General features: G+C 51.3%; 1 protein-coding gene across 2 annotated transcripts; it reads right to left on the reverse strand.

Annotated features, from left to right (window-relative positions):
* Nucleotides 1-1303: 1303 nt before the first annotated feature.
* Nucleotides 1304-30148, reverse strand: CLCC1 (chloride channel CLIC like 1). 2 transcript variants are annotated; one of them, XM_078620599.1, is made up of 12 exons: nucleotides 30099-30148; nucleotides 27475-27679; nucleotides 26718-26834; nucleotides 25256-25363; nucleotides 23095-23346; nucleotides 19062-19202; nucleotides 18167-18263; nucleotides 17581-17678; nucleotides 15840-15986; nucleotides 13916-14203; nucleotides 13072-13500; nucleotides 1304-2498 (listed from the first exon to the last, which is right to left on the reverse strand). In XM_078620599.1, the coding sequence occupies exons 2-12, from the start codon at nucleotides 27673-27675 to the stop codon at nucleotides 2337-2339; spliced, it is 2040 nt and encodes a 679-aa protein (XP_078476725.1). In that variant the 5' UTR covers nucleotides 27676-27679; nucleotides 30099-30148; the 3' UTR covers nucleotides 1304-2336. The 2 variants fall into 2 exon arrangements, with proteins under 2 accessions (XP_078476725.1, XP_078476731.1); XM_078620605.1 differs by having other exon boundaries at nucleotides 13022-13500.
* Between the last annotated feature and the right edge of the window lie 33748 nt (nucleotides 30149-63896).

The following is a 63896-nucleotide window of genomic DNA, read 5'->3' on the forward strand; positions in this document are numbered from 1 at the left end:
ACAAACTCATGAAACTCTCTTGCCATAGGAGTCGAGGTAGCCATCCCCTGGCTTGCCCGGGGGTATGATGGCGGTACAGTGAGTGGATTCATACTGGTAGGAACCTCCTGGTTACACCAGCCCACAGGGGATTATTGTGTCCGTCGTGCAGGGAGGGGCTGGGTGGGGAGGGTGTGGCTGGGTGGGGAGGGGAGGGTGGGGAGGGGCTGGGTGGAGAGGGGAGGGTGGGGAGGGGCTGGGTGGGGAGGGGCTGGGTGGGGAGGGGCTGGATGGGGAGGGGCTGGTCACCCCGTGGTGCCCTTATAAAACTCAACGTTTAACCTACTCACGCCGGCTTGTGGCCGCCCTCACAGTCGGGCATATTTGCGGAATACACCACGCCGCCGTTGACCCTGCAGGCCATTGACCGAGCAACCCAACGTTCCTACCAGCTCCCTCCGCAGGACAATGTGTTTTTCATCTTTTCGGGGATTGTTTGGAACTCACCACCTTAACATCTGTGGGGCGTCCATGGGTACCGCTGTTTCCCAAACGTTCGTGAATGCAGCTGACCAAACATCCCAATAATATAGGACCACAGAACTTGGGAAATTGCTGGCGCCGGTTCTGGCTGCCTTCCCGGCTTCTCTGTGGTTTCCCACAACCGTGAATCATTCTCTGCTTCTGCGAGTGAATGATTACACAATTGTGAATTATTTTGTATTATTTTGGTTTAACGCGTACTCCGATTGTAAATGTTGTGGCTTGGCTCTCCAACGCACCGGTGTGCTGTACTCGTACACTACACTATACACTACACTGCTATACACAATACACTATACTATACACTACTATACAGAATACACTACACGCCGTCTTTCCGACAGACCTGTTCTTCACCTGAGGACGGCTGCTTGCCTTGTGGCCGAAACGTCGCGAGAATAGTATTTTATGTTTTATTTTATTTATTTTATTATTTTCCTTCTACGTGACTTTACCGAAAGAACCAAGAAGATGAATCCCTGCAGTCACGAAAGCTTTAAATCGAAGCGTAAATGTGAGTCGCTAAACCCCGCCGCCACCACCACCACCACCCGACGCAGCCAATTGCTAAGGGGTTTGCGACACATAAACAAAACTTGCCAATTCGTTATCTTCATGTGTGGCCTCTGAAAAAGAGTTGATAGTTCAGTGGGCCTCACTTGGCAAAATAAAAGCTTCAAGCGGTCTCTCGTTTTAAAATTCCTGTTGCATCTGTCCGTGGCCCTTCGCTGCGCTTTAAAAAACGATCGCAACTTCGCACCGCACGGACACTCACACGCCGTCATTTTAGCTCATTATTATTTATTTAACACACACGATACATATACAATCGGACACATTTACAAAGATTACAGCTCTTCATTTTACTCTTTTTTTAGAAAATATCGCAGAGCCACGGTCGTGTAAAAAAAATGAAAGAAACGCCGGGCGGACCCAACGCCGTTCCTCCCAAAGTCCGCGGAGTGCCGTCGCGCGCCCAAAGTCCACCTCCCCGCGTCAGCCACGCGGCACAGGAGTTCACCCCCCCCCCCCCGCCGGGCGCTGCTCGTTATCGGCTGACGGGTTTTCACGACCGCGCCCGGCTCAAAGTACAAAATATGTAACGCTCTGAAGTTTCGCGTTGGCAGGCTTTCAAAGCTGTAGGTTACGGTCGCTCGCTCGCCCGCCCGCCCGCACGCGTCTTTGCGGGTTCGTTTCACGGGATACTTTGCGAGTTACACACTCGCCGCTTCTCGTCCGCACAGTCACGAAGCCTCAGGCCGGAGGGCAGCCATAAACTTGCGTCGCTCTCTCCACGATGGATGTGTTTTCATTAACTTTGCGGGCTTCCCGAGCCCCGCTTGGGGTCCCTACAATTTGACTTGGTTGTGTCAGTGCGGTAGGTACCCGGTGCCGCCCCTGGTGATGGACGGTGGTGCTGCCCCGGTCATGGTCATGTGACCGAAACTAAACAAATGTTGGCATTTTGCTGACGGGGGAAAAAATAGAATCCGAGCTGACCCAGCAGATCAGATACGGGGCGAGGTAGTAAACATCTCTCCACCGTGGCGCCCCCTCTTGCTATCACTCCCCGACGCTCAATAAAACACTCGCTCTCTCATTCGCCTCTTCCTTTTCGTTATAATGGCCACTCGCTCGACATCCAACTTTTGTTGTCGCTCCATCATCATTCATTCTCATTCACTCTCCCCAGGCCTCATTCCCTCTCTCTCTCTCTCTCGTGTCACACTCAAAACACAACACACTCACCCTCTTTCTCTCCCTCTTCCTCCGTGTTTCTCTCCGCTCACTCTTTGGCCGCGGCTAACGCTGCTTCATTCATTCATTCCCCCGCCTCCCTCCGTCGCTCGGCGCGTCTCCCCCGTGAGGCCGTACGGGCGACGTGGGCGGGGGATGCCGGGCGGGGGATGCCGGGCGGCCACGATCACAGAGCCGGAGGCGACCTCCTCCACCACCGCCACGTCAACACCGGCGCCCTGCAACGAGATGGAGCAGCGCCACACCGTGACGTCACACAGACACACAAAGACAAAGATCCCCCCCCCCCCCCCCGCATAGCCTGAACAGATTGTTGGGGCAAGTGCTGTTAAAGAGTGGTGGCACCTGTGAAGGCCGGCACGGCAACACGAGGGACGCGGCGATGTTTACCACACCGCACCAGGTACTCATTTGAGGCTGAGTCGAACTAGGGGAGGCCCAGGATCGGTTCAGATAATCGCTGTCATTGGTGTTGGCCGTGAGTGGGAATCGAACTCGGGTCGATGGGTTCGTAGCGAAGCGTGCTAACTGCTTCACCACAGCTCCACACATCACAAAACAAAAGATCCCACGCCATACAGCCTGAACAGGCTGTTGGGGCAAGTGCTGTTAGCGAGCACCTATGAAAGATGGTACGGCACACGAGAGGGTGGGTGGTCAGCACCACGCCCGGTCGCCTTTGTCTGCCTATATCGGGATGTTTTACACACCGCACCAGGTACTCATTTGAGGCCGAGTCGACCTGGGGAAGGTCCAGGACCGGTTCAGATAATCGTCACTGGGTGTTGGCCGTGAGCGGGAATTGAACTCGGGTCGCCAGGATCGGAGCGCGGCGCGCTAACCGCTGCGCCACCACTCCCCACGTCACACACACACGCACGCTCGTGTGCGCGCGCCCCAACCCGGCAGCTCCTGGGTTTGATCGCGTAAATGTGTGTCGTTAAACCCGCCACCACCACCACCACTCGCCACAGCCAATCAGTGAGGGGTCCGTCACGTAAACAGAACGCGACCAAATTCGTTCCGAGTTCAGCACTAACCGGTTTGCGTGCTGGGAAGAGTAAAAACCCACGGGAACATTTTACACGATCTGAGCGCCGTGACGTTTCGCCGGCGATCACAGCCAGCCTCATGAGGCCAGAATTCATTTAACGGCACATTTATACGAACGCGATCTAACCCGGCAAAAAAAACAACCTCTATTGTGGATATTGGTCGCGAAAGCCTACGAGTTAAAACGGCCGCCACCGCCGCCCGCGTGAGCTTCTCTCGCTCCGTACGGAGCCAACCGAGCTCATCGGAGACGATGCCAAGACGGTTGCCGACACGCGGCCCCCCTCATCGTTTAGCCAGAACTCTGGCGAGATGTTAACTACCTCGCCTGGTTACGCGGGAGGTCGTGGGTTCGATCCAGGCCCCGACGCCTGCGGTATATTTGGGAGTTTGCAGTGTCTTTCCATCTCATCATCATCACGGTGGCTAGGAGATGTTAACTACCTCGCCTGGTATACGGGAGGTCGTGGGTTCGATCCAGGCCCCGACGCCTGCTGCTGTATATTTGGGAGTTTGCGTGTCTTTCCATCTCATCATCATCACGGTGGCTAGGAGATGTTAACTACCTCGCCTGGTACGCAGGAGGTCGTGGGTTCGATCCAGGCCCCGACGCCTGCGGTATATTTGGGAGTTTGCAGTGTCTTTCCATCTCATCATCATCACGGTGGCTAGGAGATGTTAACTACCTCGCCTGGTATACGGGAGGTCGTGGGTTCGATCCAGGCCCCGACGCCTGCTGCTGTATATTTGGGAGTTTGCGTGTCTTTCCATCTCATCATCATCACGGTGGCTAGATGTTAACTACCTCGCCTGGTATGCGGGAGGTCGTGGGTTCGATCCAGGCCCCGACGCCTGCTGCTCTATATTTGGGAGTTTGCGTGTCTTCCCATCTCATCATCATCACAGTGGCTAGGAGATGTTAACTACCTCGCCTGGTACGCAGGAGGTCGTGGGTTCGATCCAGGCCCCGACGCCTGCGGTATATTTGGGAGTTTGCGTGTCTTTCCATCTCATCATCATCACGGTGGCTAGGAGATGTTAACTACCTCGCCTGGTATGCGGGAGGTCGTGGGTTCGATCCAGGCCCCGACGCCTGCTGCTGTATATTTGGGAGTTTGCGTGTCTTCCCATCTCATCATCATCACAGTGGCTAGGAGATGTTAACTACCTCGCCTGGTACGCAGGAGGTCGTGGGTTCGATCCAGGCCCCGACGCCTGCTGCTGCTGTATATTTGGGAGTTTGCGTGTCTCTTTCTCTCTCTCCCTCTCCCCGTGGTCGTGTGGATTCTTCTCTTATCCCCCCTCCACATTTAGAATGAACATCACGCGTTCCGAGTATGTGGCTGCTGTAAACCTCCACGTGCTGAGCTGTAATCATGCAGCGAGGTCGCTTCTGAACAAACAGTGGGAGGGGGGGCGCCTTATCTGGTGAAATATAATTACTTTTCATTTTGTGTAATGCTGTGCCAAGTCTAAACTAAGACTACGTTGCTCTTTTTCAGAAGCGACCTGGTCATCACAAATGATCGCTCAACAATAAATGGCTCGCCGTCACGTGGAAATGTGTGGCCAAGCCACCGACGTTGCTCGTAGTAGCAGCAACGCGGGGGGGGGGGGGGGGGTTAACGCGTCGGCGCTAACGGCGTGTAGAATTGGAATCTCTGCTCAATGACTGGAGGAGGAGGAATCCAATGGGCTACGAAGCTTTTTGTTACAGGTAGGAAACAACAGGTTCCACACTGCCCACCAGGGATTATTTGTCTGTCTGTCTGTCGTGCACGAATGCGCTGTCCAACCAAGTTCCTAACCTGCCCACTCCGAAGGAACGTGTTTCACAGGTGTCCATGCGGGGGGCGGGGAGGGTTTGAGCGAGTTACAACAACTACAAAAAAAACTGATATGAACGGTCCTGTCCTGAACCGGTCCTGTTGCCCCTCTCTCTCCCCCCTTCCCCTTACCCCCAACACCAAAGACAAAGACACCCCCGCCTCCGTATAGCCTAAACAGACTGTTGGGGCAAGTGCCGTTCACGAGTAGCACCTATGAAGGCCGGCACGGTGGCACACGAGGGGGTGGGCGGCCAGCACCACGCACACCGTACCAGGTACTCATTTCAGGCTGAGTCCACCTAGGGGAGGCCCAGGACGAGCTCAGATATCCGTCACTGGTGTTGGTGGTGATGAGCGGACTTCGAACTCGGGTCGCCGGCTTCGTAGCGCAGGGCGCGAACCCGCTGCACTACCCCGCTAAACTAATGCGCGGTGGCGGATTGACAAAATGGCACGCAGGAGACTATTATTACACTAGTCAACACACTTTTTCTGGCATAAGGTATTCCAACGGGTTTAAGGCAATTTTGGGGTGCTGATTCCAAATCTGGCATCAGTTTTTGTCTATCACGTCAGGTTTTTGAGATATCAAATATTGCATTTTCAATAAAAACTGCAGAGGAAAAATATTAAATAAATGTGGATATCTACATAAAATTATATTATAAACGCACTATCCTAAAAATACAGCACCATATTTTAACACTAAAGCAGTCACTGACTCCCAACAACTTGCAATCATAAGTGACAGAGTTAATTTCAGGTAAAATCAATGAAAATGGGGTATGCCGATAGCATAAAAATGAGATGTGATAGAGCAAATCTGAGATCAGATTTGGAATCAGCACCCTGAAATTAGTCTAAAACAGCTGCAAAAGTCCAGGCCAGAAAAAAATGTTTTTTTTTTTGTTGACCAGTGTTATCATCGTTATAAATATAAAAAATCTTAAACAAACACAAGATCCAGGTCCGATTCAATACAGTACACAAAATCCGTGATCTAATCCCATCTGTGAAGGAGGTCATTCCTGACATGCAAAATCCTGGAGTCTACAAACTGAGTTGCGTCTGCGGTGGCTGTTACATTGGAGAAACGAAATGTCTCGGACCGCGTCCGCGAACACAAGGCAGATCTGAAACACGGCAGAACCAATACCTCTGCCGTGGCTGACCAATTTCTCTAACGCTGTGGGCTCGCGTGATATTGTTTTTTTTCCGAGACCAAGATACTCTGCAAACCTTTGGGCAACTATCAAAGGTTTGTACATGAAGCCATCCAGATATATAAACATAACTTCAAATTGAGCAATCATTGGAAGGATGTTATTAACCAGGTAAAGCCTTAACTGGTTGTGGTTGTTTCCATCATACCCACCGGGTACTAGTCTATTTTACACGCTTTCTTTTAACTCACTCCCCATCTGTTGTTGTTGTATCCTCAAATCTTGTAGCTCAATTTTAACCCACTTCCCAATGTGCTATCGACTGCAAACTTGGTATACTTATGTCATACTGATGACAATACTATATTCTATCATTAAAAAAAAATTTAAACATTATTTTTTTATGTTATGTTTCGGCTTGGGTATAATTGTCCACGCTCAACTGACGTTGGCTGTAAATCACCACGGCCCCCTTACGTTATGGCAAGCTTTGCGGCCACTTCCTGGAGTCGTGGAGTTGTGCCATTACGAGTAGGGTACCTTTCACTAAAGCGTGTTTAAAAAAAAAAAGTATTTTAAAATATTTATTATTATCTCAGCTTCCCACTTCTAGCTCAGCCTACTTCCCCCCACCCTTCCCCTGCTCCCCCCCCCTCTCTCTCCCCCCTTGCTCCTCCCCCCTTTCTCACCTACATAACCTCTTGCCACGGCAACTCTCTCGCCCTCTTCAGCATTTTTTCCTGCTGTGGTTGTCCCACCTGATGAAGATCGCTTGTGTTGCGATCGAAACGTCGTGATTCTTTTGTCAAGGCGCTCTTCGCCTCTCCATCCCAGCTTAAATAGTCGCTCCAAGCCTGGGGCTTGTCATTCAGACGCTGTCTTCTCGACAGACCCGTTCTCCACCTGAGGACGGCTACTTGCGTTGTGGCCGAAACGTCGTGAGAATTATTTTATTATGTTTTATTTTTATTATTGTATTATTTCCATTCTACGTGACTTTACCGAAAGAACCAAGAAGACGTCGTGATTTGTTTTATTTAATTTCTACCTACGTGACTTTACCGAAAGAACCAAAGTGTATAAGTATTAAAATTCTCAAACGGCAATGGATAGCGCGTTTGCAATTGCACGGCATCGTGTTTAATCGATATCTGCTGGGCGGTAATCAGAGCTGACAAAAGTTGCCGGTTGAGATGATTTCTCTTCTGTTGCTCCAGGCGGACAGTTGATGAAACGAAAACCGCAACGAGCTCCAGGTGACGGAGGGCGCTGTGTGACCAAACTCGCCGGACAAACGCTGCGCTGACAGCGACGTGATTTGGGGAACGTTGAACTTCTTTTGCACCGTACACAGCCGAGAGCGTTAATCGGAGGTGCAGTGTTGAGTCTATGGGCAGTGTTGAGTCTATGGTGCAGTGTTGAGTCTATGGTGCAGTGTTGAGTCTATGGTGCAGTGTTGAGTCTGTGGGCAGTGTTGAGTCTGTGGGCTGTGTTGAGTTTATGGGCAGTGTTAGTCTACGGGCAGTGTTGAGTCTACGGGCAGTGTTGAGTCTATGGGCAGTGTTGAGTCTATGGGCAGTGTTGAGTCTATGGGCAGTGTTGAGTCTATGGGCAGTGTTGAGTCTGTGGGCTGTGTTGAGTTTATGGGCAGTGTTAGTCTACGGGCAGTGTTGAGTCTATGGGCAGTGTTGAGTCTATGGTGCAGTGTTGAGTCTATGGGCAGTGTTGAGTCTATGGGCAGTGTTGAGTCTATGCGCAGTGTTGAGTCTATGGGCAGTGTTGAGTCTATGGGCAGTGTTGAGTCTATGGGCAGTGTTGAGTCTATGGGCAGTGTTAGTCTATGGGCAGTGTTAGTCTATGGGCAGTGTTAGTCTATGGGCAATGTTAGTCTATGGGCAGTGTTAGTCTATGGGCAGTGTTGAGTCTATGGGCAGTGTTGAGTCTATGGGCAGTGTTAGTTTATGGGCAGTGTTAGTCTATGGGCAGTGTTGAGTCTATGGGGCAGTGTTGAGTCTATGGGCAGTGTTGAGTCTATGGGCAGTGTTAGTCTATGGGTAGTGTTAGTCTATGGGCAGTGTTGAGTCTATGGGCAGTGTTAGTTGATGGGCAGTGTTAGTCTATGGGCAGTGTTAGTCTATGGGCAGTGTTGAGTCTATGGGCAGTGTTGAGTCTATGGGGCAGTGTTGAGTCTATGGGCAGTGTTAGTCTATGGGCAGTGTTAGTCTATGGGCAGTGTTGAGTCTATGGGCAGTGTTAGTTGATGGGCAGTGTTAGTCTATGGGCAGTGTTAGTCTATGGGCAGTGTTGAGTCTATGGGCAGTGTTAGTCTATGGGCAGTGTTGAGTCTATGGGCAGTGTTAGTCTATGGGCAGTGTTGAGTCTATGGGCAGTGTTGAGTCTATGGGCAGTGTTGAGTCTATGGGCAGTGTTGAGTCTATGGGCAGTGTTGAGTCTATGGTGCAGTGTTAGTCTATGGGTAGTGTTAGTCTATGGGCAGTGTTGAGTCTATGGTGCAGTGTTAGTCTATGGGCAGTGTTAGTCTATGGGCAGTGTTGAGTCTATGGGCAGTGTTGAGTCTATGGGCAGTGTTGAGTCTATGGGCAGTGTTGAGTCTATGGGCAGTGTTGAGTCTATGGGCAGTGTTGAGCCTATGGGCAGTGTTGAGTCTATGGTGCAGTGTTAGTCTATGGGTAGTGTTGAGTCTGTGGGCAGTGTTGAGTCTACGGGCAGTGTTGAGTCTATGGGCAGTGTTAGTCTACGGGCAGTGTTGAGTCTGTGGGCAGTGTTGAGTCTATGGGCAGTGTTAGTCTATGGGTAGTGTTGAGTCTCGGGGCAGTGTTAGTCTATGGGCAGTGTTAGTCTATGGGTAGAATTGAGTCTATGGGCAGTGTTGAGTATATGGGCAGTGTTAGTCTATGGGTAGTGTTGAGTCTATGGGCAGTGTTAGTCTATGGGCAGTGTTAGTCTATGGGCAGTGTTAGTCTATGGGCAATGTTAGTCTATGGGCAGTGTTAGTCTATGGGCAGTGTTGAGTCTATGGGCAGTGTTGAGTCTATGGGCAGTGTTAGTTGATGGGCAGTGTTGAGTCTATGGGCAGTGTTGAGTCTATGGGCAGTGTTGAGTCTATGGGCAGTGTTGAGTCTATGGGCAGTGTTGAGTCTATGGGCAGTGTTGAGTCTATGGTGCAGTGTTAGTCTATGGGTAGTGTTGAGTCTGTGGGCAGTGTTGAGTCTACGGGCAGTGTTGAGTCTATGGGCAGTGTTAGTCTACGGGCAGTGTTGAGTCTGTGGGCAGTGTTGAGTCTATGGGCAGTGTTAGTCTATGGGTAGTGTTGAGTCTCGGGGCAGTGTTAGTCTATGGGCAGTGTTAGTCTATGGGTAGAATTGAGTCTATGGGCAGTGTTGAGTATATGGGCAGTGTTAGTCTATGGGTAGTGTTGAGTCTATGGGCAGTGTTAGTCTATGGGCAGTGTTAGTCTATGGGCAATGTTAGTCTATGGGCAGTGTTAGTCTATGGGCAGTGTTGAGTCTATGGGCAGTGTTGAGTCTATGGGCAGTGTTAGTTGATGGGCAGTGTTAGTCTATGGGGCAGTGTTGAGTCTATGGGCAGTGTTGAGTCTATGGGCAGTGTTAGTCTATGGGTAGTGTTAGTCTATGGGCAGTGTTGAGTCTATGGGCAGTGTTAGTTGATGGGCAGTGTTAGTCTATGGGCAGTGTTAGTCTATGGGCAGTGTTGAGTCTATGGGCAGTGTTGAGTCTATGGGGCAGTGTTGAGTCTATGGGCAGTGTTAGTCTATGGGCAGTGTTAGTCTATGGGCAGTGTTGAGTCTATGGGCAGTGTTAGTTGATGGGCAGTGTTAGTCTATGGGCAGTGTTAGTCTATGGGCAGTGTTGAGTCTATGGGCAGTGTTGAGTCTATGGGCAGTGTTAGTCTATGGGCAGTGTTGAGTCTATGGGCAGTGTTGAGTCTATGGGCAGTGTTGAGTCTATGGGCAGTGTTGAGTCTATGGGCAGTGTTGAGTCTATGGTGCAGTGTTAGTCTATGGGTAGTGTTAGTCTATGGGCAGTGTTGAGTCTATGGTGCAGTGTTGAGTCTATGGTGCAGTGTTAGTCTATGGGCAGTGTTAGTCTATGGGCAGTGTTGAGTCTATGGGCAGTGTTGAGTCTATGGGCAGTGTTGAGTCTATGGGCAGTGTTGAGTCTATGGGCAGTGTTGAGTCTATGGGCAGTGTTGAGTCTATGGGCAGTGTTGAGTCTATGGTGCAGTGTTAGTCTATGGGTAGTGTTGAGTCTGTGGGCAGTGTTGAGTCTACGGGCAGTGTTGAGTCTATGGGCAGTGTTAGTCTACGGGCAGTGTTGAGTCTGTGGGCAGTGTTGAGTCTATGGGCAGTGTTAGTCTATGGGTAGTGTTGAGTCTCGGGGCAGTGTTAGTCTATGGGCAGTGTTAGTCTATGGGTAGAATTGAGTCTATGGGCAGTGTTGAGTATATGGGCAGTGTTAGTCTATGGGTAGTGTTGAGTCTATGGGCAGTGTTAGTCTATGGGCAGTGTTAGTCTATGGGCAGTGTTAGTCTATGGGCAATGTTAGTCTATGGGCAGTGTTAGTCTATGGGCAGTGTTGAGTCTATGGGCAGTGTTGAGTCTATGGGCAGTGTTAGTTGATGGGCAGTGTTGAGTCTATGGGCAGTGTTGAGTCTATGGGCAGTGTTGAGTCTATGGGCAGTGTTGAGTCTATGGGCAGTGTTGAGTCTATGGTGCAGTGTTAGTCTATGGGTAGTGTTGAGTCTGTGGGCAGTGTTGAGTCTACGGGCAGTGTTGAGTCTATGGGCAGTGTTAGTCTACGGGCAGTGTTGAGTCTGTGGGCAGTGTTGAGTCTATGGGCAGTGTTAGTCTATGGGTAGTGTTGAGTCTCGGGGCAGTGTTAGTCTATGGGCAGTGTTAGTCTATGGGTAGAATTGAGTCTATGGGCAGTGTTGAGTATATGGGCAGTGTTAGTCTATGGGTAGTGTTGAGTCTATGGGCAGTGTTAGTCTATGGGCAGTGTTAGTCTATGGGCAATGTTAGTCTATGGGCAGTGTTAGTCTATGGGCAGTGTTGAGTCTATGGGCAGTGTTGAGTCTATGGGCAGTGTTAGTTGATGGGCAGTGTTAGTCTATGGGCAGTGTTGAGTCTATGGGCAGTGTTGAGTCTATGGGCAGTGTTAGTCTATGGGTAGTGTTAGTCTATGGGCAGTGTTGAGTCTATGGGCAGTGTTAGTTGATGGGCAGTGTTAGTCTATGGGCAGTGTTAGTCTATGGGCAGTGTTGAGTCTATGGGCAGTGTTGAGTCTATGGGGCAGTGTTGAGTCTATGGGCAGTGTTAGTCTATGGGCAGTGTTAGTCTATGGGCAGTGTTGAGTCTATGGGCAGTGTTAGTTGATGGGCAGTGTTAGTCTATGGGCAGTGTTAGTCTATGGGCAGTGTTGAGTCTATGGGCAGTGTTAGTCTATGGGCAGTGTTGAGTCTATGGGCAGTGTTAGTCTATGGGCAGTGTTGAGTCTATGGGCAGTGTTGAGTCTATGGGCAGTGTTGAGTCTATGGGCAGTGTTGAGTCTATGGTGCAGTGTTAGTCTATGGGTAGTGTTAGTCTATGGGCAGTGTTGAGTCTATGGTGCAGTGTTAGTCTATGGGCAGTGTTAGTCTATGGGCAGTGTTGAGTCTATGGGCAGTGTTGAGTCTATGGGCAGTGTTGAGTCTATGGGCAGTGTTGAGTCTATGGGCAGTGTTGAGTCTATGGGCAGTGTTGAGTCTATGGGCAGTGTTAGTCTATGGGCAGTGTTGAGTCTATGGTGCATTGTTAGTCTATGGGCAGTGTTGAGTCTATGGGCAGTATGTACGTGTGTATGTTGAACTTATTTCGCACCGTACACAGTCAACCATGCTAATCGGAGGTGCGAGGGGAAGGACAACTAACTCACCTTGAGCACAAAACAACAAAACTAGAACACGATTACGCTCGCGAAGCAATTGGCAATTCGTAGCGAGCACACCATTCCACTGGCAGAAATCCCTAATCGCAAATGTTCGTTTATATCGGATGAGGAATCCGATGAGCCAGTAAGCGGGGGGGGGGGGGGGGGCGCGGTGGGTGGGTGGGGGGGGTCAGAATATTACAAATTTACCGTGGACAGCCAAGCCGGTTGTCACTCGAAAGCCGGGTGAGAAAGAGGTGGGGGTGGCTGGGGGGGGGGCCGCTGCTTCAAGTGCCCCACCGCCCCCCCCTAAGGTGCAAATTTCACGCCGGCCGCGATCGTGCAGATGGAGGTTTGGTGCTACGGAGGAGCGGTGCCTACGCCGGAGCAGAGGTCGCAACCGGGTACCCGATGCCCGTACCCTACCCGATACCCGGCTACCCGTACCCGGCCAGGTACGGGTACCCGTTTGCGACCCTCGTGCGGCCGGGTACGGGTAGGCCGTGAGTCACTGGTGAGTCACCGTTTGTCACTCATTTCGGGTAGGGGTACGGGTAGGGAACGGGTACCCGTACCCAGCCGGGTACGGGTACCCGTTTGCAACCCTGGTGCGGCCGGGTACGGGTAAGGAATCAAAACCCGTTTGCGACTTCTGCGCCGGAGGAAGAATATCCCAGAGCCGGAACCCCCCACCCACCCAACCACACCACCTCCACCCTTGCTGATCTCGTCAAGGAGCGCGAATTACCATCGCGCAATCACCGCTCATCCCCGCAGCGGAAAAGCCATTTGACCAACCACTTTGCCGTCGGCCCAGGGGTCGCCCGCGCGGCGTCCATCCTTGGGCTCCCCGAAGGTCACGGGGTCGCGCTCGGCAGCGTTGGGGAGCTCCGCTCTCCGGAGCGACGCGGCGGCGGCTGCCGGAGAGGAGGGCTCCGTCTCCTGGACAGGCGCCGAGTAATTCACGGAGCGGAACGCGTCCGGCGCGGCATCGCCCCCCTCCTCCCCCCCCCCGCCGCCGTCGTCGTCGTCAGCGCCCGGCGCTTCTGCCCCTCCGCCCGGCGGGTCCCTCGGTTCCATCCGTCGTTCATTCTCTCTGCCTGGCCAAACCCGCAATTTTGCCGATGCCTCTCTCAATTTAATTGGTGGTTCCCTGTTTCCATCCGGTGCTTCCATCCTTTCAGTCGGTTCTTCTCTTTTGCTGACATTTCTCCTCCGGAGCGCTGGCTGTCACATCATGGGGGTGGTGGCAGAGGGGGAGGGGGTAGGGGGGGTGGCAGAGGGGGCAGAGATTCAGGTGCAGTTTTAGAGCGGCTCCTTGCGTCTGCATCTGGACCGAGCGATGAACTGCGGCCGACTATTTGAGTCGCGAGTAAAATCTCGGGCGAGGTCACTGGCGTAGTGACGCCACGGTGGTCAGGCCATTTCTCAGAAAAAAAAGAAAGAAAGCCACTTAGCTCAGTGTGGCCTCTCACCTGGCCAATGGAAATCAATCAGTCCCCAGCTCGCCGCCAATCAGAAGCTATAACCGTCTGCGAGACCACAAGCCGATCGGAACCACCAAACCTATCGGAACCAAGCTCGCAGCCAATCCACGGCTCGTTAACCTGAAGACTTTACGCGCGACCTGCGACCCGGTCACCTGCTGCTCCACGTCCTGCACGCGACCTCCACCTCCTCCTCCTCCGTCCGGTCGCTCGTCCTCATCCGACGGAGGCTCCTCCCCGGCCTCCGCCTGGGCCCCCGGGTCGCCCCTCGCGCCGATCTCCCGCTGCCGGGCCCTGTCCCCGGGTGCCGCCCTCAGCTTGGGCGTGGGCCGGCTCCCGAGCCGAGGCGCTCCTCTGGGCCCCTGCGGCTCCTCGTCCTCCAGCATGGGCAGCCTCCTCTCCCTGGGTTGCCCCCTGCCCTGAGCCATGCACCAGAACAAGCCCTGGGCAAAGACGACGGCACACGCACGCACGCGGGTTTTAGATCAACGCAGCGTTCTTCATAGTGTAATAAAGGTCGTTGAGGCGACTTCTGGAATCCGGTCTTTTATTCAACTTGCGTTACAGCTTTCCTTCACGCTGCCTGTCAGCAGCGTGAGAGGGATAGATAGAGAGAGAGACGCACCGCCACGTGGCAACCCGGAGCCCCGCTCACGCGTGGCCCCCTTCCCTCCGTTCGTTCCCGTTCTGACCACGTGTCGTTCGTCTCCACCCCTATTTAATACCCGGGTCACGTGGTACGTTTCCACCAATCCTGGTTAGCCTCCATGGAATATTCCAGGCTCCCTCATCTCCCCATTGGCTGTGGCCAAAGCCAGCAGAACCAATCCTCTACAACCAGCTGTCACCTTTTCATTACGTCAGGGCCACGCCCCTAGGCTTCCCCCCATTGGCTATAAACCAGGACCGGCAGAGCCAATCATCGTGACGAGTTGTGATACGTCAGTGAGCCGGATATATCCTCACGTTACAATAGCAAGGCCCGCGCGGAGAGGGGGCTAGTGGCCTCAGCCTCCTCCTGGTTGGTTTTTAGTGCGGCCCCTTCTGACGTGTGCAACCCCCCCCCCCCCACGCCCCCCACCGTTTCTCCGTGTCAACCAACCTCTAACCGTTAAAATGTAACGGTCACGTTCACGTTACGTGCACGCGATGGCGCCAATATCGGCCAATCCGAGAAGCTCGTTAAGTGGGGCCGTGCCACGCCCTTAGCCAATCGGCGACGCCAATTGGAAACGGCGAACAGTCGTTTTCGTGGAACGCATTTAAAAACGTTAATCGAGGGATTACAGCGTAAACGAATATTCGCGATTCTGAATTTCTGGCGACGATGCCGCCGTGTGTTTATTATAAATATTTAAACTTGATTTGGAGGATTCGTGACTGCGGGAATTACTCTTTGGTTCTTTCACGTAGAAAGAAGAATAAGTTAAATAATCGCATACGACGTTTCGATTGCAACACAAGCAATCATCATCTCAGGTACGAATGAATGAAAAAAGAAACCTAGTAAACTTAGAAATTGCATTATATTTCTAAGTTTACGAGGTTTGTTTTCTCATTCATTCTTACCTGCTGACGATTGCTTGCTCTTGCAATCGAAACGTCGTATGCGATTATTTAATTTATCTTTCTCTCTCTGCGACTTCACCGAAAGAAGCAAAGAGTATCAATATTTACTCATAAAGATATTATTTTACTGGTAGGAACCTCCTGGTTACACCAGCCCACAGGTGATTATTGTGTCCGTCGTGCAGGGAGGGGCTGGGTGGGGAGGGTGGGGCTGGGTGGGGAGGGGCTGGGTGGGAGGGGTGGGGCTGGGTGGGGAGGGGAGGGTGGGGAGGGAGGGGAGGGTGGGGGGTGGGAGGGGTGGGGCTGGGTGGGGAGGGGCTGGTCACCCCGTGGCGCCCTTATAAAACTCAACGTTTAACCTACTCACGCCGGCTTGTGCCCGCCCTCACAGTCGGCCATATTTGCGGAATACACCACGCCGCCGTTGACCCTGCAGGCCATTGACCGAGCAGCCCAACGTTCCTACCAGCTCCCTCCGCAGGAGGAGGAATGTGTTTTTGCGAGCCGTACGGCGATGCAGGTCAAGATGATGATGGTGGCCAGCAGCTGCAGGTGCAGGGGCAGGTTGCGGTAAGTGGCACGCAGGAAGTCGCTCAGCGCCTGCCCAAAGTACTTGGCTGGCTCCAGCACAAACGTCACCAGCGTGACCATCAGAGCCTGCGCAGAGAGAGAAGAGAGAATGATCGTCGGAGGCGGCGCCGGATTTATTGGGGAGGGCGTTGTATATATCGGCCTTTTTCCCAAAAATTAATATTAAGAATAATTCTGCCAATATATTTTTTTTATAATTGATCGGGGCGAGCATGGGACATGAACGGGTGAGGCACACCCCCCCCACCCCTCACAGCAGATGCCTTTCACAGTCAGGACCAGGCAGCCAGAGATAAGCTACAAAAGGTAGTAAGAAAAACCCTAAAACAAAAGAAAAGGGGGGGAGAGGTGGTTTGCTAATGAGATTCTGGAAATCTCTACACGGCTATGAAACAGGCGTCGCCAGCTTCCCGGGTGGCGAAAACCGAACGGACAAGTTTTTTTTAAAGGTTATTTTAGTTAACGGAAAAGTCCAAAAACTCAGCTACAACAATGAGTCGACATCATAGTCTACACACACTCACCCAGTGAAGGAACCAGAATGCAGTCACTGGGTGTGTAGACTATGATGTCGATGACGAGTCACTCCGTTCAACTATCGTTTGCGATGGTCAGGCCAGCTTCTGAAAAATAAGGTAATAAGCTGAGTGGGCTTTTAGCAAAATGCTTACCTTTACGAGACCTCCTTTGCCAGTAGCAGGATATAGTAATAGGTTTTTACCCTTTTATCTGGCAACAAAACTGACATCTTGATACAAGGGATCATGTTTGCATTAACCACAACACTTGCGGTCAAAATGCAAACAAAAAGACAACTCTGAATCAGTTTTGTTGCCAGATAAAAGGGTAAAGACCTATTACTAAAATGCTCAACCCTTTCCTATTCTTTGCACTCTGTGGTTTTTTTGACAATAGGTTTTTCCCCTTTTTTCTGGCAACAAAACAGTTGTTAACATACTAATAGGGTTTTCCCCCTTTTTTCTGGCAACAAAACTGACACCTTTTGCAAGGAATCATGCTTACATTAACCACAATACTTGCAGTCAAATGCAAACAAAAAACAATACTCTGATAATTTATGCATTGTCTTTGAAACTGATTGGTCCACACCAGAGACAGCTTTCTTTAGAGCCTAGTCTCATATGGTGTTAGACCAGCTTAAATATACGCTGCCAAGCATGGTGGTGCTCATTCAGACGCTGTCTTTCCGACAGACCTGTTCTTCACCTGAGGACGGCTGCTTGCGTCGTGGCCGAAACGTCGTGAGAATTATTTCATTATGTTTTATTATTTTATTATTTCCCTTCTACGTGACTTTACCTAAAGAACCAAGAAGATGAATCCCAGCAGTCACGAAAGCTTTAAATCGAAATCTTAACACCTGTTTTGTTGCCTGGAAAAAAGGGGAAAAACCTATTATCATATTTTGGTACTGGCAAAGGAGGTCCCATGATGCGTTTTCTTCCGTATCATTCTTTTTTCTATGTTGCTAACCCCGCCCCCACCCACAAATAAACAATCTCGATCCCCGATTAATTCAGCGCAAACAGGGCCCACGTTAAACACCACACGGGGGGGGGGGCACCCAACACAAACGAGCGATAAACATTCGGACGATTCCGACGGCGCCGATTGCGGTCGTCACCAGGTACGAGCTCACCTTGGTGGGCGGCACCTCCAGGAAGGGGTCAACGATGAGGTCACGGTGGTAGGCGAAACAGGGGTCGTCTTGCAGCGTGAAGGTCTGGCGGCTCCACTCTGCGCGCACAGGGGGGGGGGTGGAGGGAAGGAAGCGGAAACCCGAGGGTTCGGGCGAGGGGGTGATAGGGGTGAGGGGGTGAGGGCGAGAGGGGGTGAGGGGGAGAGGGTTAGAGTGAGGGATGAGGGTTTGAGTTTTGGTGAGAGGGTCCCCCCACCCTCGGTCCCCCCAACCCGGATCACCCCACCCACCCCCGCCCCTCCACCCCCTCTCCACCCCCCGCCCCTCCACCCCCACCAATCCAGCCCCGCCCCTCCACCCCCGCCCCTCCACCTCCCTCTCCACCCCCCTCTCCAACCCCCTCTCCAACCCCCTTTCCACCCCCGCCCCTCCACCCCCACCACTCCAGCCCCGCCCCTCCACCCCCGCCCCTCCACCCCCCCCCTCCACCCCCGCCCCTCCACCCCCGCCCCTCCACCCCCACCCCTCTACCTCCCCGTGCCCTCTGCGTGCCCTGCCCCCCCCCGCCCAATATCTGGGATCTCACCTGAGAGGCTGTCCAGCCAGCTCCTGGGCCCGCTGCCCGTGCACTGGGCCGGCGGGGGGTTCAGGCTGAGCCGCGCCTGCCGCTCGGCAAACGCCACCTGCGGCGCGGTGAGACGCGAGACTCGAGGCCGGGACCTGAACGTCGCGGACCCGACCGCCACGCCGCCCGCCGTGACCGCCCCCAACCCGACTCCCTCCCCTCGCAGAGGAGGAGCGGGCCCCCCCCCCGTGGAAACAGACGCCCGCTCACTTCTGCGCTCGCTCCCTTCCTTCTCTCTTCACTCCTCTCTTAGCCTGGTCATTCTCCCCCGCTCTCATCCTCCCCGCCTGCCCGCCTCCTCCCTCATTCTCCTCCTCATCCTCATTCTCATCCGTTGCCCTCCTCCTCTTTGTCACTCACGGGGACTTCCATCCCTGCCCCCCCCCGCCCCCCATCCGCTACCCTTCTGCGCAAGTGACACTACTCTCGTTCCCGTGGTGAAACTTTTTTTAACCGAAAGCAAAGCATTACTGTAATTATCACTGTCATGCTCGCAGCAGCAGCAGCGGCGGCGGCTTTTGGGCGGCCGTCGAACATAGACGGCACTTCCAGATGCGCCTCTGCGGCCGTCTGGAATGCTCTTCCATTCGATGATAGGAAGGCACTGGAGCTATACACTTTGAAATCTAGATTGAAATAGAATTTCTTTAGAACTGGCTTTTTGTGTTTAGTCCTTCCCCTCCCCCCTGCATCTACCGATTAGCTGCCGTTGGCTACGTACGGTGCGAAAGAAGTTCATCATTTGGTTAGCATTAACAAGCTAACAGATTCCGAAACGCAAGCGTGAACCGCCGCGCCGAGGGCAAACGACACCGCCTCGTCGTGCGATCGAGCCGGGCGGCGTCGGCACGGCTACCTTGTACAGGTGAAGCCAGGTCCAGGGGATGCTGAGGAAGAAGATGACCAGCATGAACCTCCACATCTGTGTCAGCCAGGACACGTAAGACCACAGCTCCGTGGCGACGATCATCACGACCGCCAGCAGCGCGACCAACACCTTCGCACGGCACGCGACGGGACGGCACACGGCGACAAGCGTCGTCAATTTTTGGCAGTGAACGAACGCGAGCGAGCGTTGAAAAGGCGCGGTTTTTGTAAAAAGGCACAATGCGTGAATTGGTCAAGGTTCATGAGGAATTGAATTAGGGCTGCGCGGAGGCGCGGAGGCTCGGAGATGTTAACTACCTCGCCTGGTATGCAGGAGGTCGTGGGTTCGATTCCGACCCTGACGCCTGCTGCTGTATATTTAGAGTTTGCGTGCCTCTCTCTCTCATCATCATCACGGTGCCTAGGAGATGTTGACTACCTCGCCTGGTATGCAGAAGGTCGTGGGTTCGACCCCGACGCCTGCTGTACATTTGGAGTTGGCGTGCCTCTCTCTCTCCTCGTGGTCGCGTGAATTTTTCTCTGGGTCCTCCGGTTTTCCCCTCCACATTTAGAATCGATGTGGGTTATCGAGCATCTGGCTACTGCTATGAATGCCCACGTGATAAGCCGCTTCGGTGAGCTATCATTTGTGGCCAGGTTGCTTCTGAAAAAGAGCTATACAAGCTCAGTGGGCCTAACCTGGTAAAATAAAAAGAAATTGTTTAAATCATTTCGTTTTATTATTGTCACGCGTGTTTACCCAGGAACGACTCGCCCGAGTTAATTATTTAGTGCGACTTTTATTTAATCATAATAATAATGATGTACACTTGTAAGGGGCATTTAATTCGTTGATCCCACCAATGCGCCACCGTGTATTGAGAGCAGCAAATAAACAGAACCAGCTGGGTAAATGGGCAGAAATAGGCGGGAGCTGAAGGACAATTTACCCTCTCACTCACCCGTTCACTCATTCACTCACCCACTCACTCATTCACTCACCCGCTCACTCACTCACTCATTCACTCATTCCCTCGCTCACTCATTCACTCATTCACTCGCTCACTCATTCACTCACCCGCTAACTCATTCACTCACCCGCTCACTCATTTACTCACCCGCTCACTCATTCACTCACCCGCTCACTCATTCACTCACCCGCTCACTCATTCACTCACCCGCTCCCTCATTCACTCACCCTCACACTCATTCACTCACCCGCTCACTCACTCACTCACTCACTCACCCGTTCACTCATTTACTCACCCTCACACTCATTCACTCACCCGCTCACTCACTCATTCACTCACCCGCTCACTCATTCACTCACCCGCTCACTCATTCACTCACCCGCTCCCTCATTCACTCACCCGTTCACTCATTTACTCACTCACTCACTCATTCACTCATCCGCTCACTCATTCACTCACCCGCTCACTCACTCACTCACTCACCCACTCACTCATTTACTCACCCGCTCCCTCATTTACTCACCCTCACACTCATTCACTCACCCTCACACTCATTCACTCACCCGCTCACTTATTTACTCACCCGCTCCCTCATTCACTCACCCGTTCACTCATTCACTCACCCGCTCACTCATTCACTCACCCGCTCACTCATTCATTCACTCACCCGTTCACTCATTTACTCACCCACTCACTCATTTACTCACCCGCTCACTCATTCATTCACTCACCCGTTCACTCATTTACTCACCCACACACTCATTCACTCACCCGCTCACTCACTCATTCCCTCGCTCACTCATTCACTCGCTCACTCATTCACTCACCCGTTCACTCATTCACTCACCCGCTCACTCATTCACTCACCCGTTCACTCATTTACTCACCCACTCACTCATTTACTCACCCGCTCACTCATTCACTCACCCGCTCACTCACTCATTCCCTCGCTCACTCATTCACTCGCTCACTCATTCACTCACCCGCTCACTCATTCACTCACCCGCTCACTCACTCACTCACTCACCCACTCACTCATTCACTCACCCGTTCACTCATTTACTCACCCTCACACTCATTCACTCACCCGCTCACTCACTCACTCACTCACCCACTCACTCATTCACTCATCCGCTCACTCATTCACTCACCCGCTCCCTCATTCGCTCACCCTCACACTCATTCACTCACCCGTTCACTCATTTACTCACCCGCTCCCTCATTCACTCACCCGTTCACTCATTTACTCACCCGCTCCCTCATTCACTCACCCTCACACTCATTCACTCACCCGCTCACTCACTCATTCACTCACCCACTCACTCATTCACTCACCCGCTCACTCATTCATTCAGTCACCCGCTCACTCATTCATTCACCTGCTCACTCATTCACTCACCCGCTCACTCATTCACTCACCCGCTCCCTCATTCACTCACCCTCACACTCATTCACTCACCCGCTCACTCACTCATTCACTCACCCACTCACTCATTTACTCACCCGCTCCCTTATTCACTCACCCTCACACTCATTCACTCACCCGCTCACTCATTCACTCACTCATTCACTCATCCGCTCACTCATTCACTCACCCGCTCCCTCATTCACTCACCCCCACACTCATTCACTCACCCTCACACTCATTCACTCACCCGCTCACTCATTCACTCACCCGCTCACTCATTCACTCACCCGCTCACTCATTCATTCACCCGCTCACCCACACACTCATTCACACACCCACTCACCCGCTCACTCATTCACTCACCCACTCACTCACTCATTCACTCACCCGCTCACTCATTCACTCACCCGCTCACTCATTCATTCAGTCACCCGCTCACTCATTCATTCACCTGCTCACTCATTCACTCACCCGCTCACTCATTCACTCACCCGCTCCCTCATTCACTCACCCTCACACTCATTCACTCACCCGCTCACTCACTCATTCACTCACCCACTCACTCATTTACTCACCCGCTCACTCACTCATTCACTCACCCGCTCACTCACTCATTCGCTCATTCATTCACTCACCCGCTCACTCATTCACTCACCCGCTCACTCATTCACTCACCCACTCACCCGCTCACTCACTCATTCACTCACCCGCTCACTCACTCATTCACTCACCCGCTCACTCATTCATTCACTCACCCGCTCACTCACTCACCCGCTCACTCATTCACTCACCCGCTTACTCATTCACTCACCCGCTCACTCATTCACTCACCCACTCACTCATTCACTCACTCACTCATTCACTTACCCGCTCACTCATTCATTCACCCATCTCACTCATTCACTCACCCACTCACTCATTCACTCACCCGCTCACTCATTCACTCACCCGCTCCCTCATTCACTCACCCTCACACTCATTCACTCACCCGCTCACTCACTCATTCACTCACCCACTCACTCATTCACTCACCCGCTCACTCACTCATTCACTCACCCGCTCACTCACTCATTCGCTCACTCATTCACTCACCCGCTCACTCATTCACTCACCCACTCACTCATTCACTCACCCACTCACCCACTCATTCATTCACTCACCCGCTCACTCATTCACTCATCCGCTCGCTCATTCACTCACCCGCTCGCTCATTCACTCACCGACTCACCCGCTCACTCACCCACTCACTCATTCACTCACCCTCACACTCATTCACTCACCCGCTCACTCACTCACTCACCCGCTCACTCATTCACTCACCCGCTCACTCATTCACTCACCCACTCATCAACCAGCTGGGTAAACGGCCAGAATTAGATAGGGGGGGGGAGGTGTGTGAAGGCCAATTCAAAGAGGTGATCATTCAAGACGAAACTTAAATATAGCCACCACGACTCTGATTGTCTCATTAGCAAAGGCGCAAAGTGTTGTTCCAAAAGTTGGGAAGCTGCACTTTCGCTCACCCCCGTTCTATACTCACTCGACCACTCTCATCTCTCCTGCTCACGCTCTTTCCCTCGCTCTCTTTCGTTCTCTCTCTCACTCGCCCCCCTCCTTCCCCCCCCCCCCCCCGGTCGCCTCACCCACGCGACGGTGGCCGCCTCCACTCCGAAGCTGTTGGCGAAGCTCCAGAGCCAGCGCTGGGGGTCGTGCTCTCGCAGACGCACGGGCGCCCTCTCCAGCAGCGCCGAGACGGCGTGCGCCGGGAACTCCCCGTTGTTGGTGGCGGTGGCCCCGCCGTTGGAGTCGAGCGTGAAGGCGGCGAGCGCGTGCATGTCCTCCAGACGCACCTCGAAGTGCCCGTCGTAATGCAGCTCCGGCTCCGAGTCGCTGGGCTGTGCGCCCGGGAGCGCCGACGCGAGGATGAGCGGGGGGCGGAGACGGAGGGGATTGTTACGGTTGGTTGGTTGGTTGGTTAGTTAGCGAGGTGGTTGGTTACGGAGGGTGCGAGGTGGAGGGTTGCTGAGGGGAGCAGTTCGTTAGTTTTAGCTTAATTCTAGATTTGAAGCTTTCGTGACTGCAAGGATTCATACTCTTAGGTTTTTTTGGTAAAGTCACGTAGGTAAAAAATAAAATTAAAAGTTAATAAAAGTAATAATGGAAATAAAATAAAATAATAAATCACAACGTTTCGGAGGCAACACAGGTCTCCTTCATCAGGTGGGACCGTCACTGCATCAACTTGATGCAGTAATTTTTTTTTCCATTATTACTTTTATTAACTTAAAATTTTATTTTTTACCTACTTGACTTTACCGAAAAAACCTAAGAGTAGTTTTAGCTTAGTTAGTCATGGAGAAGAGGTTTTCCCCCTTTCGTCTGGCAACAAAACAGCTGTGCTAAGATGCTAAAACACCAAACTGAAATCTTTTACAAGGAATCATGTCTGCATTAACCGCAATGCTTGTGGTCAGAATGCAAAAAAAACGTACTCTGATAATCTATGCATTGTCTTTGAAATTGATTGGTCCACACCAGAGACAGCTTTCTTTTGAGCCTCGTCTCAAACGGTGTTAGACCAGAGGACGCCAAAAGGCGCCTTTTTTGTTTGCATTTTGACCACAAGCATTGTGGTTAATGCAGACACGATTCCTTGTAAAACGTTTCAGTTTGGTGTTTTAACATCTCAACACACCTGTTTTGTTGCCAGAAAAAAGGGGAAAAACCTATTCTCATATTTGGTACTGGCAAAGGAGGTCCCATGATTAGTCACGGAGGTTACAGAGGGGGCAGGGCGAGAGGGTGGATAATTCGTTAGTTTAGTTGAGTTAGTCAAGGAGGGTGCGGGGAGGGGGGATCGTTCGTTATGGAGCGTGCAGGGCGGGGGGGGGGGGCGATCATTTATTAGTTCGGGAATTTATTAGTTAGGGAGGGTACGTTGCGGTTCGTTAGATATGCAATTACGCAGGGTACAAAGGGAATCGTTAGGGAGGGTGCTGGGGGAGGAGGGGGGTAATTAACGAGTTAGGAAGGGTACGGAGAGGGTTGTTAGTCTAGTTACTTGGTAACTTACTTAATTAATGAGTTACACGGCACAATTATAGCCCCGTCCATGGCTGAGCGATCGGTGCCCACGCTCTTGACAGCAGCCTCAACATTTTTCAACGGTTTCACTTCACTTGATTCCTCTGTTTGTCGTGGTCAAATCTTGCAATCAAAATTTCGTCCACTTGCCGTCGTAAAATCAATTCCACATCGTGCACACGTACTCAGATGCGGTGACAATGCATGCCTGTATCAAAATCGGCATAATTTAATCAATTAGTTCGCTACTTTAAAGCAATTAATATTTTGTATGGACACCATATTATTTATATATTTATTTGTGGAGGTCAAAAAACGCCGCGGGTCCCTAAACTTTGGAATCGGCTCGCACAAGAAGCAGGCGCCACGTGTCTCAGACGCCATTGACGTACTTCTCGGCCGCCGTGAGTTAAACGAAGTTGTTAATAAAACCGTTGTTTTATTTCTATTATTATTTCTATCATTTTATTATTTATTTTTATCATTTATTTTTACCGTGACTTTACCGAAAAAAACCTAAGAGTATGAATCCTTGCAGTCACGAAAGCTTCAAGTCTAGAAATAAAACCGTTGTTTTTTAAAAACTTTTTTCAACGAGTTTATTTTCAGTTATCTCCATCCTCCCCTCCTCCATCCCCCCCCCCTCCACCCCCAGCTCCACCCACCCCTCCACTTCCCCCTCCACCACCCCCCCCCCATCGCCGGAGAGCCGGGCCTCACCTGACCGACGCGCGCGATCTCCTTGAGCAGGCGGCGCAGGTAGCGAGTGAGCGTGGAGCGGGCCCGGCTGTCCGGGTCTGGCGCTCGCTGCCCACGGCACTCGTGCAGCTGGGCCACGCGGCGGGGGAGAGACGTGGACCGTTCAATCACGGGTTCAGTCGCTCGTCGTCACGCACAAGTTGGCGAACGACCGTCGCGTCAAAGTGTGACCTCGAGCGACAGCCATTCGCAAAAAAAACAACCTGATCTTGCTGCCGTCTCGACTGATTTGTTTGCTACGCGGATCACGGGGGGGGGGGGGGGGGGGGGGGGGGAGTGGCCGGGGGGCAACTACGGCAGGCAGCGCCGTTCTCTAAGAGGGTCGCGGATTGTTCCCAACGTTGACCACCAAACCGGAGGGGCGCAAATCAAATTTGCTGCGAGAGTTTGCGCATCAAGACGGGGTGGGGGGGGGGGGGTAGTGACATCGCAGCCGTCTCTCTCGCTAGGAGACCCTAGGCCCTTTAAGGCAGTGGTTCTTAATCTATAGTGCAGCCTTGCACCCCCCCCCTTTTGGTTATCAATCGTAAAAAATATAATATTAATAAATACATAGGGTTTGATTAAACAAAGCAGTTGTTGCTTATGTGCCCGTGCTTAGTTTGTGTTTCGATGATTTACCTTCTAAAAACAATCTGGCCATGTCTCGCACCCCCAGGTTAAGAAGAACCACTGCTCAAAGGACTGAAGTGCGGCTCGTGGGGAAAAAATTAACCCGTAAAAACAAAGTTTTTCACTATAAATCCTTTATATGCGTGGCGGCTAGAGTCCTCTCGTCCTCTGGCTTGAGATGGCTGTCACCTATGGGTCAGATGATTGTCTGCCACCATTAAGCAATTGGTAATTAAATATTTTAAAAAATTTCCCTAAACAGTGTAAAATTTTGGAAAAAAATTTTCACGAAAATTAATTGTCACGCACAACGAGTCTGTGTGCAAAATGTCAGCTCGATTGGATCACGGGAAGTGGGTTAAAAAACGACCGAAAGATTTGCACGGTCGTAAGCAAGCAAGCACGCAAGCAAGCAAGCAAGTGAACTTAATATAAAGGATTTAAAAACAAGGCTCTTCTTGTGAATTTGGTTTCTGACCCTTGACCTTGAAAGTCCAGTTCACCATCGAAGTCCAGTGTACCATGGGACAGCGGTCAGCAAACCTACGGCTCATGTAGGAGCTGCTTCGTGACATTATCTATCAAGGACTACCGACTCACGTGCGTTGCGGCTCTCAAAGCGTCGATTTTTTTTTACCGAATTCGACGAAATAAATACGGCTCTTCTTGTTGTTTCGATTGCCGACCCCCCCCCACCGTCCCTCCCTTGCCTCAGGCGGTCGCAGATGCGACGGTAACGTTTCTGACCAAGCCAAAGCATCGGTTATCTTTGAGAACGAACCGCGGGTCGGAAAGGGGGCACGCAACTCACCTCGTGACGGCATCGCTTCTCCTCGTCCGTCGCGCTCGTCTGGGCGAGGCAGGAGGACAGCTCGCCCCCCACGGAGAGCAACTCGTCCTGGAGCTTCTGCAGAGCCTCGTCCTTGGCCTGCAAGAACACAGAGGCCTCCAGCACCTCCCCTCACCACCTCCCCTCACCACCTCCCCTCACCACCTCCCTCAGCTCCCCCTCCACCGCCCCCCTCACTCCCTCCCTCACCGCCCCCCTCACCGCCACCCTCACCGCGCCCCTCACCGCCCCCCTCATCCCCTCCCTCACCGCCCCCCTCACCACCTCCCTCACCACCTCCCTCAGCTCCTCCCTCACCGCCCCCCCTCACCGCCACCCTCACCACCTTCATCACCGACCCCCTCACCGCCACCCTCACCGCCAACCTCACCGCCACCCTCACCGCCCCCCTCACCGCCCCCCTCACCACCTCCCTCACCACCTCCTCAGCGCCCCCCTCACCGCTCCCCTCCCTCACCCCCCTCACCACCTCCCTCAGAACCTGCCTCACCACCTCACCACCTCCCTCAGCATCTCCCTTACAACCCTCCACCCACCTTCCTCAAGCACCGTGGCGATCCTCAACACCTCCTCGAATACCCAGCACCACCAGCACCACCTCGTCAAAACGACACCCCCTTCCCCACCCCCTTGCCCACCCCCTTGCCCACCCCGTCCCTCACCCCCTTGCCCACCCCGTCCCCCACCAACCCCGCACCAGAGCAGCGGGGACCCTGACCTGCGCGGTGCCCGCCGGCTTGCCCTCTCCACGGCGCATGGTGCGGGAGGTGGGGTTGTAGTTGACCATGTCCATGGGGTCGAGCCAGTCGTCGGGATAAGGAGGATCGGCCGCCACGCTCACCCCGCACGCGCACGCCAGCACGACGCACGAGGCGGTCAGCAGCAGCCGCAAGGCCCTCGCCATCTTCCGCCCCCCCATCCCCCTGTGGGAGTACATTTTTTAAAATCTATTTTCATTTTTTCCCAGGCAAGGCACCAACTGAGCTGAATAGCTCTTTTTTTCAGAAACGACCTGGCCACAAATGATAGAAGAAGTTCATACATCGGTGTATTGTATTTATGGTAGTAGGGTAGTTGCAGTTGTTTAGTAGCGTCAATATGCTAAATTCCTCTGTTGATATGTAAACTCCTTTGTCAATGCGCACTGCTCCTCCCACGCAGCTTACAAAATACGCTGCCAAGCTTAGCGGTGTTCGTTGGGACGCTGTCTTTCCGACAGCTCTGTTCTTCACCCGAGGACGGCTGCTTGTGTTGTGGCCGAAACGTCGTGAGAATTTTATTTTTATTTTATTATTTCCCGTCTACGTGACTTTACCGAAAGAACCAAGAACACAAATGATAGCTCAACGAAAGCGGCTTATCATCGCGTGGAAATGTATAGCAGAAAAATAATCTGAACGCCTGTTTCTAAATGTGGAGGGCAAATACCAGAGCACTTGGGAGAGACACGCAAACTCCAAATATCAAACCCACGACCTCCTGTGTACCAGGCGAGGTCGTGCACATCTCACCATCGCGGGGCACGCTAGGAGAGTGAGAATGACACGTGCGACAGTCACAGGCGGGTACAAAGGCTGGCTGGCAGGCAGACAGGCACGTTGGCAACGCTCGTGCCTCGCAGCAAGACAGGCCTGGATTCAATTCAGATTCCCGACCCGGGCTACTTTGCTACGTGGGGTGCCGTGGTGATGAGATGTTAACTACCTGGCATGGTATACAGGAGTTCGTGGGTTCGATCCCGACCCTGACGCCTGCTGCTGTATATTTGGAATTTGCGTGTGTCTCTCTCTCTCATCATCATCACGGTGGCTAAGAGATGTTAACTACCTTGCCTGGTGTACAGGAAGTTCGTGGGTTCTATTCTGACCCTGATGCATGCTGTATATTTGGAGTTTGCATGTCTCTCTCTATCTCATCATCATCACGGTGGCTAGGAGATGTTGACTACCTCGCCTGGTTTACAGGAGGTCGTGGGTTCGATCCTGACCCTAATAGGCGCCTGCTGTATATGTGGAGTTTGCGTGTCTCTCTCTCATCATCATCACGGTGGCTAGGAGATGTTGACTACCTTGCCTGGTTTACAGGAGGTCGTGGGTTCGATTCTGACCCTGATGGCACCTGCTGCTGTATATTTGGAGTTTGCGTGTCTCTCTCTCTCCACCGTGGTCGCGATTTTTCTCCGGGTCCTCCGGTTTCACCCTCCACATTTAGAAACATGGGTTTAGAGTAGTTGGCTGCTATAAATCTTCACATAAGCCACTTTTTTAGGCTATCATTTGTGGCCGGATCGCATCTGAAAAAGAGCTACATAGCCTTACCTGTGGCCGAAACGTCGTGAGAATTGTTTTATTATGTTTTATTTTTATTATTTTATTACTTCCCTTCTACGTGACTTTACCGAAAGAACCAAGAAGATGAATCCCTGCAGTCACGAAAGCTTTAAATCGAAAAATAAAAAAGTTGAAGAGTTTTAAGTTTATAAATAGGTAAAAACCGGTCTAGAGTTGATTTCGTTCGACAGAAGCTGCTGAATAGTATTGTATTGGTCTGGGAAGCCATGAGGCTGATGGACTATACTTTTTGGCTTTTTCGGCAAAGTTAGGTCGGTGAAAACAAAATAAAAACAACTAAATTAAATCACGACGTTTCGGAGGCAACACAAGCTTCTGTCTTTAGGTGGAACAGCCACAGAGCTGATGGACTAAAACATTTTTCAGATTTAGACTTTTGGAAGTGACCGTCCGTCCGGATATGACGTCCAGCCAGCCAGCAAAACTTTTTTTTTTTTCTTCAAAACACCGAATAGAATGTGGAGATACAGAATTAAGTCCTGCTATTTTCTCAATACGTGGCATTTGCTTGGTTGTATCTCTGCTCCCACGCCGATGGTCCCCCCGCCTTCACCAGCGTGGTGAAGTATGGTCAAAGAACACCCCACGAAACTGTCCGGGCATGGGGATGCCCTCTCGTCAGCAATGGATTTAGCGAGGCCTTTATCCAGCGGTGGATTGGAGAGGCCTTCATCCAGCGATGGATTGAAGAGGCCTTCATTCAGAGGTGGGTGGAGGGATTGTGGGTTTGTGTTGCCAAGCTTAGCAGTGGATCGATCATGGACAGGAGCCGATGACTGGCGGCCTACCGGTTTTGGGGAAAGCCTCTTTCCCGCTAACCCGAACGCCTGCCGATTCGCCTCACGTTTTTAAAATAAAATAAAAAAGCAGCGGCAGCAGCAGCAGCAATCGCCGACCACGGCAGCTACCAACAATAATCATCTTCATAACGAGAACAACAAGAATTAGAAATTACAAAATCGTCAACATCTGGGGAAGGGGGTAAACTCACCAACAACTCCGTACAGCTGAGCCAGATCGTGACGTAATGGGGATGGAGTGGGGGGGTTATCCGTGACGTCATTGTTGAGCTTCGTGTAGCTAGAATGACGTCATTGTCGAGTTACGCTGAAGCCTCCGAATACGTCATAGCTGAACAAGAATTTAGCTCGTAATGACGTCATTGTTGAGCTACAATGAAGCTTTAAATTACGTCATTGTTGAGCTTCAATGCAGCTCGCAATGGAGTAATTGTTGAGTTACAATGTAGCTCGCCATGACGTCATTATTTACCGACAATTTATGAATTCCTGCAGGCACGAAAGCTTTAAGTCCATAAATGACGTCACGCACCTGGGGGAGGGGGGGGGACGTTTGTGACGATGTGTGACGAGGGAGGGGGGGTATTTAAGAACTGTGACGTCACATCAAAATGCGCAACTTTAAATAAATATAGACAACACGTTCTACTTAATTAAATAGACGTTTTAATAAATGTTTTCTCCTACAACATCAGAGTGCAGCGCCACATTAAATACGCACTACAATGACAATAGTTTAACGCGATTTGAAGCATGTTTCATATTTTTTTGGGGGGGGGGGGGCAGAGCTTTGTGACGTCATATTTGAGGGGAAGGGGTCTGACTTTTTGTGACGCCGTGTGACGAGGGGGGAGGGGGGGTCAAAAATCGTCCAAAATCGCGTGACGTCATTTATGGACGGCCTCTTGGACCCACCTGTGCATCATCTACATCAGCAGCCGTACGACAAGAAGAATAAGACGATCATTAGGGTTGGTGGCAGTGGGTGGGGGGGCCGCATTCGATTTGTGTGAGTCGTCCTCTGTCGTCACAGATCTCTTCACGTGACTTCGCATCCATCCGCAGCAGGGGGCAGCACTTGCCCGCACGTGGCCCGCTCACTGAGAGTCCAATGCCCCCCAGTTCGTCGGGCGATATGAGAGTCAAACCGATTATATACACTGGTCAACACACTTTTTCTGGCATAAGGTATTCCAACGGTTTAAGGTAATTTTGAGGTGCTGATTCCAAATCTGGCATCAGTTTTTGTCTATCACATCGGGTTTTTGAGATATCACATATTGCATTTTCAATAAAAACTGCGGAAGAAAAATATTAAATAAATGTGGATATCTACATAAAATTATATTATAAACACACTATCCTAAAAATACAGCACCATATTTTAACACTAAAGCAGTCACTGACTCGCAACAACTTGCAATCATAAGTGACAGAGTTAATTTCGGGTAAAATCAATTAAAATGGGGTATGCCGATAGCATAAAAATGAGATGTGACAGAGCAAATCTGAGATCAGATTTGGAATCAGCACCCTGAAATTAGTCTAGAACAGCTGCAAAAGTCCAGGCCAGAAAAAAATGTTTTTTTTTTGTTGACCAGTGTTATTATTTTTTGTTCAATTCGCAGAAGCTGGAATTTTGCCCATTGCACATGATGGGCTTTGTGTGTGTGTGCGCGTGTGTGGGGAGCGGTCGTGTAGCGGTTAGCGCGCTGCGCTACGAACCCGGCGACCCTGGTTAAATTTCCCGCTTACGGCCAACACCGGTGACGATTATCTCCCCTAGGTCGACTCAGCCTCAAATGAGTACCTGGTGCGGTGTGTAAACATCGCCACTGGGGAGACAAAGGCGGCCGGGCGTGGTTTTGGCCACCCACCCCCTCGTGTGCCATTTCGGCCTTCATAGGTTTACTGGTTTGGCCACGTTTGTTTGTTGTAGTACGGAGTTAGACTGATGGCCTTAATCTAAGTTGTCTTGTGGTTGTTGTTGTTGTTGTTTGACTTGCATCCCACTGTGATTTGTGCACACAGCGTTGGTGTGTAACGGTGTTTCTTTCTGCAATATTTTGCTGTCTTTTCTTGGATTTTCTGTTTGCACTTAGTCACATATTCACTTTAAGATGTTTTCTTGTTCATGTTTTTGGTTTGTTGCGGTTGCACCCGATTCAAGAGCCGAATGGCTCACAGGGCTATACCTATTAAATGAACTTGAACTTGATAGGTGCTCGCTAACAGCACTTGCCCCAACAGTCTGTTCAGGCTATATGTCAGGGGATTTTTGTTTTGTGACGTGGGGAACGGTGGCGTAGCGGTTAGCACGCTTCGCTACGAACCCATCGACCCGAGTTCGATTCTCGCTCACGACTCAGGCGAAGTGAGTCGCACGGGCTGGGTAGAAAAAAAATGGACTGACGCGGTACAGGAGGTAGTGGAGCTGAGTGTACTTCCTGAGTGGATGGGCGAGTGAGTTGGTGGGTGAGTGGGAAGAAGAGGTGGACTAATGCGGTCCAGAAGGATGTGGCGCTGAGTAGACTTGCCAATGACTGATGCCAGCGGTGTTAAGATCGGCCTCTGTGGAGGAGGAGGCTCGTGAAGAACGCATGGGGAGGCAGTCGCCCTCCAACAACAGTGGAGGGCAAAGGAGCGACGCTCACAACAACAACCGGAGCGCCGGGTGGCTAAAACGCATCAAGTTGGCAAGGTGGAGGGCACAGGTGGTGCATCTGCCAGTCATCTCAGTCAGTCAACCCATGGCACCTGGATCTGTCCCGTGAACTCCTACCAGCAGCAAAAGCCTTCCAAACTTCACGTGACGGCCTCAAAGTGCACCTAGCCTGGCACAGGTGCGCTGGTGACGTTACTGCCACTTAGTGGCAAACGGCGCTCGTTTTGCTGTTATTGCTATTGTAGCAGTCATTGGTAAACTGGCCAGTAATAATTGTGCCGCGGTGGTGAGATGTTATCTCCCTCACCTCGTATGCAGGAGGTCGTCGGTGTGTTTAACACGTAGGCTTTCGCGACCAATATCATCCATAATATAGTTTTTTTGGGGGTTAGATGTCGTGGGTTTGGTCCCGACCCTGACGCCTGTTGAAGATTTGAAGTTTGTGTGTCTCTCTTTCTCCCCGTGGTCGTGTGGATTTCATCTCCGGGTCTTCCGGTTGTTTTCCCCCTCCACATTGAAGCCCCACTTCATTGTGGCCAGGACGCTGCTGACAAAAAACGAGCCGTATCGCTCAGCGGAGGCTTTTTACCTTGGTAAAATAAAGTAGTAGAGTTTTAGCTGACCAATCGCTTACCACTGGCGATATAACGATATGGAGTCTGGCCCTCCGACCGCCACGTGGTTCTCCCCCATTAAGGGACAGAAAGGATGATATTTCAGAGTGATTCAATTCCAAAGAAATTCGACCGTGTTCTCTGGTGCCGGTGATAATTCAGGAAGGTAATAGACCACCCTCCCTCCCCTCTACCGACTGTCGGGGAGGGATCGCTGCGTGTCATGGGTGGTGGTTTTAGGGCGCCGCGGTGGCGAGATGTTGACTACATCGCCTGGTATACAGGAGGTCGTGGGTTCGATCCCGACGAAGACGATGCCTGCTGCTGTATATTTGGGGTGTGCAGTGTGTCTATCTCTCACTCTCTCTCCCCGTGGTCGCGTAGTTTGCTGTCCTTCCCCCGGGCCTCCAATTAGCACGGATGGCTACGTACGGCGCGAAAGAAGTTCAACATGTGGTACATTACCTATGCAACGACCGAGATAACAGACCACTCACCTGACACAAGTGTACGGTCAGAGAGTCAGGACGTATTTCGATTTAAAGCTTTCGTGACTGCAGGGATTCATCTTCTTGGTTCTTTCGGTAAAGTCACGTAGGAGGGAAATAATAAAATTATAAAAATTAAAACATAATAAAATAATTCTCACGACGTTTCGGCCACAACGCAAGCAGCCGTCCTCAGGTGAAGAATGAAACACCACCAAGCTTGGAGCTTAAATTAACGCTCCAAGCTTGGTGGTGTTTCATTCTTCACCTAAAGACGGCTGCTTGCGTTGTGGCCGAAACGTCGTGATAATGATTTATTGTTTAATTTGTATTATTTTATTATTTCCCTTCTACGTTACTTTACCGAAAGAACCAAGAAGAGTCAGGACGTAGGCCAAGGCCTCCCATTGGTGCAGAGAGGCCTCCACAGTGATTGGTCGGGAGGTCGAGATTCAAAGGGATTGGAGGAGAGATATGAAAGGTAAAAGGCGGGAAAAGCAGAAGGACGGTTGAAAACCGTTGGTGGGGAAGGGTCAGGATTGGCCGAAGGGAGTGAGGGTGATAGAAGCTTCCAGAGAGGGGGCTTGCGAGGTATAAAAGGAGACAAGCACAGGAAGAGGGAACGTTCGAGAGGGAGACAGAGATAAATCCTTGGGCATCGTTAGCGCTGTGTCTGGATAAAAGGCCCTTAAAGTCGCAACACGTGTCAGCGTCAACTACACGTACGATCAAATATCAGCGCGGCCCAATTATTTTCGCTTAGCGGCGGTGACGGCAAACATTCTCCACGTAAATTCACCTTTTCTTTTTAAACCTCTTCTCTGAAATTTTTCACAAACGCGTTGGGGTAGTGGAGTGCTTAAACGCAATAGTCAAATTGCAAAATCATCATCATCATCATCATTGCAGAAGACGGGTTTAATAAGCACGCGAAATTAACAATAACCGTGCACACGCGAATATCTTCCACCGTGTGGTTGATTATTTGCTTTCTATGGGCTCATCAATTAGGGGATTTTGAGAGGCCTGGGCTTTTTTGCGTTTAACGAGTTCTACATTTATAGACGCTTCCATTGCCTGGGGCTTCCCCGTCCCCAAATCTCCCAGAATCTTCAGCCCAGGATCAGAATCTTGAATCGTCCTGTCAATGTGTGCGCCCACCTTCGGTTGGTCAGTTCGACGATCGAAGCAGACCGCGACCCTCAAAGGGACGGAATTCAGCCCCGGCCAGCACATAGTGCTGTGGTGTCTCCTTGGTGTATGTGTTGCGCGCACTCAGTTGCAGACGAGGTAGTTGCAGGAGGCACCTTCTCTCTCTCTTTATTTCCGTTACACCAACTCCGGCCTCCTATCTCGACCACGTTGCCGTGCAGCCCGGCCTAGACACAACCCTGACCGCGTTGCACCGACGGCGTCGACCGAGACGGCCAACTACTGTCCGGCCGCGCAATGATCGGGCGAAGGCGGCGGCGGTGACGGCGGCGACGAGACGAGTCCACTCCCAGAACCGGCAGCCCGGAGCCCTCGCTCTCCGCTGCTTTTATTCTACTCGGCGCCGCCAGGCTCCGCCCTGGCCGCGCCTCCCTTCTCGAACCCACCAGAGGGTTCCAGGGGCCTCCCCACGAGGTCTTCCGTAACCCTTGCCCCAGTTCCTCCGCCCTGCCGGCACACACACACCGTGTTTATGCTCGACGGCGTGTGCGCGAACTGCCCACCGCAGTTGCCGCTGCTGGGCAGCAGTCGGCGCTGTGTCACTACACATGCGTATGTGTGTACTGTGTGTTGAACTTCTTTCGCACCGTACGTAGCCGACCGTGCCAATTGAAGGTGCGGGAAGAAGGGACATTGCTCGAAACGTCGCCTATTATTATTATTATTATTAATTTACACTTCTATAGCGCCGCCCACCCGGAGGTCACAAGGCCACTTTTCCTTGGAATACAAAGTCAAAGATCCCCCCCCATTAGCATCCTTGTGATTGTTGGGGCAAGTGCTGTTAGCGAATAGCACCTATGAAGGCTGGCACGGGCATACGAAGGTGGGCCAATGGGGGGGGGGGGGGGCTCGATAATTACATCTGGAGAGGGTGGGAAGGGTTGGGACTCATTTAAACGGCTCCATTAAGTTAATGCGCCCATTTAAAGTATGGATTTTAGGTTTGGGGATAATGGTGGCATTTAGAGCCACTCGGAATCGTTTCAACTGGGAGAATGGAAGAAGGAAGATGATGATAAAAATAACACCACCACCACCACCACCGACCACGATCAAAATATCATCACAGCTGGGCCACTGGTGGAGCCAGTGGAGTGGCGGGGGGGGGGGGGGGGTACGTGCCCCGCCCAATGATCTAATCGAAATCACTCATTTTGATCGGATTATTGGGGTTTATTAGTAATAAATCGGCATTTTGCCACCCCCACTGCCACTGTGTAGCATATTATTACGTGCCAGGGACTCGATGAGATGATAGGACATAATTGGCAATGAGTAAAGGCAAAGCGGTTATAAGTGACTCACAGAATTGTGCGCAGTTGCGTATACAGAGTCCACGACTTCCCTGAACACCTTCAGCGAGCGCGATGCCGATCACACGACGCGGTTCGAATTCGACCCTCGATCGATGGCTGCGCCATCGCCGCACACGCATCGAATAAAAAGCAAGGGACAGGTCCTTACTCACTAACAACTCCTCTATCATTTCGATGTAAAGCTTTCGTGACTGCAGGGATTCATCTTCTTGGTTCTTTCGGTAAAGTCACGTAGAATGGAAATAATAAAATAATAAAAATAAAACAATAAATCATTCTCACGACGTTTCGGCCACAACGCAAGCAGCCGTCCTCAGGTGAAGAACAGGTCTGTCGAGAAGACAGAGTCTGAATGAGACACCCCAGGCTTGGAGCGTCTATTTAAGCTGGGTTGGAGGGTGGAGAGCGCCTTGACAAAAGAATTTGCATTTCAATAGGAATTTAGCATATTTATGGCTAATGCAGATATGCGATTAGTACTACTTGTGAAATGCGTTTTTAATTGCTGGAGAGGTTGCCCCCCCTACCTGATAATCCTGGCTCCGCCATTGGCTGCTGGGCCTGCCTCTCATCCTGCTTCGCCTGGATCCTGCAGAGCACGGGAGCCAGAGACGGGAGGGAGGGAGGGATGGGGGAAGAGTTTACGAATCTGTGGTTCGTGCTGTACAAGTTAAATGCCCCCTCCACCCACCACCAATGTCTCCCCCCTCTCCCCCCACCAACGTCACCCCCTCCCCACCAACATCACCCCTCCCCACGAACGTAGTCTCCCCCTCTCCCCCCACACCGTCCCCCCTCCCCACCAACGTCCCCCCCTCTCCCCACCAACATCCCTCCTCCCCACCAACGCCCCCCCCCCCACCTTTCCCAGTGTGACGAATTTCCATTTAATTTGACAGTCCCCCACCCCCCAGCCCCACCACTTCTGTTTGTTCTCCACTTCGTCGTCGTCGTTGTTGTTGTGAAGCTTTCCTTTTGCAGCTGAACTGACGGCGATGATGCATTGGCTCTGTCCGCCCGTCCGTACGTTTTGTCTGCCTGTCTGTCCGTCCGCTCGTCTGTCCATCCGTCTGTCTGTCTGTCGGTCTGTCCATCCGTTTGCCTATTCGTCTGCCCGTCCATCTGTCTATCTGTCCGTCCGTCCGTCTATCCATCCATCCATCCGTCTGTCTGTCTGTCTGTCCGTATGTCAATACGTTTGTCCGTACGTCGGTCTGTCCGTGTGTGTGTCTGTGACTCATGTAGCCCGCATGCCCAGCCACCGCATGCCTAAACAGCTTTTGTTCGGCCGGATCGAGGGGGCTAAACGGGCGCAGCACGGGCTAGAGAAGAGATGGAATGATGTGGTACAGGAGGACGTGGAGCTGAGTGGACTTGCCGATGACTGGTACCAGCGGTGTCAAGATCGGCCTCAGTGGAGGAGGCTCGTGAAGGACGCTACTGGGCAGTTGGAGGCAGTCGCCCTCCAACAACAACGGAGGGCGGAGGAGCGACGCTCACAACAACGAGCGGAGCGCCGGGTGGCTAAAGCACAGCAAGTTGGCACAGTAGGGGCACAGGTGGTGCATCAGCCAGTCATCTCGGTCAGTCGACCCGTGGCACCTGCTGGGTCTGCCCCGTGACCTCCTGCCAGCGGGCGTTCGACACTTCACGTGGCCTCAAGGTGCACATGGCCTGGCACAAGCGTCGTGGTGACGTCACCGCCACTTAGTGGCGAATGGCGGCTGTTGTTGTGTCTGTGTATGTGTGTGTGCGTTTTTGATCCGTGTGTCAAAGCATGGTTTAGAGGAAATGTGAATAACAAACTGCATTATCCACTGCCTTTGTAGTTCATGAAGGGGGTGGGGGGGGGGTGGAACCTTGGCCTCCGGACATAACAACAACAACAATCACCACCACCACCACAATAACGAAGAAACAAATACGGTTCACAACGCACGCTCATTGTTGTCCGGAACAAAATGCATTCAGTAGCCTCCTTCATCTATACATGTATTAACATTTATATATTAAATATATTTATTTATATATACATGTTAATATATGTACTTATACGTATTTTTCTGTGCCTACACATGTTGACACGTTGCCTCAACCACACGCACACACAGGCCCCTCTTGCCCGTGTGAGTCTGTTTGGGTCTCTATGTGGGTCTCTGTGTGGGTCTGTGTGGGTCTGTATGGGTATCTATGTGGGTCTCTGTGGTCTCTGTGTGGGTCTCTATGGGTCTCTGTGTGAGTCTGTGGGTCTCTGTGTGAGTCTATGGGTCTCTGTGTGAGTCTATGGGTCTCTGTGTGAGTCTATGGGTCTCTGTGTGAGTCTCCATGGGTCTCTGTGTGAGTCTATGGGTCTCTGTGTGAGTCAATGGGTCTCTGTGTGAGTCTCCATGGGTCTCTGTGTGAGTCTATGGGTCTCTGTGTGAGTCTATGGGTCTCTGTGTGATTCTCTGTGGGTCTCTATGTGAGTCTATGGGTCTCTGTGTGAGTCTATGGGTCTCTGTGTGAGTCTCCATGGGTCTCTGTGTGAGTCTATGGGTCTCTGTGTGAGTCAATGGGTCTCTGTGTGAGTCTCCATGGGTCTCTGTGTGAGTCTATGGGTCTCTGTGTGAGTCTATGGGTCTCTGTGTGATTCTCTGTGGGTCTCTATGTGAGTCTATGGGTCTCTGTGTGAGTCTATGGGTCTCTGTGTGAGTCTCTGTGGTTCTCTGTGTGAGTCTATGGGTCTCTGTGTGAGTCTATGGGTCTCTGTGTGAGCCTATGGGTCTCTGTGTGAGTCTATGGGTCTCTATGTGGGTCTCTATGGGTCTCTATGTGAGTCTCTATGGGTCTCTGCGTGAATCTCTATGGGTCTCTGTGTGAGTGTATGGGTCTCTGTGTGAGTCTATGGGTATCTGTGTGGGTCTATGGGTCTCTATGTGAGTCTATGGGTCTCTATGGGTCTCTATGTGTCTCTGTGCTAGTCTATGGGTCTCTGCGTGAGTCTCTCTAGGTCTCTGTGAGTCTCTATGGGTCTCTGCGTGAGTCTCTGTGGGTCTCTGTGAGTCTCTATGGGTCTCTATGGGTCTTTGTGTGAGTCTCTGGGTCTCTGTGTAAGTCTATGGGTCTCTGTGTGAGTCTATGGGTCTCTGTGTGGGTCTCTGTGTGGGTCTCTATGGGTCTCGATGGGTCTCTGTGTGAGTTTATGGGTCTCTGTGTGGGTCTCTGTGTGGGTCTCTATAGGACTCTATGGGTCTCTGTGTGAGTTTATGGTCTCTGTGTGAGTCTATGGGTCTCTATGGGTCTCTATGTGAGTCTCTGTGGGTCTCTGTGTGGTTCTCTGTGGGTCTCTATGGGTCTCTATGTGGGTCTCTGTGGGTCTCTATGTGAGTCTCTGTGGGTCTCTGTGTGGGTCTCTGCGTGAGTCTATGGGTCTCTATGTGGGTCTCTATGGGTCTCTGCATGAATCTCTATGGGTGTCTGTGTGAGTCTATGGGTCTCTGTGTGAGTCTATGGGTCTCTGTGTGAGTCTCCATGGGTCTCTGTGTGAGTCTATGGGTCTCTGTGTGAGTCTATGGGTCTCTGTGTGAGTCTCCATGGGTCTCTGTGTGAGTCTATGGGTCTCTGTGTGAGTCTATGGGTCTCTGTGTGATTCTCTGTGGGTCTCTATGTGAGTCTATGGGTCTCTGTGTGAGTCTATGGGTCTCTGTGTGAGTCTCTGTGGTTCTCTGTGTGAGTCTATGGGTCTCTGTGTGAGTCTATGGGTCTCTGTGTGAGCCTATGGGTCTCTGTGTGAGTCTATGGGTCTCTATGTGGGTCTCTATGGGTCTCTATGTGAGTCTCTATGGGTCTCTGCGTGAATCTCTATGGGTCTCTGTGTGAGTGTATGGGTCTCTGTGTGAGTCTATGGGTATCTGTGTGGGTCTATGGGTCTCTATGTGAGTCTATGGGTCTCTATGGGTCTCTATGTGTCTCTGTGCTAGTCTATGGGTCTCTGCGTGAGTCTCTTTAGGTCTCTGTGAGTCTCTATGGGTCTCTGCGTGAGTCTCTGTGGGTCTCTGTGAGTCTCTATGGGTCTCTATGGGTCTTTGTGTGAGTCTCTGGGTCTCTGTGTAAGTCTATGGGTCTCTGTGTGAGTCTATGGGTCTCTGTGTGGGTCTCTGTGTGTGTCTCTATGGGTCTCGATGGGTCTCTGTGTGAGTTTATGGGTCTCTGTGTGGGTCTCTGTGTGGGTCTCTATAGGACTCTATGGGTCTCTGTGTGAGTTTATGGTCTCTGTGTGAGTCTATGGGTCTCTATGGGTCTCTATGTGAGTCTCTGTGGGTCTCTGTGTGGTTCTCTGTGGGTCTCTATGGGTCTCTATGTGGGTCTCTGTGGGTCTCTATGTGAGTCTCTGTGGGTCTCTGTGTGGGTCTCTGCGTGAGTCTATGGGTCTCTATGTGGGTCTCTATGGGTCTCTGCGTGAATCTCTATGGGTCTCTGTGTGAGTCTATGGGTCTCTGTGTGAGTCTATGGGTCTCTGTGTGAGTCTATGGGTCTCTGTGTGAGTCTATGGGTCTCTATGTGGGTCTCTATGGGTCTCTGCGTGAATCTCTATGGGTCTCTGTGTGAGTCTATGGGTCTCTGTGTGAGTCTATGGGTCTCTGTGTGAGTCTATGGGTCTCTGTGTGAGTCTATGGGTCTCTATGTGGGTCTCTATGGGTCTCTATGTGAGTATCTGTGGGTCTCTGTGTGGGTCTCTGTGGGTCTCTATGGGTTTCTATGTGGGTCTCTATGGGTCTCTATGTGAGTCTCTGTGGGTCTCTGTGTGGGTCTCTGTGTGAGTCTATGGGTCTCTATGTGGGTCTCCATGGGTCTCTATGTGAGTCTATGGGTCTCTGTGTGAGTCTATGGGTCTCTGTGTGATTCTCTGTGGGTCTCTATGCGAGTCTATGGGTCTCTGTGTGAGTCTATGGGTCTCTGTGTGAGTCTCTGTGGTTCTCTGTGTGAGTCTATGGGTCTCTGTGTGAGTCTATGGGTCTCTGTGTGAGTCTATGTGTCTCTGTGTGAGTCTATGGGTCTCTATGTGGGTCTCTATGGGTCTCTATGTGAGTCTCTATGGGTCTCTGTGTGAATCTCTATGGGTCTCTGTGTGAGTGTATGGGTCTCTGTGTGAGTCTATGGGTCTCTGTGTGGGTCTATGGGTCTCTATGTGAGTCTATGGGTCTCTATGGGTCTCTATGTGTCTCTGTGCTAGTCTATGGGTCTCTCCGCGAGTCTCTCTGGGTCTCTGTGAGTCTCTATGGGTCTCTGCGTGAGTCTCTGTGGGTCTTTGTGAGTCTCTATGGGTCTCTATGGGTCTTTGTGTGAGTCTCTGGGTCTCTGTGTAAGTCTATGGGTCTCTGTGTGAGTCTATGGGTCTCTGTGTGGGTCTCTGTGTGGGTCTCTATGGGTCTCGATGGGTCTCTGTGTGAGTTTATGGGTCTCTGTGTGGGTCTCTGTGTGGGTCTCTATGGGACTCTATGGGTCTCTGTGTGAGTCTATGGGTCTCTGTGTGAGTCTATGGGTCTCTATGTGGGTCTCTATGGGTCTCTATGTGAGTCTCTGTGGGTCTCTGTGTGGTTCTCTGTGGGTCTCTATGGGTCTCTATGTGGGTCTCTGTAGGTCTCTATGTGAGTCTCTGTGGGTCTCTGTGTGGGTCTCTGTGTGAGTCTATGGGTCTCTATGTGGGTCTCTATGGGTCTCTGCGTGAATCTCTATGGGTCTCTGTGTGAGTCTATGGGTCTCTGTGTGAGTCTCTGGGTCTCTGTGTGAGTCTCTGTGGGTCTCTGTGTGGGTCTCTGTGTGAGTCTATGGGTCTCTGTGGGTCTCTATGGGTCTCTATGTGAGTCTCTGTGGGTCTCTGTGTGGGTCTCTGTGTGAGTCTATGGGTCTCTATGTGGGTCTTTATGGGTCTCTTTGTGAGTCTCTGTGGGTCTCTGTGTGGGTCTCTGTGGGTCTCTATGGGTCTCTATGAGGTTCTGTGTGGGTCTCTATGAGTCTGTATGGGTCTCTGTGTGGGTCTCTATGGGTCTCTATGTGAGTCTCTATGGGTCTCTGTGTGAGTCTCTGTGTGAGTCTATAGGTCTCTGTGTGAGTCTATGGGTCTCTGTGGGTCTCTGTGTGGGTCTCTGTGTGAGTCTATAGGTCTCTGTGTGAGTCTATGGGTCTCTGTGGGTCTCTGTGTGGGTCTCTGTGTGAGTCTATGGGTCTCTATGTGGGTCTCTTTGGGTCTCTTTGTGAGTCTCTGTGGGTCTCTGTGTGGGTCTCTGTGGGTCTCTATGGGTCTCTATGAGTCTCTGTGTGGGTCTCTATGAGTCTGTATGGTTCTCTGTGTGGGTCTCTATGGGTCTCTATGTGAGTCTCTATGGGTCTCTGTGTGAGTCTCTGTGTGAGTCTATAGGTCTCTGTGTGAGTCTATGGGTCTCTGTGGGTCTCTGTGTGGGTCTCTGTGTGAGTAGTCTATGGGTCTCTGTGGGTCTCTGTGTGGGTCTCTGTGTGAGTCTATGGGTCTCTGTGGGTCTCTGTGTGGGTCTCTGTGTGAGTAGTCTATGGGTCTCTGTGCGATAAAGGCGGCCGTGCGTGGTTTTGCTGGCCGGTCACGAACCACCCACACCACCCACACCACCATCACCACCCACACCACCCACACCACCATCACCACCCACACCACCCACACCACCATCACCACCCACACCACCAACACCACCCAGACCACCCACACCACCCCTCGTGTGCCACTTCGCCGACCTTAATAGGTGCTATCGACTCGCGAACAGCACTTGCCCCAACAGCCTGTGAAGGCTATCCGGGTGATCTTTGTCTTGTGTGTGTGTGTGTAGTATCGTGTCTGGCTAAACAGCACTTGCCCCAACAACCAGTGAAGGCTATACGGGTGACCTTTGCCTTGTGTGTGTGTCTGTGTGTTGTACGGTGGCTCGCCAAACAGCACTTGCCCCAACATTATTTTGAGGCTACCCGGGGGACCTTTGTCTCTGTGTGTGTTTTGGCGCAGGGGGGTGCGGCACGCGCCGATGAGATTGGTTCGTGGTGAGGCTACGGGCCCGGCTGACTTCGCATTGATCCTGGCGACCGCAAACGATTTCAAGTCGCTCGCAAATCAACAAAACGCAGATTTAACCCGCTCAGAGTCAGCCCATCGTGTGGGGGGTGAGGGAGGTGGGGGTGAGGGGGGGGGGGTGGGGGCAGGGGGGCGGGGCTATTGGGCGTATCAATCATAACACGCAATGTCGCCTGTCGTCATCATCGTCATCGTCGTCATCATCACCGAGGGAGGCAATGGGGCCACGTGCTTCCACAGCGGTGGTGGATGAAGGTGGAGGAGGTGGTGGTGGACGAGGAGGAAGGTGGTGGACGAGGAAGTGGTGGAGTAGGAGGTGGCCCGGCACACACACACTCACCCCACTCACACACTCACTCACACACACACTCACACACTCACCCCACTCAGAACACTCACCCCACTCACCCCACTCACCCACACAAGCACTCACCCACTCACCCCACTCACCCCACTCACCCACACAAGCACTCACCCACTCACCCCACTCACACACCCTCACCCACACAACCACTCACCTCACTCACACAACCACTCACCCCACTCACGCAACCACTCACCCCACTCACCCCACCCACTCACCCACTCACCCACTCACCCCACTCACCCCACCCACTCACACACTCACTCACTCACCCCACTCACCCCACCCACTCACACACTCACCCACTCACCCCACTCACCCCACCCACTCACACACTCACCCCACTCACCCCACTCACCCACACAACCACTCACCTCACTCACCCCACCCACTCACACACTCACCCACTCACCCCACCCACTCACACACTCACCCACTCACCCCACTCACCCCACCCACTCACACACTCACCCACTCACCCCACCCACTCACACACTCACCCACTCACCCCACTCACCCCACTCACCCACACAACCACTCACCTCACTCACACAACCACTCACCCCACTCACCCCACCCACTCACACACTCACCCACTCACCCACTCACCCCACTCACCCCACTCACCCCACCCACTCACACACTCACCCACTCACCCCACTCACCCCACTCACTCACACAACCACTCACCCCACTCATGCAACCACTCACCCACTCACCCACTCACCCACTCACCCCACTCACCCCACTCACCCCACCCACTCACACACCCACTCACCCCACTCACCCCACTCACCCACACAAGCACTCACCCACTCACTCCACTCACCCCACTCACACACCCTCACCCACACAACCACTCACCTCACTCACACAACCACTCACCCCACTCACGCAACCACTCACCCCACTCACCCCACCCACTCACACACTCACCCACTCACCCCACACACACACTCACCCCACACACCCACACACACTCACCCCACACACACACACTCACCCCACTCGACGGGCCTGAACAGCTGCCCGTGACTTGTAACCCCCTGCGCAGTTGCACCGCCTGCGCACCCGCCCGCTGGGCCTCACCGCTGCCCGCGCGAGTGTTTGACGAGCACCGCGTGGCGCGGTGTCGATGCCCCCCTCGCGGGCGGAAGGGTGCGCGCGCGCACCCCTTTCACGCGCGCGCACCCTTCCACGCGCGCGCGCATCTTCCACGCGCGCGCGCGCCCTTCCACGCGCGCGCGCGCCCTTCCACGCGCGCGCGCGCACCCCTTCCACGCGCGCGCGCACCCTTCCACGCGCGCGCACCCTTTATTATTATTATTATTATTCAATGTTGGCAGCTAATCTGATAGGATGAGTAATCACGTGGAAAGGTGTGTGCCCCCGAAGTGATCACCATCGTCACCACCACCACCACCATCAAACAAAGACAAAGATCCCTCCCCTCCCAGCCTGTAACAACAGACTGTTGGGGGCAAGTGCTGTTCGCGAGAAGCAGCGCCTATGAAGGCCGGCGCGGCACGCGAGGAGGGGGTCGGGTGGCCAACACCATGCCCGGCCGCCTTTGTCTTCTTCCCAGTGGCGATGTTTACTGCGCACCGCACCAGGTACTCATTTGAGGCCGAGTCGACCTAGGGGAACGAGGCGCAGGACCGGTTCAGAATCATCGTCACCGGTGTTGACCGTGAGCGGGAATCGAACCCGGTTCGCCAGGTTCGTAGCGCTAACCGTTGCACCACCGCTCCCCCACCATCATCACCACCACCATCATCGACACCATCACAGACAAAGACAAAACTCACCCGCATAGCCTTGACATACTGTTGGGGGCAAGTGCTGTTATGAAAGCCGCCATGGCACACACAGGTGTAGATGGGTGGGTGATCAGCACGTTAAACGAAACCTAAACTATAAAAAACATTCTTCATTTGAAGCTTTCGTGACTGCAGGAATCCATACTCTTTGCTTCTTTCGGTAAAGTCACGTGGGTAGAAAAATAAAATAAATCACGACGTTTCGGGCACAACCCAAGCGTCCGTCATCAGCTTTTCTCTTTCCAGGTAAGGACCCACTTGGGCTGTGTAGACGTTTTAATTGTTGCCGAAGCGACCTGGCGACGACGAGCGACAAGCCCAATGAAGTGGCCCATCGTCACGTTCAAATGTACAGCAGCCCCGACTACTCGAAACGCGTCATGTCAAATCTCGATGTGGAGTAAAAATCCATCCACGCGGCCACTGCGAGAACGCGCACACTCCGAACGTACAGCGGGCCTTGTTAGGGGTCTGCATCGAAGCCACGACCTCCTTGTGGACCAGGCAACGCGGTTGCCGTCTCAAAAAAACACGAGGCTGAATCGACAAATGGGGAGGAGGCCCAGGATCGGTTCCGATAAATCGTCACTGGTGGCGTTAGGCGGTGGTCTTGAGTGGGGATCGAACTCGTGTCGCCGGGTTCGTAGCGCCGCGCGCACTACCCTCCATCAACACAACCACCACCATCATCATTACCACCACCACCACCACCACCACTATCATCAGCAACAACAGCAGCAGATGTGATCAATCAACTACTGGATAGATGATGATGACGATGACGTAATGCGGAGAATCTTTTGTGCATTTCTTTTTGGGGGGGGGTGGGTGGGGGGCGCTCTGTGCGCGGTCACGGGGTGCGTGACGGAATTTCGGAGCTTTACGATTCTGGCGTGCGCCTCGCTTTAATTACCACAATCTCGCTTATCGATCTACCCCTCCCCGCAGCCCGACGCCCCCCCCCAGCCACCCCAACCTCCCCCCCAGATGGACAGGGGCAACGCCGTCATTTACATCTCGAGGAATAGAGAAAGGCGGACGCGAGTGAAACGTTGAGCCGACGTTTAGAACCACGTTCGACTTAAGCCGTTCGACTATTTTTTTAATCCTTTATATTAAGTTCACTCGCTTGCTTGCTTAGGACCGTGCAAATCTTTCGGTCGTTTTTTAACCCACTTCCAGTGATCCAATCGAGCTGACATTTTGCACACAGACTCGTTGTGCGTGACAATTAATTTTCGTGAAATTTTTTTTCCAAAATTTTACACTTTTTAGGAATTTTTTTTTTCATATTTAATTTAAAATACCAATGTAATAAAAATGAAACTCTTACTCAAGAAAAACAGAAATGAATAATAAAATAAAACCGATGCCACGCATATAAAAGATTCATTGTGAAAAACTTTGTTTTTACGGGTTAATTTTTAAAATCCTTTATATTAAGTTCACTTGCTTGCTTGCTTAGGACCGTGCAAATCTTTCGGTCGTTTTTTAACCCACTTCCCGTGATCCAATCGAGCTGACATTTTCCACACAGACTCGTTGTGCGTGACAATTAATGTTCGCGTGAAAATTTTTTTCAAAAAGTTTACACTTTTTAGGAAATGTTTTATATATTTAATTACCAATTGCTTAATGCTGCCATGCAATCATCTGACCCATAGGTGGCAGCCATCTCAAGCCAGAGGACGAGAGGACTCTAGCCGCCACGCGTATAAAGGATTTATAGTGAAAAACTTTGTTTTTACGGGTTATACTTGTTGTTGTTGTTGTTGTTGTCGTCGTGGTTTATATTTTGAACCGGGCGTAAGGCCCTTTGCTGAGCTACGCAATTGTCGGAAGAGACGTGGCCATCGCGAATGGCTCGACGAAGTGGACCGCGTGGGAATGTCGAGCAGGAGCCGATTGGCTCTGACACGCGTGGCGTTGATTCTAAATGTGGAGGTGGGGAATCAAAATCGGAGGATCCCGGAGCAAAAATCCACGCGACCACTGGGAGAGAGAAAGACACACACACACAAAAACAAAATATACAGCAGCAGGCGTCAGGGTCGGGAACAAACCCACGACCTTCCTGTATTCCAGGCGAGGCAGTTACATATCCTAGCCACCGTGATGATGATGAGAGAGAGAGACACAAACTCCAAATATACAGCAGGCGTCGGCTGTGTCGAGATCAAACTCACGACCTCCTGTACACCAGGCGAGGTAGTTAACATCTCCTAGCCACAGTGATGATGAGAGACACGCAAACTCCAAATATACAACAGACGTCAGGGTCGGGATGGAAGCCACGACCTCCTGTACACCAGGCGAGGTAGTTAACATCTCCTCGCCACCGTGGCAACGTGACCGAGATCACAGTCCCAGTGAGACACCGCTACCCAGTAAACGGGGAGTGGGAGGGGGGGCAGGAGGGTGGGCATTTTAAGTGGCCACTGAACCGTGAAAATGGGCAAAGGTGACGTGTGTATGGTCTGAAACTACGAGTTCATTCATTAAAAATATACACACATAGCCCCCTCCCCTCGCCCCCTCGCCCCCCCCCCCCGCCCCCATTAAATATGAACTTGAAATGAAATAAGAGGAAAGTTTGCCATGCTTTATTTACCCAATTCATATTTAATGTTTCGGTTCGGTTCACGCTGGGTGCAATAAAAACAAACCCGCGCAAACAAAGACTCAAGACTCGCGCGAGCCTGCAACTGCTTTGCTCCCTCCACTGCTGGAGGAATGGGCCTTCGAGAGAGGCAGCTGCAGAGAGAGAGACAGATAGGGGGGGGGAGCCCCCCCTCTTCTACATCAGTAGTTCTAAACCTTTTCTGCAGCCGCGCACCCCTTTGATTCATTCTCAATCGGGCAACAAAACTGACACCTTTTTTACGAGGAGTCATGTTTGCATAGACCACAATACCTGCAGTCATAATGCAAACAAAAAACATAACTCTGATAATGTATGCATTGTCCTTGAAGTTGATTGGTCCACACCCGAGACAGCTTTTCTTAGAGCCTAGTCTGTCTCGGGTGTGGACCAATTAACTTCAAGGACAATGCATATATTTGCTTGGTTCTTTCGGTAAAGTCACGTAGAAGGGAAGTAATAAAATAATAAAAATAAAACATAATAAAATTAGTATTATTTTATTACTTCCCTTCTACGTGACTTTACCGAAAGAACCAAGAAGATGAATCCCTGCAGTCACGAAAGCTTTGAATCGAAATTTAATGCATACATTATCAGAGTTGTGTTTTTGTTTGCATTATGACTGCAGGTATTGTGGTCTATGCAAACATGACTCCTCGTAAAAAAAGGTGTCAGTTTTGTTGCCAGATAAAAGGGTAAAAAAAACAATTATCATATTTTTTACTGGCAAATGAGGTACCAATGGTGTAATTCTCACTTACGTGCTGAATTTGCATTCTCGATGTATTACCATGCAAAAACGTTATCATCTGGACATGTCTCGCAGCCCCAGAGAGGGCATCTCCCCACCCCCAGGGGCTGCGTGCACCCCCAGGTTAAGCAGAACCGCTACCCTTAGAGGCATCTTTGGGGGTTCATCCTCTTGGTTCTTTCGGTAAAGTCACGTAGAAGGGAAATAATAAAATAATAATAAAAACCATAATTAAATAATATAAATAATATTATTATTTTACGTTTCATTTTTATTATTATTTTAATAATAATAAAAAACATAATAAAATAATATAAAAATACTATTATTTTATGGGTTTTTTTTCCCTTCTACGTGACTTTACCGAAAGAACCAAGAAGATGAATCCCTGCAGTCACGAAAGCTTTAAATCGAAATTTTATTATGTTTTATTTTTATTATTTTATTATTTCCCTTCTACGTGACTTTACCGACAGAACCAAGAAGATGAATCCCTGCAGTCACGAAAGCTTTACATCGAAACATCTTTGGGGGTGTTAAGAACAGCAGATACCCCGATTTACGTCTCCCCACTTACGCAAGCAACACACCACCACCATCGCCCACAACCAGCCCAACCCCGTGGCGCCCGGGGAGAGGGTGGAGCCTAACAACAAAGAGGCGGGGCTTACGGACGAAAGGGGGCGTGGTCTAAAAAGGAAAGGCGCAGAGGGGTTGAAAGAGGGAGAGACGGAGGCTTTGATGTGGAAGCGGTGGGGTTCATCTTCTTGGTTCTTTCGGTAAAGTCACGTAGAAGGGAAGTAATAAAATAATAAAGATTAAACATAATAAAATAATTCTCACGACGTTTCTGGCCACAACGCAAGCAGCCGTCCTCAGGTGAAGACCAGGTCTGTCGGGGAGAGACAGCGTTTGAATGAAACACCACCACGCTTGGAGCGTATATTTAAGCTGGGTTGGAAGGGGGGAAGGGCGCCTTGACAAAATAATTTGCATATCAAGAGGAATTTAGCATATTTATGGGAAATGCAGGTATGTGAAGCGGTGGGGGTTTAAGGAGTATACAAGGTGGTGAAGTATGTATGTGCGTTGAACTTCTCTCGCACCGTACGTGGACACGCCATCGCGCCAATCGGAGGGGGCGATGGAAGCGTCGAATGACAGGCGGTGGCCTCCGTTCCGGCTGTCTTCCCCGCAAAAATCCGCGCACCATCGAGAAACGTGAAGTGGTTAACGTAAAAAAAAAATAAGGGGGAAGCGTAAACTCTCGTGGGGAGGTCTCTTGCGGAAATTAAACAAACAAACAAAAATCGCTCAGCGCGTGCGGAGTTGTTATTGTTGCTGTTGTATTTTTTTACATCAATCGTAGCTTCCGCTATTTATGATTTCATGCAATACAATAAAAAAAGACACTGACAAGAATCAATGTGTTATCGGATCATGTTTGTTTGCATGTTCATCACAAGAACTGTGTGTGGTTACTGCGAATGTGATTCCTTACGAAAGGTTTATAAATGGTGTTTGAACATCTTAACACATTTCTCCTGCGGAGGGATCTGGTAGGAACGTTGGGTTGCTCGGTCAATGGCCAGTGTCAACGGCGGCGTGTTGTATTCCGCAAATATGCCCGACTGTGAGGGTGGGCACAAGCCGGCGTGAGTAGGTTAAACGTTGAGTTTTATAAGGGCACCACGGGGTGACCAGCCCCTCCCCACACAGTCCCATCCCCTCCCACCCCCAACCCTCCCCACCCCTTCCCCACCCTCCCCACCCAACCCCTCCCCACCCTCCCCTCCCCACCCAGCCCCTCCCTCCCCACCCAGCCCCTCCCATGCACGACGGACACAATAATCCCTTGTGGGCTGGTGTAACCAGGAGGTTCCTACCAGTAACACCAGACGTATGATAACATACTGTCATTCACGGTTCGAGTCCAGTGGCCCGCCCTGGTTAATATTGCGGTGAGGTGTATCAACCGTAAAAAATACTCGTGTTTTTTAAGGATAAATCTTACCAGGTAAGGCCACACTGATAGCTCAACGAAGTGGGCTCCTCATCATCGTTGCGTGGACATTTATAGCAGCAGCAGCAGCGTCAGCCAAATATTCTAAACGGCGTGATGTCGATTCTAAATGGTGGAGGGAAAAACCGGAGGACCCGGAGAAAAATCCACGAGACCACGGGGAGTGAGAGATGCAAACTCCAAGAGTACAGCAGCAGGCGTCAGGGCACGATTGCTGTATCTTTACTTGATACAGCAAGCGTGGCTGTGACGGTTCCACCTGAAGACGGAAGCTTGTGTTGCCTCCGAAACGTCGTGATTTTTTATTCTACTCTCATAAAAAAAATTGTATTTTTTTTACCTACGTGACTTTATCGAAAAAACCTAAGCGTATGAATCCTTGCAGATACGAAAGCTTCAAATCTAGAAGCTTCAAATCTAGAAGCAGGCGTCAGGGTCGAGATCGAACCCACTGCCTCCTGTATACGAGGCGAGGTAGTTAACATCTCGAGGGTGAGTTCCTCCCCGTTTGGACAAACTCCGCTGTTGATTTTCTCAACAAAGTGGTTTGCCTACTTTATCGACCCCCGGAGGGAGGGATGGTGATGATGGTCTGGGTGATGATGATGCTGATGACGAGTCAACGCCACCACCAAGATTTTTTCTTTTTTGTATTTGTTCCCGCTGGTGCGGGCACGTGGCCGGATTATTATTTGTTTACGACCGCCTGTACACCAGGCGAGGTAGTTAACATCTCGAGGGTGAGTTCCTCCCCGTTAGGACAAACTCCGCTGTTGATTTTCTCAACAAAGTGGTTTGCCTACTTTATCGACCCCCGGAGGGAGGGATGGTGATGATGATGCTGATGACGAGTCAACGCCACCACCAAGATTTTTTCTTTTTTGTATTTGTTCCCGCTGGTGCGGGCACGTGGCCGGATTATTATTTGTTTACGACCGCCTGTACACCAGGCGAGGTAGTTAACATCTCGAGGGTGAGTTCCTCCCCGTTAGGACAAACTCCGCTGTTGATTTTCTCAACAAAGTGGTTTGCCTACTTTATCGACCCCCGGAGGGAGGGATGGTGATGATGGTCTTGGTGATGATGATGCTGATGACGAGTCAACGCCACCACCAAGATTTTTTCTTTTTTGTATTTGTTCCCGCTGGTGCGGGCACGTGGCCGGATTATTATTTGTGCAATTAATGACTCACAGTTGACAACGCAGTGCCACCTGTCTGGATACAAATTTTAATCTGGTATTTAAAAAAAATATATATTAATATATTCCATTCTTAGTCGTGGTTCTTTCGGTAAAGTCACGTAGAAGGGAAAAAAAAAACAATCAAAGAATAAAAATAAAACAATAAAATTCACACGGCGTTTCGATCGCAACACAAGCAATCATCATCAGGTGTGAAACCCACAGCAAGAAACGTCCGTGAGAATGTTATTGTTTTATTTGTATTATTTTATTGTTTTTTTTTCCCTTCTACGTGACTTTACCGAGAGAACCAAGACTATGAATCCCTGCGGTCACGAAAGCTTTCAATCGAAAATGTATTTCATGCTTCTTCTTGGTTCTTTCGGTAAAGTCACGTAGAAGGGAAGTAACTGCAGCTACATATCATTAACATTCCTTTCCTTTGTTAATGCTACTCCCTGCACCCCCCCTTGGTGCTGCTGATCCTGCATAATGCATGGGCATAATATGACTTTGAACCCCCCCCCGCCCACCCCCTACGCATTTTCCATGAATATGCTAAATTCCTCTTCATATGCACATTCTTTTTGTTAAGGCGCTCTTCCACCTCCAACCCAGTTTATATATAAGCTCCTAGCTTGGTAGTGTCTCATTCTTCACCTGAAGACGGCTGCTTGCGTTGTAGCCGAAACGTCGTGAGAATTATTTCATTTTATTATGTTTTATTTTTATTATTTTATTATTTCCCTTCTACGTGACTTTACCGAGAGAACCAAGACTATGAATCCCTGCGGTCACGAAAGCTTTAAATCGAAAATTTATTTCATTCTTGTTCAGACAAAATCAAGAAGCTTGCGTTTTCTTGTGACACCAACCCCACCACCACCACCACCCCCAACTCCCCAACACGGTGTGCAGAGAGTAAAGAATGGGAACCAGGAACAACAACAACAACAACAAACCACCCATTGTAAAAGGGAGCGAGCGCCATGATTCTCCGCCCTGATTGACCCACGCGTGAGCTCCATTAATCAACGGAGCTCAGCTCCCCCCCCCCCGCCTCACGGGACAATGAAATAGGCAATTAAATAAAATCCTGCGTCGACTCGAGATAGGCGGTGGGAGGGGGGGGGGGATTACAACACCACCAGCAGCAGCAGCAGCAGTAGCCGATTCGTCCACCACCAGCAGCAGCAGCAATCAATCACCCCAGCGGCTGCTGACATCAGCTTGCCAGAGGTGAAATGGGCGGAGCTACACAAGCAGTGGGCGGGGCCACCCCAGCAATGGGCGGGGCCACCCGAGCAGTGGGCGGGGCTACCTCCAGCAGTGGGCGGAGCTACACGAGCAGTGGGCGGAGCTACACGAGAAGTGGGCGGAGCTACCTGAGCAGTGGGCGGAGCTACACGAGCAGTGGGCGGAGCTACCTGAGCAGTGGGCGGAGCTACACGAGCAGTGGGCGGAGCTACACGAGCAGTGGGCGGAGCTACCTGAGCAGTGGGCGGAGCTACACGAGCAGTGGGCGGAGATACCTTGGCAGTGGGCGGGGCTACACGAGCAGTGGGCGGAGCTACACGAGCAGTGGGCGGAGCTACACGAGCAGTGGGCTGGGCTACCTCCAGAAGTGGGCGGAGCTACACGAGCAGTGGGCGGAGCTACCTGAGCAGTGGGCGGAGCTACACGAGCAGTGGGCGGAGCTACACGAGCAGTGGGCGGAGCTACATGAGCAGTGGGCGGAGCTACATGAGCAGTGGGCGGAGCTACACGAGCAGTGGGCGGAGCTACACGAGCAGTGGGCGGAGCTACACGAGCAGTGGGCTGGGCTACCTCCAGAAGTGGGCGAAGCTACACGAGCAGTGGGCGGAGCTACATGAGCAGTGGGCGGAGCTACACGAGCAGTGGGCGGAGCTACACGAGCAGTGGGCGGAGCTACATGAGCAGTGGGCGGAGCTACATGAGCAGTGGGCGGAGCTACACGAGCAGTGGGCGGAGCTACCTGAGCAGTGGGCGGAGCTACACGAGCAGTGGGCGGAGCTACCTGGGCAGTGGGCGGAGCTACACGAGCAGTGGGCGGAGCTACCCGAGTAGTGGGCGGAGCTGCACGGACAGGGGGCGGAGCTACCTGAGCAGTGGGCGGGATTACCTGAAGAGGGGGAGGAGCTACACGAGCAGTGGGCGGAGCTACACGAGCAGTGGGCGGGGCTACCCGAGCAGTGGGCGGAGCTACACGAGCAGTGGGCGGAGCTACACGAGCAGTGGGCGGAGCTACACGAGCAGTGGGCGGGGCTACCCGAGCAGTGGGCGGAGCTACACGAGCAGTGGGCGGGGCCACCACCAGCAGTGGGCGGAGCTACACGAGCAGTGGGCGGAGCCACCCGAGCAGTGGGCGGAGCTACACGAGCAGTGGGCGGAGCTACACGAGCAGTGGGCGGGGCTACCCGAGCAGTGGGCGGAGCTACACGAGCAGTGGGCGGGGCCACCACCAGCAGTGGGCGGAGCTACACGAGCAGTGGGCGGAGCCACCCGAGCAGTGGGCGGGGCTACCCGAGCAGTGGGCGGAGCTACACGAGCAGTGGGCGGAGCTACACGAGCAGTGGGCGGAGCTACCCGAGCAGTGGGCGGAGCTACACGAGCAGTGGGCTGGGCTACCTCCAGAAGTGGGCGGAGCTACACGAGCAGTGGGCGGAGCTACACGAGCAGTGGGCGGGGCCACCACCAGCAGTGGGCGGAGCTACACGAGCAGTGGGCGGGGCTACACGAGCAGTGGGCGGAGCTACACGAGCAGTGGGCGGAGCTACACGAGCAGTGGGCGAAGCTACACGAGCAGTGGGCGGAGCTACATGAGCAGTGGGCGGAGCTACACGAGCAGTGGGCGGAGCTACCTGAGCAGTGGGCGGAGCTACACGAGCAGTGGGCGGAGCTACCTGGGCAGTGGGCGGAGCTACACGAGCAGTGGGCGGAGCTACCCGAGTAGTGGGCGGAGCTGCACGGACAGGGGGCGGAGCTACCTGAGCAGTGGGCGGGATTACCTGAAGAGGGGGAGGAGCTACACGAGCAGTGGGCGGGGCTACCTGAGCAGTGGGCGGGGCTACATGAAGAGGGGGCGGAGCTACACGAGCAGTGGGCGGAGCTACACGAGCAGTGGGCGGGGCTACACGAGCAGTGGGCGGAGCTACCTGAGCAGTGGGCGGAGCAACACGAGCAGTGGGCGGAGCTACACGAGAAGTGGGCGGGGCTACTCTCCGGCAGTGGGTGGGGCTACCTGAGTAGTGGGCGGAGCTACACGAGCAGTGGGCGGGGCTACATGAGCAGTGGGCGGAGCTACCTGAGCAGTGGGCGGAGCGACACGAACAGTGGGCGGAGCTACACGAGAAGTGGGCGGGGCTACTCTCCGGCAGTGGGTGGGGCTACCTGAGTAGTGGGCGGAGCTACACGAGCAGTGGGCGTGACTGGTGGGATTAGTGGGCGGGGCTGTGTGAAAGTGGGTGGGGCCGCCAGCTCACCACGTGACCATGTTGATCATCCCGTACATTTGGTAGCTTGATCTCGATTTGAAGTTTTCGTGACTGCGTGGATCCATACCCTTGGTTCTTTCGGTAAAGTCACGTGGGTATAAAATTAAATGAATTAAATCACGACGTTTCGATTGCAACACAAGCAATCATCATCAGGTGGGAAAACCACAGGAAGAAAAATCAGGCAAATTTTTTCATTGTTGTGGTTTGCCCACCTGATGGTGATTGCTTGTGTTGCAATCGAAACGTCGTGATTTAATTCATTTAATTTTATACCCACGTGACTTTACCGAAAGAACCAAGGGTATATTTGGTAGCTTACTTGGATGGGGGTTATACTCGGGCTCTGGAGGAGGTAGTACATCGGGTTTGTGGGGATAAATTTGCGCCGTGGTGATGAAATGCTAACTCCCTTGCCTGGTATGCGGGAGGTCGTGGGCTCGATCCCGACCCTGATGGTGCCTGCTGTATATTTGGAGTTTGCGTGTCTCTCTCTCTCATCATCATCACGGTGGCTAGGAGATGTTAACTGCCTCGCCTGGTATGCGGGAGGTCGTGTATTCGAGCATGACCCTGACAATGTCTGCTCTATATTTGTAGTTTGCGTGTCTCTCTCATCATCATCATCACGGTGGCTAGGAGATGTTAACTTCCTCGCCTGGTATGCAGGAGGACGTGGATTCGATACCAGGGGCGGTTTCTTCATTAGGGCGATTGGGCGACGCACCACCAATGTCATTCAACCACAGAGTCACGCTAGCCGTCACTGTGCCTCTGGATATAGTCCAATCAGCGTCATGTCACGTTCTGTGGAGTACCGCCTCTTTTTGGGCGATTTCACTCCGGCTGAGAATCGAGTGTTCCCATAGACTTACATTCAAAGATGATTTTTTTTCGAACGGCGGGCGCTGCAATGCATTCTCTATGGCTTCCGGGAGGGCTCGCCCTAACGTGCTTACGTCATCATACGTGCTTACGTCATCATACGTAAGCACGTTTCATCCAACAATATAATTTGTCGCCACCTAGTGGAATCTTTAATAAAATAAACTTGAGTGGATTGTATATTAATAGTGAGTATAGAAACAAACAAGATGTATTGTAAGAGTCACTTTATTTTTCATTAATATTAAAGAAGTGAAGTTGCCTTTACATGCTTAAGCTGTTAATTTATCCATTGCATGGGTGGACCTTATCCTTATCAATCATCCAGACATTTGCCCCCCCTGAGAGATTTTGCAGGAGCCGCCACTGTTCGATACCGACACTGACAATGTCTGCTGTATATTTGGAGTTTGCGTGTCGTGGATTTTTCTCCGGGTCCTCCGGGTTTTCCCCGCTCCACGTTTATAATCAACATCACGACGTTTGGAACGAAACATTCGGCTGCTATAAATTTCCACGCAATGATGATAAGCTCACTTCGATGAGCTCTCATTTTATGATCGCCAGTTCGCTTCTAAAAAAGGAGCTTATGATGTCGCTCAGTGGGGCCTTGCCTGGTCAAATAATAAAGAACAAATCGTTTATTATAGTTTAGTTTTATAGATGGGGGTGTGGGTGGTGGTGGGAAAAAAAACGGGAATTTAAATGTAAACAACGTCAACACAAATCCCCCAATTCTAGATTTGAAGCTTTCGTGACTGCAATGATTCATATTCTTAGGTTTTTTCGTTAAAGTCACGTAGGTAAAAAACATAAAAAAGTAAAATAAAATAAAAATCACGACGTTTCGGAGGCAACACAAGCTTCCGTCTTCAGGTGGTACCGTCACAGCCACGACGGCTGTATCAAGTCAATGAGAGATTGCAGAAGCTACCACTCCGTTTATATTATATCTTTCGGTAATTATATAAACTGAGTGGTAGCTTCTGCAATCTCTCATTTACTTGATACAGCTGTCGTGGCTGTGACGGTACCACCTGAAGACGGAAGCTTGTGTTGCCTCCGAAACGTCTTGATTTTTATTTTATTTTACTTTACCGAAAAAACCTAAGAATACAAATCCCCCAATACTTTACACGAACATCCACAGCCGGTCACGATCCACCGGCATTTAAGGGAGGTTTCACTTTTTTCATTTTTATTTCTTTATCGGTTTTTCTTCTCCTGAATCATGTTTGATGTATCAGTCTGTCTCATATATATGTACCACCCCACCCAACCCCACCCCACCCCACCAGCCCAAGCCCCGGGTATCTCTTCTTATTTCCCTAGCCATATTTATATCTGACTTTCATCTCATTGCCCGGCTCGTGATTATATATGCAGCACTCGTGCTCCCCAAAAAATGCGATACAACCACTCGCTGTCTAACCCTCTCTGTTGACCCATCGCCATCGAAACGTGGGCACAACAACAACAAAAATCGGTGGCACGCAACCGGACGGTCAAAGCACTTTACAAGAATTAAAAATTGTACACTAGTTCACACCATTGGTATCTCATTTGCCAGTAAAAAAAATATAATAATTGGTTATTTACCCTTCTATCTGGCAACAAAACTGACACCTTTTTTTTTTACAAGGAGTCATGTTTGCATAGACCGCAATATCTGCAGTCATAATGCAAACAAAAACATAACTCTGATAATGTGCACTGTCCTTGAAGTTGATTGGTCCACACCCGAGACAGCTTTCCTTAGAGCCTAGTCTCACATGGGTTGGACCAGATGACGCCAAAAGGCGCACAACTCAAAGACAATGCACCATCAGAGTATGAGAGCTCGGGGCAAGCATCTACACCATTGGAACCTCATTTGCCAGTAAAAATCTGACAATTGGTTTTTTACCCTTATATCTGGCAACAAAACTGACACCTTTTTTTTTTACAAGGAGTCATGTTTGCATAGACCACAATACCTGCAGTCATAATGCAAACAAAAACATAACTCTGATAATGTATGTGCACTGTCCTTGAAATTGATTGGTCCACACCTGAGCGTCATCTGGTCCAACCCATGTGAGACTAGGCTCTCAACTTCAAGGACGGTGCACGTACATTATCAGAGTTATGTTTTTTGTTTGCATTATGACTGCAGGTATTGTGGTCTATGCAAACATGACTCCTCGTAAAAAAAAGGTGTCAGTTTTGTTGCCAGATAAAAGGGTCAAAAACCAATTATCTGTACATTAGTTGTTGGCTGATGGGGAGAAGGGATGGTTTAACACGTAGGCTTTCGCGACCAATATAATCCAAAATATAGTTTATTTTTTGTTATAACTTACGTTTTCAAAGGGATGGTGTTTGAGTGTTGGGGAGGGGAAGGGAGGGTAAAGAAGGATGATTATAGGGAGAGCGAGGGGGTGGGGTGAGGTTAGGAAGGGGAAGGGGAGGATGGTAAGGAAGGGTGATGGTAGGAGAGAAAAGGGGAGGATGGTAAGGAAGGGTGATGGTAGGAGAGAGAAGTGAGGATGGTAAGGAAGGGTGATGGTAGGAGAGAGAAGGGGAGGATGGTAAGGAAGGGTGATGGTAGGAGAGAGAAGGGGGGAGGATGGTAAGGAAGGGTGATGATAGGAGAGAGAAGGGGGAGGATGGGAAGGAAGGGTGATGGTAGGAGAGAGAAGTGAGGATGGTAAGGAAGGGTGATGATAGGAGAGGGAGGGGGAAGGATGGTAAGGAAGGGTGATGGTAGGAGAGGGAGGGGGAAGGATGGTAAGGAAGGGTGATGGTAGGAGAGAGAAGTGAGGATGGTAAGGAAGGGTGATGGTAGGAGAGAGAAGGGGAGGATGGTAAGGAAGGGTGATGGTAGGAGAGAGAAGGGGGGGAGGATGGTAAGGAAGGGTGATGATAGGAGAGAGAAGGGGGAGGATGGGAAGGAAGGGTGATGGTAGGAGAGAGAAGGGGAGGATGGTAAGGAAGGGTGATGGTAGGAGAGAGAAGGGGGAGGATGGTAAGGAAGGGTGATGGTAGGAGAGAGAAGGGGAGGATGGTAAGGAAGGGTGATGGTAAGAGAGAGAAGGGGAGGATGGTAAGGAAGGGTGATGGTAGGAGAGAGAAGGGGAGGATGGTAAGGAAGGGTGATGGTAGGAGAGAGAAGGGGGAGGATGGTAAGGAAGGGTGATGGTAGGAGAGAGAAGTGAGGATGGTAAGGAAGGGTGATGATAGGAGAGGGAGGGGGAAGGATGGTAAGGAAGGGTGATGGTAGGAGAGGGAGGGGGAAGGATGGTAAGGAAGGGTGATGGTAGGAGAGAGAAGTGAGGATGGTAAGGAAGGGTGATGGTAGGAGAGAGAAGGGGAGGATGGTAAGGAAGGGTGATGGTAGGAGAGAGAAGGGGGAGGATGGGAAGGAAGAGTGATGGTAGGAGAGAGAAGGGGGAGGATGGGAAGGAAGGGTGATGGTAGGAGAGAGAAGGGGAGGATGGTAAGGAAGGGTGATGGTAGGAGAGAGAAGGGGGAGGATGGTAAGGAAGGGTGATGGTAGGAGAGAGAAGGGGAGGATGGTAAGGAAGGGTGATGGTAGGAGAGAGAAGGGGAGGATGGTAAGGAAGGGTGATGGTAGGAGAGAGAAGGGGAGGATGGTAAGGAAGGGTGATGATAGGAGAGAGAAGGGGGGAGGATGGTAAGGAAGGGTGTTTCAACCAATCGTCCATTTTTGTTTCAACCAATCGTCCATTTGTTGTTTCAACCAATCGTCCATTTGTTGTTTCAACCAATCGTCCATTTTTTGTTTCAACCGATCGCCCATTTGTTGTTTCAACCAATCGTCCATTTTTTGTTTCAACCAATCGTCCATTTGTTGTTTCAACCAATCGTCCATTTGTTGTTTCAACCAATCGTCCATTTGTTGTTTCAACCAATCGTCCATTTTTTGTTTCAACCAATCGTCCATTTGTTGTTTCAACCAATCGTCCATTTTTTGTTTCAACCGATCGTCCATTTTTTGTTTCAACCAATCGTCCATTTTTTGTTTCAACCGATCGTCCATTTTTTGTTTCAACCGATCGTCCATTTGTTGTTTCAACCAATCGTCCATTTTTTGTTTCAACCAATCGTCCATTTGTTGTTTCAACCAATCGTCCATTTGTTGTTTCAACCAATCGTCCATTTTTTGTTTCAACCAATCGTCCATTTTTTGTTTCAACCGATCGTTCATTTTTTGTTTCAACCGATCGTCCATTTTATGTTGCAACCAATCGTCCATTTTTTGTTTCAACCAATCGTCCATTTTTTGTTTCAACCAATCGTCCATTTTTTGTTGTTGTTTCAACCAATCGTCCATTTTTTGTTTCAACCAATCGTCCATTTTTTGTTTCAACCAATCGTCCATTTTATGTTGCAACCAATCGTCCATTTTTTGTTTCAACCAATCGTCCATTTTTTGTTTCAACCAATCGTCCATTTTTTGTTGTTGTTTCAACCAATCGTCCATTTTGTGTTTCAACCAATCGTCCATTTTTTGTGAGGTTATCCGTTCTCGAGCCGGTAACTTGCAAGCGGAATACAAAAAGGGAAAGAGACGAAGATTCGACGGGCGCTCCCCCCGCGCGTCGACGAAACTCGATGGCGCGAACGAACAACACGTTGTTCCACGCCGCCCTAGGTTTTACCAGGTGCAAGGCATTCTCTACGCCTCCCTCGGCTTTACAAACACGGATTCAAAAACGCATCGTAGTGCATATTCTCAGGTTTTTTCGGTAAAGTCACGTAGGTAAAACATTAAAAGTAATGAAAGTAAAATAAAACAAAACAAAAATAAAATTCACGACGTTTCGGAGGCAACACAAGTCTCCGTCATCAGGTGGGACCGTCACAGCCAGATTAGATTGATGCAGCTAATCTGGCTGTGACGGTCCCACCTGATGACGGAGACTTGTGTTGCCTCCGAAACGTCGTGAATTTTATTTTTGTTTTGTTTTATTTTACTTTCATTACTTTTAATGTTTTACCTACGTGACTTTACCGAAAAAACCTGAGAATATGAATCATTGCAGTCACGAAAGCTTCAAATCTAGCATCGTAGTGCATTGTCTTTGAGCTGTACGCCTTTTGGCGTCCTCTGGTCTAGCGCCAATTGAGACGAGGCTCAAAAGAAAGCCGTCTCTGGTGTGGACCAATCAGCTTCAAGGACAATGCATATATTATCAAAGTGTGTTTTTTGTTTGCATTTTGACCACAAGTATTGTGGTTAATGCAGACATGATTACTCGTAAAAACGTTTCAGTTTTGTTGCCAGAAAAAAGGGGGAAAACCCCTATTATTGCATCGTAGGTTCTTTCGCATTGGCGGATTCACACGCGATGAATGCAACGGATCACTCGCCAGTGCGATGTCATCTCAACGCGTTTATGAAGCGCCCTACGTAACCCCCACCCCGCCCCCCCCCTCCCCCGGGGACATTTGTCACGTTACCCACCAGGGGATCCGCGTGCCCCCGGGTTGAGACCCCCCCCACCACCACTGCCCCAGACGTTTGTGCAGCCCTGTCCTCCTATGACGCCGCGTGTGGGTTCCACAACGCCAATCGGGCACACGGGATATCGCGACGAATGTGTTTGGGAACGCGAACACTTTTGATTTTTTACATAACGCGATCGAGCAGAACCGGAACCGCTTAGCGGGGTCGCGCGAGTCGGCAACGAGCGGTCGCTGTGACGGCTGCCTCGTGGCGTAGCGGCATCGGGATGCTGCTGGATCCTTCTAGATTGCGACCCCCCACCCCCTCGGTCTTCGTTCGGGGGCGCCCCCCCCCCCCCCGCACGTTTACGCATCTCTAGCGTTAATTGTTTTTTTACCCTTTTAAGGACAGTGCATACATTATCAGAGTTATGTTTTTTGTTTGCATTATGACTGAAGGTATTGTGGTCTATGCAAACATGACTCTTCGTAAAAAAAGGTGTCAGTTTTGTTGCCAGATAAATGGGTAAAAAAAAAGTTATCATATTTTTTACTGGTAAATGAGGGTACCAATGGTGTAAATCTCTAGCGTTATTGCGGACTGTTGCTTTACGCCCCCCCCCCACCCCCGATGCGATAAATTATTTTTTGCAACGCGATGTTTCCGTAAGGCGGTGAGCTTCAGGAACGCGACTACTTGCACCGCGTTACAGGAGAACAACAAGACCGTCCATATTTTTTTCCCAAACGTTCCCCAAAATGCGATGTTTCCCCTACTGCCAACCACCGCCACCACCACCACCACCACCACCCACTTTCAACCCTTCGGCACACTCCCTATCCACTGCTCCGGAACCAAATGTTGTCCCGTCGGTTTCTCGTATCGCCAGCGGTTTTCTCGCGTCCATAAATCACCCATCCCATCCACTCACTTGTCAAGAATCAATTTCAGCGGCCGCAAATCAAATATCCCCGTCTGTCCGGCCGTCGCCAATCCATCCACGCGTGCTTTGGTCACGTCTCTCAAAATCCCTGCGTCCCACTCTCTCTCACTCTCTCTCCCCCAGTCTCTCAGCCTCTCTGTGTGTGTCTCTCAGTCTCCCTCTGTGTGTCTCCCCCCTATCTCTCTCTCTCTCTCCCAATCCCTGTCTCCCCCTCCACCCTCTCTTTTTTTTACGATCAGAGGAAACAAGAATATGCTCGGTGTAGTCGGCACTTTGCTTCGTTCATCATTTCGTTTTTTTTTAATGCTTTGCTTTACGTAACCCCCCCCCCCCCCCACTTATTAAATGAAAGATTTCACAAAGATTTACCCCTTCCCCCCTCTCTCTACCCCCCCCTCTCTGCCCCCCCTCTCTGCCCCCCTCTCTCTCTACCCCCTCTCTGCCCCCCCCCTCTCTCTCTACCCCCCTCTCTCCCTACTCCATATCGCTCTCTCTCTCGCTCAGTCTCTCATCGTAGGCGCAGCGTTGACTCTATGGGCAGTGTTAGTCCATGGGCAGTATGTGATGTTGAACTTCTTTCGCACCGTACGTAACCAACCGTGCTAATCGGAGGTGCGGGCTGGGGGGGGGGGAAGGACAACAAACTAAACCACAAAAAGCGGCCCTAAAGAAAATGACTTTGTCAATCTGGACGATGATTTTTTTCAAGTGCATAGCTCCCAGCGGCTTCCGAACATCGTTGACGAAGAGCGTTCCAGACGGCCGCAGAAACCGACCGCCTTCGTTTCGATGGCTGAGCCCGAAAGCCGCTGCGGCGTGTCTGGCGATATGCACAGATACAAGGCCCGGCGTTCCTCTTATCAGCATTGGTACAAATCCATTATTAATGCGGAACGCCTGCACCTGTGACGCAGCCTACCGACAGTACTGATGGATGAGTCCAACACACAGCGCCACCCCCCCCCCTCTCCAACCAATCGGGTAGTTGGTACACTCCAAAGACAAATGCAAAGCCCCCGCTCCTCCACCGTATAGG

This window comes from Lampetra planeri, chromosome 3 (assembly GCF_965212315.1).
Source record: "Lampetra planeri chromosome 3, kcLamPlan1.2.h2, whole genome shotgun sequence".
NCBI lineage: Eukaryota > Metazoa > Chordata > Hyperoartia > Petromyzontiformes > Petromyzontidae > Lampetra > Lampetra planeri.

Bases quoted from the DNA above. Each gene is read 5' to 3' on its own strand.
- CLCC1 (XM_078620599.1), bottom strand. From the start codon at position 27,675: ATGGGGGGGCGGAAGATGGCGAGGGCCTTGCGGCTGCTGCTGACCGCC. The intron at 26,835-27,474 runs GTCAGGGTCCCC...GTGTTCTTGCAG, and splicing joins AGCCGGCGGGCACCGCGCAG to GCCAAGGACGAGGCTCTGCA. The intron at 2,499-13,071 runs GTTGGTCAAATG...ATCTCGTTGCAG, and splicing joins CCTGGGCCGACGGCAAAGTG to GGCGCCGGTGTTGACGTGGC.